The sequence below is a fragment of the Gobio gobio genome (assembly GCF_949357685.1).
Source record: "Gobio gobio genome assembly, chromosome: 14".
In the NCBI taxonomy this organism is placed as follows: domain Eukaryota; kingdom Metazoa; phylum Chordata; class Actinopteri; order Cypriniformes; family Gobionidae; genus Gobio; species Gobio gobio.
Window position 1 is genome coordinate 48,399,249 of NC_137107.1, and position 72,089 is coordinate 48,471,337.

The 72,089-nt window shown below is 39.2% G+C and overlaps 1 protein-coding gene, 1 long non-coding RNA gene and 1 pseudogene across 4 annotated transcripts; all 3 read left to right on the top strand.

Annotated features, from left to right (window-relative positions):
- The first annotated feature begins 14,849 nt into the window (after positions 1-14,849).
- Positions 14,850-29,386, top strand: LOC307136863. Its single transcript, XR_013817850.1, has 5 exons — positions 14,850-14,952; positions 17,275-17,394; positions 23,690-23,809; positions 27,315-28,070; positions 28,146-29,386. It is a non-coding gene; the product is annotated as an uncharacterized lncRNA (long non-coding RNA).
- A 483-nt stretch (positions 29,387-29,869) lies between these two features.
- Positions 29,870-41,461, top strand: LOC307137172 (uncharacterized protein). Of its 2 annotated transcripts, XM_079834672.1 has the most exons (4): positions 29,870-29,973; positions 30,400-30,519; positions 34,297-34,353; positions 40,078-41,128. In XM_079834672.1, exons 2-4 carry the CDS (start codon positions 30,462-30,464, stop codon positions 40,806-40,808), a joined length of 846 nt encoding a protein of 281 aa, XP_079690798.1. In that variant the 5' UTR covers positions 29,870-29,973; positions 30,400-30,461; the 3' UTR covers positions 40,809-41,128. The 2 variants fall into 2 exon arrangements, 1 of the variants encoding a protein (XP_079690798.1); XR_013817875.1 differs by lacking the exon at positions 34,297-34,353 and having other exon boundaries at positions 40,078-41,461.
- A 6,466-nt stretch (positions 41,462-47,927) lies between these two features.
- Positions 47,928-49,208, top strand: LOC307137826 (putative nuclease HARBI1; annotated as a pseudogene). The gene is made up of 4 exons: positions 47,928-48,367; positions 48,454-48,569; positions 48,686-48,798; positions 48,888-49,208. The product of its transcript is annotated as a putative nuclease HARBI1 (transcript).
- The last annotated feature ends 22,881 nt before the right edge of the window (positions 49,209-72,089 follow it).

Below are 72,089 nucleotides of genomic sequence, written 5' to 3' on the forward strand. Positions count from 1 at the left end.
ATGTTCAACTTCGCCAGTCGGAGATCACCAAAATTAACATTAAAGAGGTGTGTGAACTCGCTAGTACGATGTCAGAGGCTGTTTTTTGTTCTGGACCGCTCCCTGTAAAAAGGAGTGATGAGATAGTTAGCAGACTATCATCACTCAATGGCTGGTTGTCTAAGTGGTGTCTGCAAAATAACATAGGGTTCATAGACAATTGGAAAAGTTTTAGGGGCAGACCTGACCTGTTGAAGAAGGATGGCATCCATCCCTCTTGGGGTGGTGCCGCTCTTCTCTCTAGTAATTTGGCACATAGTCTTAGAGCTAAACCTTGACTCACTAGGGCCCAGGTCAGGAAGCAGACAAACTGGCTAAACCGACCGTCTGCTAGCTGTCTCACGTTACCGGAGTCAGATAAATCCCAGCACATAGTGACTCTTTCACCAAGATATTATCATTAGTAAAAATTAGTAAATTAGTAAATACAAAAAAACATCAAAACCATTCAACAGTAAAAATGTAATTGACGTCCAACAAAGAAACAAAAGATATAATACAGATGAACAATTGATAAAGCTTGGGTTGCTGAATATTAGATCCCTTTCCCCAAAAGCGCTTATTGTTAATGATATTATTACAGATAATAATCTAGATGTGCTCTGTTTGACAGAAACCTGGCAAAAACCTGACGACTACATTACCTTAAATGAGTCCTCCCCCCAAGATTATTGTTATAAACATGAGCCGCGTCTGAAAGGTAAAGGGGGAGGGGTTGCTGTAATTTATAATTATATCTTCAGTATTACTCAGAAGTCTAGTTTCAAATATAATTCCTTCAAAGTTTTGGTGCTTTATGTAACGCTTTGTAGTGTACATGATAAAATCCGTTCAACATTTGTGTTAGCTACTGTATACAGGCCACCAGGGCATAATACAGACTTTATCAAAGAATTTGCTGATTTTCTATCAGAGTTAGTACTGGCCGTAGATAAAGTACTAATTGTTGGTGATTTTAATATCCATGTAGACAACGGAAAAGACGTATTGGGATTAGCATTTAAAGACACACTAAACTCTATTGGAGTTAGGCAACACGTGTCAGGAGCCACTCATCGCCGTAATCATACTTTAGACCTAATATTGTCACATGGAATAAATGTTGATACCGTTGAAATTCTGCAGCAGAGCGATGACATCTCAGATCATTACTTAGTATCATGTATACTTAATTTAGCTAAGGTTGCAAAGCCGCCCCCTCGCTTCAAAAATGGCAGGACAATCACTGCCGCTACTAAAGATTGCTTTTTAAATAATCTCCCTCATCAGTATCATCTGCTCAGCATCCCAGATAGTATAGAAGAACTCGATGTTGCAACAGAAACTTTTGACTCTCTCTTTTCCAGTACTTTAGACACAGTTGCTCCTCTGCGCTTAAAGAAGATTAAAGAAAATAGTCCAACGGCGTGGTACAATGAGCACACCCGGGCCCTTAAAACAGCAGCCAGAAAAATGGAGCGCAGCTGGAAGAAAACTAAATTAGAGGTATTTCGTAATTCGTGGAAAGAGCACATGATCACATACAGAAAGGGCGTAAAAACTGCTAGATCTGCTTATTTCTCAACTCTCTTGGAAGAAAACAAACACAACCCAAGGTATTTATTCGATACAGTGGCTAAATTAACCAAAAATAAAGCTTCAACTTCTGATGATTGTAAACAGCACAGCAGTAATGACTTTGTGAACTTCTTCACATGTAAGATTGATAATATTAGGGAAAAAAATTTAACCATGCAGCCGTCTACTACAGCATCACATCAGACAGAGCATTGTAGTGTCACTGAGGAAAAATTACACTCATTCACTGCTATAGGAGAAGAAGAATTGGCTAAACTCGTTAAATCATCAAAATCAACAACATGTATGCTCGACCCTATACCGACTAGGCTATTAAAAGAGATGCTACCAGAGGTCATAGATCCTCTTCTTAATATCATTAATTCATCTTTGTCATTAGGATATGTACCGAAAACTTTTAAGTTGGCTATTATTAAACCACTTATTAAAAAACCGCAACTTGATCCTACAGATTTAGTCAATTATAGACCAATCTCAAATCTACCTTTTCTGTCAAAAATACTTGAAAAGGCAGTGTCTTCACAATTATGTTCCTTTTTAGAAAGAAATGGTATCTGTGAGGATTTCCAGTCAGGATTTAGACCGTATCATAGCACTGAGACTGCTCTCATCAGAGTTACAAATGATTTACTCTTATCATCCGATCGTGGCTGTATCTCTCTATTAGTGTTACTCGATCTTAGCGCTGCATTTGATACTATCGACCACAACATTCTTTTGAATAGACTCGAAAATTATGTAGGTATTAGTGGAATTGCATTATCATGGTTTAAATCATACCTATCTGACCGTTATCAATTTGTAGCAGTAAATTAAGAGATGTCACACCGATTGCAAGTTCAGTATGGAGTACCGCAAGGCTCAGTGCTAGGACCGCTACTCTTCACCCTGTACATGCTACCACTGCGAGATATCATTAGGAAGCATGGCGTTAGTTTTCATTGTTATGCTGACGATACTCAGCTCTATATTTCTTCACGCCCGAAGAAACTTACCAATTCACAAGATTAACGGAATGCATAGCTGATATAAAACATTCGATGACCGGTAATTTCCTGCAACTCAATTCAGAAAAAACTTAATTTTTAATTATTGGACAAAAAAGCTCCACAAGTAGTAACCTGAATACTGTCTAACACTTGATGGCTGTTCTGTCAAGTCCTCGTCGTCAGTGAGGAACCTGGGTGTGCTATTTGATACCAATCTTTCGTTTGAAAGCCACGTTTCTAGCATCTGTAAAACTGCTTTCTACCATCTTAAAAATATATCTAAATTACGGCACATGCTCTCAATGCAAAATGCTGAACAGTTAGTTAATGCGTTCATGACCTCAAGGTTAGATTATTGTAATGCTCTACTGGGTGGTTGCCCTGCTCGCTTAATAAATAAACTCCAGCTGGTCCAAAACGCAGCAGCTCGAGTTCTTACTAGAACCAGGAAGTATGACCATATTAGTCCAGTTCTGTCAACACTGCACTGGCTGCCTATTAAACATCGCATACATTTTAAAATCTTACTTATTACTTACAAAGAACTAAATGGTTTAGCTCCCCAATACTTGAGCGACCCTTAACATAATATACTCCATCACGTCTACTGCGGTCTCAAAATTCTGGCCAGTTGATAATACCTAGAATATCCAAATCAACTGCAGGCGGTCGATCCTTTTCCTATTTAGCTCCAAAACTCTGGAACAGTCTTCCTAACATTGTTCGGGAAGCAGACACACTCTGTCAGTTTAAATCTAGACTAAAAACACATCTCTTCACTGTGGCATACACATAAAACACTTTTTCAATGAAATGATTGTTAGGCTGCATTAACTAGGTCAGCCAGAACCGGGAACACTTCCCATAACACCTGATGTACACGTTACATCATCAGAAGAATGGCATCTACGCTAATGATAGTCTCTCTGTTTTATCCCGAGGTTTACTGCAGTCAGCCGGATCCGGGCCGTATCCAGTTCAGATGGTGGACCTGCGCCCAGAGAAGACCAACACAGGACCCCGAAGTGTCTGCAGAGACCGTGATTAGACTCCCCCTGCAACTGCCTGGCTTTCTCAATAAACCCGTCTCCGGCGTGTTGACTCAGATTGTTCGAATATTACAATTAAATAATACTTAAATCGATATGTCATCCTCAATAAACCCGTCTCCGGCGTGTTGCCTCCGATCATTCGAATATTGCACTTTAATAATTATTTAATCAACATCATCCTCAATCAACCCGTCTCCAGCATGTTGCCCCCGTTCCCTCGAATATTCTGATCTATTATGACCTCTGAGCTGTAAAGCTGCCAGAATAATAATAATAATAATACGCTGTTTGTTAATTGGCCAGAGGAGAACTGGCACCCCGACTGAGCCTGGTTTCTCCCAAGGTTTATTTTTCTCCCTTAGGTCACCTAATGGGGTTTTGGTTTCCTTGCCACTGTTGCCTCTGGCTTGGCGTGCTCAGTTGGGGACACTAAATTTTTCAACTAAACATCGAAATAAATCTAAATAATAAACTAAATTAACCATTTAAACTAAATTACTGATCGAATTATTGATCTAAAGCCCACACTGTCACTGTATGATAATTGAAATGAACTGATGACATCAGCGTTTTTTCCAGAATGGCTATACAGCTGAATAAAATTATGCTGCATTATTTTCCTGTTTAACACTGTAAAGCTGCTTTGAAACAATCTACATTGTTAAAAGCGCTATATAAATAAAGTTGACTTGACTTGACTTGAAACACACAGAACATGCATTTATTTGCAACACGCACTGACTGGCTGTTGTCGTGCTAATTGATAGGCTGTTAGATTAATCTATATATAGTAAAAATGGCCAGAACTTATTGTTAGACATATTTTACCATGATCTCGATATGATATTGTTTTTTGCCCAGCCCTACTTAAACACCATGTTTTTGCCACAATGTTTCAATTTAGGGTGCAACACCTGTGTGATGTTTTTCTGTCGTTATGAAGATCAACAGTTAACAGGCCAGAAAATTCTTTAAACATAAATATAAATATATTTTGGAAAACTTCTATTTGTTGAAGTATTAACACAGACATGACATGCACATACCTCACAAATGTTGATGAATTTGGAGGGCTGCTCTTTAAAGGGTTAGTTCATCAAAAAATAATTGTGAGTTGTGTTAAGTTGTGTTAATCTTTGGAACACAAATTAATATATTTTAAAAATTCTCAATTTTTGTCCATCCATTGCAAGTCCGAGCATGTCACAGGGTGTCTTTGAGTTCAGTTCATGTTAATCAAGTTTATTCAAGTCAAGCCTTTTGTTTGTTTTTGCCAAGTCTTTGTTTTACATTGTGCTATTTTGGAATTTGGAATAAACTGCACATGGGTTCAGTAAGCATGCCTCCAGTGGATCTAATTGTTACAGAATAACAGGCCGTCAAAAATGAACCCAGCAGTTGCCCTCCATCTCCTCTGTCAAGGCCAGCGCCCTATAGAGGACTATGTACAGGAGTTCTGTGGACTGTTATACCTTGTGGATTTTAATGACGTGGCGCTTAAAGACATTTTTAAATTTGGGCTGAACGAACCAATCTGCTCACAGATGCCAGATCCATCTTTCCCTGGCCCAGTATTTAGACCATGCACTACTCTTGAGCGGCTCCTCATTTACTGTGGGTTTTGCGGATGAGGAGTCCAGCAATCCCACAGTACCCACCACACCAGAGGACCTCCATTCCCCCATTGTTATGTCTGGGTTCGTCCACGTCCAAAGCCAAGCCACAGCTCCACGTTTCCACGAGCCCGCTCCAGCCCACGTCCAGGCTACAGCCCACGAGCCCGCTCTAGCCCATGAGCCCACTCCAGCCCCTGACCCCATAGTCCTGCCCAAGAAAATTTTGTGGGGGGGGGCAAGGTAGCCTGGATGCCAGCCGAACTTAGCCCCGCCCACAACATTTTTACTCGGGCAGTTCGGTCTGGACTTGATCGGTAGAGAAGTAATTATGCCCGAACAGAAACTGTTCGGACCAATCAAATTGTCAGGGTGGGCTTTAGACGATGATGGACAGATGATAAACAGTAACGTATTCATCTACGTCATCAAAGGCGCTTGGGTTGAATTTGTTCTAATCCTAAATGGAGAACTTGTTCGTATATGCATTCACCTTCACTATTTCTCTCAGAAATGATGATCGTGTTGGTAAGTACCCTTTGTATCCTTAAATTCTTTTTTTACAACACCGGCAAAGATCGTTTCTACTCATCTTTTTCTTCTAACGTTAGGCTACTTATTCCAGCGTGCGTGCAGACAGGGTTGCCAAGTTTTTACAACAAAACCCGCCCATTTGCTAAAGTTCCTCAAAACTAGCCAAAAACAATCCCAATAGCTTTCCAGGGGGGTTCTCCGGGGAAAAAAAGGCATTTGGGGGGTAAAATATGTGTTTTTTTGGTAGGGCTGCCTGCTAAAATTCGCATTCCTGGGTCTGTATATCACATAATTGGGGTCGCTTCAACCCGTGGACTTGGCAACACAGTGCCATTGAGTTCTGTTGACATTTGACAACTAATGTTATGCCTCGCTCCGATTGGTTGTAGGTCTATCCAATTGAGGTCTTTCCTGGTTCGGTTGAAACACGCCCCATAATCACAGCCCAACGGAGCAGTATCAGACTCAAATTCTGACTAGAATTGAGTATGACGACGTCAGGCTAGGGGCAAGGGGTCCATTGGGGCCACGAAGGCCACGCCTCTGTGGCCCCTTGAACTACCTGATCCGCCATGGCCATGGGTGGATCAGGAGCCGTGGGTGGTCATGGCGGCTCACAGCTCCTGATCCGCCATGGCCGCCCATGGCTCCTGATCCGGCATGGCCGCCCACAGCTCCTGATCCGCCATGGCCGCCCACGGCTCCTGATCCACCATGGCCGCCCACAGCTCCTAATCACGAAAGTACTTATGGTTTAAAAGACACCTGAGTTGTCTTTGCTTTTTTGTGTTTGTCTTGTGAGTTTGTCTAGTAGTCTTTCACAATCTTCCACAATACTATGTTATCAAAGTGCACTGTTACTGTCATTAAAGTTCAGTGTATGGTTTAGTGGTACATTATTTTCATTAATATTTTTGTGCCACTCACTGGAGATTTAATTTCCAAACTGCTGTGATGTGACGTGCAAGAAGCAGCACGAATTTTCAGAAATGTCACCATAGTAGTGATGTGTCGTTCATGAAAAATTCGTTCATTTTGAACTAATCTTTAATATGACTCGAGAACAGCGATTTGTCTCAGAGAGCGATTTAGTTCATCAGCTGGTATGGAAAGGTATTTCCTCTTACGCAGGCGCAGAACGGACGTGGTACTTGGTTGTGCCGGATGTTGGCTTGGTGTGTCAGGCAACTTTGGACCCAGACGCTGCTGACATGAGCCAACGTCAGCCGACTCAGCAGTCTGCTTTCATCGCCACTAGTTGGTCGGTGTCGGCTTAGTGTGTTCTGTACTTAAGTGTGATGATCATCTGCTAAATGAGCAACAGCAACCACAATTCACACCTTCACACTGCATGAAAAGTGGGATTTTCGACCCCGTAAACGCCTGTAGACTCCTGGAAATCTCCCTAATTTTTGGCAGTTTTCGACAATTTAGAGGCAGCGAACGTCGCGTTCGTCTGTGCCACAAATTGTCGTAAACGAACCAAGACGTAGGTTGGAGAGCCCCCCGCTGAGAGACCGCGGAGGTGCAACACCTCTAATTAGCATATGATTAGCAGCGAAACTCAGGCTGTGTTCGAAATCGCCCCCTATACCCTTAAATAGGGCACTATTTGAGTGAACATCTATTTTTAATGGTGTCCGAAACAATAGTGGACGTCTTTGAGTGCACTTATTCAATCCCACCATGCACCGCAATAACGAGTGTACATTAGATGTACGCGCTGGAGAATATGCTTGTTCGATGCCCGATCGGCGTATGACAAAAAAGTCCCGCGAGAGCATTTCGAGAGCAAACGAGAAACAACTCCTTATGCTTTTGAAACGTTCTCTCACTCAACCAGACGGTGTGCTCTCAACGCACTGAGAGTCGCGCACTGAATGAATGAACTTACCGCTGTCCGATTCGCCCTATGTGCCCTCATTCACCATTACTCCACTACTCCAAAAACGAGCCAACAAGCGTAAAGTTAACCCTATAACTTTTTACTTGTGTGGCACTGAACTTACTTGGAAACGGGAATAATAAAGTAACTAATAAGCATTTAATTAAAAAAATAATAATAATATTTGTAGTAGGCCTATATATTTCATACTTTATAGTAGGCTACTATTAATATTATGGGCGTCAGAAGCAAAAAAAATGTCGGTCCTTTAACAGAAACATTTTACTGGAGTAGATGCAATTTACAAAAAATATATTTAAATATATCGGCTTGTTTAAACGTCTGGTTGAGGAAGACACACCTACGGAATACACAATCTTCATCAGCAGCAATAGTGTAGGGGTAAGACGCTTGACAATAAGATTTGACGCAAATTGATCAGAGGTTCGAATTCGCCTTTTGCCAAACTCGCACTGATCCTTTTTTCCATCATATATCAGATCAGAAAGGATTTTATTTTCTATGAATATGAAGAAAATATTAGAAAAGTGAAAATAAAGCTTCTAACGCGTTTAATCAGTGTTCATCAGGGTATGTAAACAGACGTGCTCAATTAGAGACGATAAGTGAGTGGGCCCAATATCATTGGTCTTAAAAAGTGTGTGTGTCGATGCCATCTCCTGGCGAAACGCGGGAATTCATTCAATGCACGGCGCGACTCTCACGTGCATTATGGGTATTCTCTAGCCGTCGAGCATACATCGGTTGCAAACTCGTTATTGTGGTGCATTGTGGGATTGTATGAGTGCACTTAATAACGTCCACTATGGTTTCGGACACCACTAAATGGCTGTTCCCTCAAATAGTGCCCACAGCTGAATCAATCATCCATCCATCTTCCGAACTGCACTGGTCCAGCCCAATATCATGCATACAGGTATAAATGATCCTATTTAAGATGATTATTATATTGTTTGATTAAGGTTACATGCTAGTTTCCGTAGCAGAGTTCAGGATAAATCTTTTCATTATTACTGGAGCTGCCAAACAGCAAGCACAAACTGCAAAAACGGCTGCCTTTCCGGCGACTTAGTGTCCGAAATCACTCACTCGTTTTCGAAGTGGACTATATCAGTGGACTAATGTAGGGAATAGTGAATGAGGGTATAGGGGGCGATTTCGAACACAGCCTCAGTCAACGGCCTGACTTGAATTTACTCACTCACTATTGGCTGAGGCCACAACTTTTAAACAAGAAAAATCCCTCGTGATTGGTTGGCAGATCACTGCAAACCAATCATTATTGGTCCCCCTGGCTCATTATAAATGTAAACCCCAATAATAATAATAATAAATATATAATAAATATATAATTTAAGTTTTATATTAATGTTATTGTGCTATAAAGTAGGCTACACTATTCATACCATCAAGGAATATATGGGAAAATTATACGGACCGTGTCGTTTATTAAAAGAAAGAGCTTCATTTATAAACACACAGCTGTTCATTCAAAGAAAGAGCTTCATTTATAAACACACAGCTGTTTATTTAAAGAAAGAGCTTTATTGTTAAACACACGACTATGTACAGTGCAGCAGTAATGTCTCTTATGTTGTCCTCCAAAAACGTCAAACAGACACCCCTAAAACATTCAGGAATGGTGGATCAGGAGCTATGGGTGGCCATGGCGCATCAGGAGCTGTGGGTGGATCAGGAGCCGTGGGTGGTCATGGCGGCTCACAGCTCCTGATCCGCCATGGCCGCCCATGGCTCCTGATCCGGCATGGCCGCCCACAGCTCCTGATTCGCCATGGCCTGTATTTCGCTATCGCCTCTAATTGGTATTGCAAAGTGGCACGGAGTTCGGCGAGCTCCAGGCTGGAGAGGGCGGTGGCCGCACAATCCATCCAGACACCCCGTCAACAATGCCGTCTTCCTCGTCAGACATGAGTTCAATGGTCGCGGACTTTCAAATTTCCACCTCATCCTCAGCCAGCGCACTTCGTCTCGCTTCCAGCAACTGTAATACAATCCTTAAAAACAATAAGCAACCTGAAAAATACTCACACTGACAAAAAACGGATCTAATATAATAAATCTCACCCTTTTTCTTCTTGATCGACTCAGAGCTAAACTTCGCAGTTTCCACCTGCGATGTCAGTTCAGGTTGTTTGTATCTGAAGTTCCGGCGTGTCGAATCATAATACGTCTTACAGGCAGCTGGAAAACAATTACATGAGACTGGTATTAATAAAAACAGTCACGGTAAAATTAAACAAGGAATGAGAAAAACATTATAAGTTATACTTACACACAATTTCGTCGTGATCATCGGTTAAATCTGAACTCGCGGAAATCACTCCAAGCAGATAAGAGCTCACGGCTTCGTTATGAGGCGAGGATAGTCTGTGTAAACAAAATGTGCAGTTTTAAGCTCGGATCTATTAACGCATCCATGTCCTTATACAGCTGAATAAAAGCATATTCTTTAAATCATAACGTTACATTACCCGTGCTCTGGTTCATAGCGCCTGCAGGTTGCCTCAGAGTTGTGAAGACGCCAGATAGCCTCCTGAAAATTAGTCGAAAAAGTTAGCCGCGTCCATGCAGAGGAGTTAAAGGGGAGCTGAAGGCGAGACGGCGTCCTGTCATTGTTGATCACGAAAAAGCAAAGCAGCAAAAACACAGGAAATGTATTAAAAAAAAAAGAGTCCAAAACACGTCTGTTTAAAGCTCGTCTTCAAGTTTTGTACGCGTCATGGCCATGACCTTGCACGTTATTGGACGAGGACGAGAAGCTCGTCGGGCTCCTCCAATCACATGCGAGGTCATTGTTATAAGGATGTTTTCCAGAATTAATGAAAAAACTCTGTATTAATACATTTTCCTGGACAGAATAGAAAATGTATTTAGTACCACATGCATGTACAGACTACAGTTCTCGCTCACAAATTTGATGGGATTAGGATTGATTGTCTTGATATAGACAGTTTATGACAGTTTACAAAGAAGGGAGTCTAACAACAAACTGATTTTAAGAAATGTATTAAATTAACAAGAAAATGAAACAAAAGAATGTTAAGTGGTGAATAAAACAAAAAAATGTTGATGTATTTTGGCTGTGTGTGCGTGTGCCTGTGCGTGTGTGTGCGTGTGTGTGTGTGCGTGTGATTGTGTGTGTGTGTGTGTGTGTGTGTGTGTGTGTGTGTGTGTGTGTGTGTGTGTGTGTGTGTGTGTGTGTGTGTGTGTGTGTGTGTGTGTGTGTGTGTGTGTGTGTGTGTGAGAGAGAGAGATAGAGAATCACAAGAGTCCGGAAATCAGTCCACAGAGGGGCTTAATTTATCCCTATATTCTTCAACCTCATTGAGGTTTCAGACCACCAAGGAGCTCCAGTAAAACCTATTATATTTATTTTCACTTTATTTAAGTTAATGGGTGTGGCAAAAGTGCTTCAATTACATATAGGCATAACACCGTAACTTTTTATTTTGTGTGTATTTTTTTTTTTACATAACATTGGTTATTGCTAATGACATACAGAGTAATTAATCTACTCTGTAAGCCCGGACAAGTTGAATCTACTTAAAAAATTGGAGCAAACTGGTTGCCCTAAAAATTTTGTAATGTGAACTAAAACGAGTACATTTAACTTAAAGCTACACTGTGTGATATTTTCCCCCATTTAGCGGTTAAAAGGTATATGACCATCCAGTGAAAATTAGTTTCTCTTCCTCTCAATTCCGATTTCGTTTTAACTCCTACGGTGGCCGATTTAGTCCAAGATTAACATGGCTTCCAGTTCGACCTCGTCCACATTCGACACGGTGCCATCGAATGTTAAAACGCGAAAGGCGAAGCTTGAATTCACGGGTATGTCCCTCTTTGGCTAATGTACTTTCAAGATGGAGGGGCAACATGGCGACCCGCATTCGAACCCCTCACCCGTATGTATTTTCAATGGCATATTATAAACTTACGAGAATACTTTATTACTTGAAAGAAGTAAATATACATTAATGAGCACATATATTTTTGAAAGAACTAAGTGTTTTTAGCTAAGAATAAACTAAAAAAGTTACACATTGTAGCTTTAAAATGTTTTAGTTAAAAAAATTCAGAACCTAGATAAAACTCCCCCTGCTGCTACTCTGATTTGCATTTGTGTAGCTCACAGCATGTTCATTTACATGATAAAGCCTCCCCTAGAATTAAGGGGAGAGGGGTCATGGGGGGACAACTGCCAAGCAAGGCCCACGTCAATTTCCGACAATTTACGGCAGTTTTCGGTGTTGCCTGCAAATTGCCGTGCACAGTCGTAAACCTGAAGTTTCACGGCAATCTACAGTGCCACATACTGATGAAAATCCCACTTTTCATGCAGTGGTTGGGTACCAGCACACAGGAATAGTAGGTAACGAAACGGCTGATAAGTTAGCAAAAGAAGCATTAAAGAAAAAATTGGTGGATATTAAGGTACCCCTGGGAAGAAGTGAGGTAAAATCAGTCATTAATAAGGAAATAAAACTATGGCAACAAAAATGGGAAAATAGTAATACAGGCAGATGGTATTATAACACTGAAAAATCAGTAAGGAAAAATGAACAGTTTTATGGAAGACATAGAAAGGAAGTTATGATATCTAGATTAAGGTTTGGACATACAAGATTAAATTCAACACTTGCAATAAAGGGGAAGCATGAAAAGGGTATGTGTGATGAGTGTGATGAATTAGAAACGGTAGAGCATGTGTTTTTTAAGTTTAATAAATATCATGATGATCTTAGTCTTTTCAGCAATATAAAGAATAGACCAGTGAGTGTAGTGGAACTATTAGGAAAGGGTTTGAGAGATAAGTAGGTTTATATGGCGGTTTTAACCTTTTTAAAGGTTAAACAGGATTAGAGCATAGGATATAGATGTAGGCGAGCGCGGGGCACACTAATGCGGGGTTAGTTGTTACACGCATGTTTTAACCCTTTCCACATATGCCAGAATGCCGAAACTTAGTGTATTTACTAGTTGCCATATCAACATTATTTAGAGAAAAAATAACGCCAAAAATCTTTTAAACATCTCTGGAAGATACTGAACATGTATTTAACCATAGCAAAAGTAAATTTCTTACTTACGTTTAGTTTCATACCTCTGTTTTTAGTGTTTATTTAAAATAAGATAAATCCAATATTATTTTAATCTTATATCTGTTATTTAACAGTTGAAATAGTTCTTTAATGCTGATAACAGCAGAAGACACGAGCCAAGATTTAAATCCCAGTTGTGCAGATGGGGTGTGTGTTAACACTGCGTTACAATGAGCCCCTATTAGAAATATGCCATTATATTCTATACTTTTATGAATTCTTTTGAGAAACCATGAGAAAAGGGTGAATAATGACTGAGAGTTAATGTTCAGAAATTATTAATTATTTTATGTTTTGAACTTCAACTATGCTGTATAGCTGTATTTAGCGATGAGTTTGCTTCTATTTTTAATGATTAAAAATGCCATTATTTTATTTTAAAAACTTAATAATTGTATTTTGTTGAAAAAATATTTTAGTTTGTCTTGTATATTTTATTGTATCAGGTTACCTTTTAAGCTGTTATTTGGTCATGTTACATTGTGCCCCACCACATGTTACCCCATCTATGGGGAATGTTGTCACATTTCACTTCCATTCTTTCGGGGTAAATCAAGAAAAAAGTAAACACTGTATTAATGAAACAAAACCACATAATTGTACTAGACAAGTGTGCAATTAATGTGGGGGAAAAATAAATACTCTGAACCCCAAGTGGATTTACACAAACTGAGAAAGTCAAAAAGCGTTGTGCTTTTATCCATCTCAGAGAGGAGCCCAATGTGGAAGCTGGAGGAGCTGAACACGCAGGCTGCGTTCGAAACCGCATACTCATTGAGTAGGTACTCATTTTCAATAAGTACTTACTTAACGAGCTCTAAAAGAGTAGGTACTATATTGCCTGATCTCGTTAAGTATGAATGCGATCCACACTTTATGCGCCATGTTGACGTTATCATGTGACCTACGACGTTATCTCAAGCGCAACAACTTGAAAGACGAGTGACAGGTTTAATTCATCAATCTATAAATATCTTTATATTGATTAAACTTGCTAATTTTGTGGGCTTGTTGAAGAAACAGCTGCCCATTTATTTTGTCATATTAACCCTACTAATCTGACCCAGTTTTATCCTTACCAAAACCCACAATCATGATCTCTTAAATAGGTTGTTAATTTCTTTATTTTATATGCAAAACATTTCATCCACAAACAAAATTGGCCCAAATCTCCTTTATATTTTCCTTTTTCTTTTTAAATTTAACTCCTGTTTTATCCCTCAAGCTTGAAATAAAATTTAATTGCATTATGATGAATTATTCAAAGATATCTAACCTTGTTATTGTTTTTTCTTTGTATATAATGTATGCAAACCCATGATATTTGTTTTATTATTAGGATTGTTAAAGATACAACCATGTAATTATAAAATAAAAGATAGGCCTATGAGTGACAGGTGCAGTAACAGCTCAAAGCATCAGTAACTCCACAGCCCGACCTGTGCAGTTTCCCTCAATGTTTGCACAGAGACGTCTTTCAGCTGCTCGAAGATCTCACCTTTGGAGAAAACTGTTGATTTTATACTCTTAAAATGTAAGTTCACTATTCAAAATTAAGATTACCCCAGAATGAATTGCATTGCTAGCCCACTAAAACACTTACAATAATAATAATAACAAATGCTGACCAATACTTAATTATATTACTTTTTTTTTTAACTGAAAATTATATTGTTTTAGTAAAACAAGCAAAATGCAACTTGTTGTCATATGACATAGCGATGCATGAATACACACTAGACAAATGCAGCCGATGTGAATACCAATTTTCTGAATATGTATATAGTATACTTACCTACTATATAGTAGGCGAAAACAGTACGTGAAAGGAGAAGTATGTTCGAAACCTCAGTAATCATAAAAGAGTAGGCGAGAAGTTCCCGGATGGCATAAGGCATGGGCTCTGATCCTTTGGGGTGGGTGGGGCAATAAAATAATAATACAGATACAGATACATCACCCATGCAAGTAAATAAGTTATACAGTAGGTGGCGGTAATACTCCAAATGAGTGAACGGCCATCTAACAAGAACAAGAAGAAGAAGAAGAGGGAAGAACATAAACATGAGAAGTGGAACACAGCCGTTCATTCTGCTCTAAATCTGATGTTTTCACACTGTGAGTACATTCATTTATCATTTATTAGGAGAAATCTAAATCCAAACGAGTCGGTTCATTTAGTGAATCACTCCGAAATGAACCGAATGATGTTGTTCATTACGCTCGAGAAACATAAACTCATTAACGTTACTGGTTTTTCACAGTATAATTTGTGTAATATAATTTGTATTATTATTATTATCATAAAGGTTTCATTAACTTCGGTAGGCAGTACAACAAGTGAATTGTAATTGTCTGTTTTTTTTCTGCAGAGAGCGGATCTCTGTTGATGTGTCTAGTTTTTCTTTATTCGATAATTTGCCATGTGAGCCATAAATTCTGACCACTGCTGTAGACCTTTCCAGATTAACATCTGATCTGTGACTTTGGTGTTTAGTGCCATCAGGGTTGATTCTCGGAATGAACCTGCAAGCACAGGGAAAAAAAATACATTAACTCTCAATTTGATGTTAATAAAAACTTTACTACTTCTGATTCTGAATGGACCTACAGGGATGGTACATAATTATATGATAATAATCCATTACATTCAAATCATTAAATCTTCATTCTTTATATTGCATTCCTCTATAGGGCTCAACATTAAGCCTGTTCATGAAAATCTGTAATTCATTTGTCTGAGTAAAAATTGCTTGTCTGGAAGGTTTTTTTTTTTTGGTGTTGTAAATATACTTTATTCTGAAGCAATATTCTCACCAGTTCTCAGTCAGCTTGGACATATTTAAATCTGCATATTTGTGATATTTTTGGTGCGGTATTCAGGATTGACATTGAAATGGATTCTGCAGTCCAAATTAAAAATAACAGAGACTGTTGTTTCCTTCGACGCCCGCGCGAGAGATTATTTAATGGATCCTGAGGCTTTTTAGGTCGGGTGGAATCTGCGATCTCTGACCCGGTTTGTTCGCTGGCTTCCATGGCAGCAATACGCTGTTTTCCACCAACTGGCAACCTGTGGTGAATAACACTGATCATCTCTTCATCACGGCACCTGTTAGTGGGTGGGATATATTAGACAGCAAGTGAACATTTTGTCCTCAGAGTTGATGTGTTGGATGCAGGTAAAATGGGCAAGCGTAAGGATTTGAATTTGACAAGGGCCAAATTGTGACGGCTAGACGAATGGGTCAGAGCATCTCCAAAACTGCAGCTCTTGTGGGTGTTCAGGGTGTTCCCGGTCTGCAGTGGTCAGTCTCTTTCAAAAGTGCTCCAAGAAAGGAACAGTGGCGAACCGATGACAGGGTCATGGGCGGCCAAGGCTCATTGATGCATGTGGGGAGTGAAGTGGTCCGATCAAACAGACGAGCTACTGGAGCTCAAATTGCTCAAGAAGTTAATGCTGAATAAAATCGTTGTTCATTTATTTTTTTGCGCACATAAAATATTCTCCTCGGTCATTAAATTTAGGTTGACCCACTGAGTCACATGGACTATTTTAACAATGTCTGTACTACCTTTCTGGGCCTTGAATGTTTTCATTAAAATGCTCTCCGATTTAATCAAAAATAGCTTAATTTGTGTTCTGAAGATGAATGAAGGTCGACCTGAAGACTTGTTTATACTTTCGCCTGGCCTCCGCTGACTGCACGCGCTCCTCCCCAAACGGATGAGGCGTTTATACTCGACACGCTCGCCGATGTGCTACTCTTTGAAACGACAGAGGGCGACTCGGAGTAATTGTTCTATAAACCATCAGGAAAAGGTGTCGAGAAGAAGTGAGCTAGTGTACACCTTTTACTGTCTATGATGTACACAGGTGAGGATGTTTATTTTAGTACACTTCACCAAAAACCACACTACAAAAGAATTGTGTAAAACTCAGTAAACCTTTATTATTACTTGTATAATATATGCACACATGTATAGGCTAAAACTAAATTAACGATCTCTTAAATATTTCCTTATTTCCCTAAACATTTTCATTTAGTTGCATTAATGTTTTTGTTTAAACATGGATCTTTATTTAAAAGGGCTTATGCGTTTGTAGGCTCATTTTGTAAATATAAGCTACTAATTTGTATGTGCAAACTAGGTGCCGGTGTAATGAGACGTCATGCACGACTAGATTCGCCTAGAACTTGGGGTCTCGCGCACTACCACCCGCGCGCACCCTCACGCTCTTGCGGATGCGTTGAGTATAAACAAGGCTTGAGGGTGTGCAAATGCTGCTCAAAGCGCCATGTCCCTTACCTTGATTAATTAATGACAGAATTTTCATTTTTGGGTGAACGATTAGTTCTATTAGAGCTACTATTAAAGTAAATCATCTGAGTAATATTATATTAATAATAATAACAATATATTCCCATCTTCCCACAGGAGAAGAAGAATCAAGCAGGAGGAATTACTCCAGGAGAAACTACAGACATACTATTGTAAAGAGGGAGTTTGAGGAAGAACCCTGCAGAATAAAAGATGAAGAAACAGAGGAACAAATAGGTTGGTGTATAAGATTCAAGATTCTTTATTGTCACTACACAGGTATAGCGAATTAGATACTAAACTCAGCAAAAAAAGAAACGTCCTTCCACTTTCAACTTTCTTTTTTTTTAAGCAAATTTCTGATTATGTGTAAATATCTGTATGGTAGGGGTGGGTGATATAGCCTCAAAATTATATCACGATATTTCAAGAATATTTGCGATAACGATATTTATGACGATATAGAAAAAAATATATGGAACAAAGTTTTATTGGTTATTGCAGCTGGTAGGCAGCAGCATTTATAAGGGCAAACAAAACCATAACATAACATTTTAGTTTAACAATAACTAAAGTAATTTATGCCATGGTCTGTCTGAATATTTGATTCTGATTGGCCGGAAGGTGTGCAATAAAATCGTTTAATGCACCGGTAGTTCCAAGTCAGATGAATCCTTGTTCTATATTAATGTGCTGTTTTCATTTCAGGTGTTTTTACACGAAGCACTGTAATCGGTTTAAAAGTCCAAACAGAATGAAAATGCTCCATATAAACACCTAAATCGGAATAAAAATGTTATAATGTTGACCAGAGGAAAGTACATTTTTCTGAAGTGTTAAACTTTTTATTTCGTAACAAGTTATGAAGATAATGTTGGAATAATGACGCAGACATAGCCTGGCTACACCAGCTCATCTGACAGCGTTTGTCCCAGGCGCTTTCTACTTCAACTGTGCCTGACAGAAGAATTTATTTTGCTGAGGTGTTCCTTACAGCAACACCAGATCGGTTTACATAACGTCTAGGGGTGCTCCGATTGATCGGCAACCGATCTCGATCGGTCGATAATCGCTTTGGGATGATTGATCGGCGGTCTCCAAAAAGGCCGATCTCATGAACCGATCGCATGCTGACGACACATAAAACCTGCACCTGCCGTGAGAGCGAGGGCATGATATGCAGCGACACCGTCTCATTCTCTTTCTAGCGCGGGTAAAATAATTATAATGCTGAAGGTGAGGTACAATTCATATTTCTATATTAAATAACTTACGCAGTCATTTGAAAACTTTCTGTGGGATGTAAATTCACAAACAGCGCGCGTGAATCACCGCGTGCGCGCGCTCTCTCTCCCTTTTGAAAATGCTCAAATGGCTTCACATCAGCGCATCGCATCTGCACTAAAATCGAGCTGCACAATTGACACAGGATTTGCCACTTTGCACAATCGAGGCAGTGTCGCATCGTCACTAAAGTTTATCATTTGCATTTGCATTAAGTCTTGCCAGTGTTCAAACCGCTCAGCACTCGCGCGCATGGTCTGGAGAGACACACACACACACACACACACACACACACACAGGCCATCTCACAAAAAGCTTGCGAGTACAAATTGCGCTGAATTGGTCAGATACACACAAATGTATGTACTAAATCGCCAAGGACACATGCAGCGACCTGCGTCTGGAGGAGGATCTTTAAGAACCAATTAGAGACCAGCTTCAGGTCACATGCTGCCCGTAGATTTTTAGACTCAGATAGACATCCATTTTTCCGGCGTCCCTCGCGCATGAAACCGCATGAAACATTGAAGAACATATAAAATAGTTAACCCATCAAAGCCAGTTTTTATTAAATGCTGAGGCTCTTACTAACAGCCAGCACATCGTATGAGTAAACTATTTTATTTTTATTTCACTTTTATATCATTTTTGTATACATGTATATTTCTGGAATTTTGATGGGGGCGGCACCCCAGCGCCCTCTATTGACCAGCCGCCACTGATTCATGAGCACAGAAACTTGTTATTAACGCCGCCCGCGACTTAACTTGTAGCAATAAAATAGCTAAGCTACTGGATCACTACGTTATATTTCTCAGCAACAATGGGGTAACATTGCTATTTTTAAGTAATAAACGCATGTTGTAAATATACTTTATTATGAAGCATTCTCAGCTTGGACATATTTAAATCTGCATATTTGTGATATTTTTGGTGCGGTATGCAGGATTGACATTGAAATGGATTCTGCAGTCCAAATTAAAAATAACAGAGACTGTTGTTTCCTTCGACGCCCGCGCGAGAGATTATTTAATGGATCCTGAGGCTTTTTAGGTCGGGTGGAATCTGCGATCTCTGACCTGGTTTGTTCGCTGGCTTCCATGGCAGCAATACGCTGTTTTCCACCAACTGGCAACCTGTGGTGAATAACACTGATCATCTCTTCATCACGGCACCTGTTAGTGGGTGGGATATATTAGACAGCAAGTGAACATTTTGTCCTCAGAGTTGATGTGTTGGATGCAGGTAAAATGGGCAAGCTTAAGGATTTGAGTTTGACAAGGGCCAAATTGTGACGGCTAGACGACTGGGTCAGAGCATCTCCAAAACTGCAGCTCTTGTGGGGTGTTCCCGGTCTGCAGTGGTCAGTCTCTTTCAAAAGTGCTCCAAGGAAGGAACAGTGGTGAACCGATGACAGGGTCATGGGCGGCCGAGGCTCATTGATGCATGTGGGGAGTGAAGGCTGGCCTGTGTGGTCCGATCAAACAGACGAGCTACTGGAGCTCAAACTGCTCAAGAAGTTAATGCTGAATAAAATAGTTGTTCATTTATTTTTTTGCGCACATAAAGTATTCTCCTCGCTTCATTAAATTAAGGTTGACACATGGACACAAGTCACATGGACTATTTTAACAATGTCTTTACTACCTTTCTGGGCCTTGAATGTTTTCATTAAAATGCTCTCCGATTTAATCAAAAATAGCTTCATTTAGGGCTGTAACGATTTGACCAAAAATAAAAACCTTGGTTAATTGAACATTTTGCCTCGATTACGATTAATGAACAAATTTTTTTTTTTTTTTTTTTTTTTTAAATATTTATTTTTGCCCTCATAAGGTTTTTGAGTAAGTTCACTGATAATGTTTGTACTGTAAATATTTTCTACTATTAAAGGTGGCATTTTTTTTTCTAATGAAAAGGTGCATTTCTTTGTGATTTTAAAATACTTGAAGGAAACAGTTCACTTTCAGCAGTAATTGTCTATGGGGCAGATTTCTGCTTGTTGTACATTTAGATACAGATAAATTAGCATATAGGCCTACATTACATTTATTTGAATGCATTAATGAGAGAGTGATTGTGTGTGTGAATTAGTCATGCCGCCTCTATTCATTATGAAGCTGTGGTTTGTACTTCAAAGGTATTAAAATGTATGCCTATAACGGTTGAGTTTCTAAGCTGCATTAGTGACTTTACTTTAGTCACAGGACAGTGTTGACACTGAGTTTCTGCGCGTGATCTTCACGTGATGTGCGAGCTTCTGTCTGAGTGTTCGTTTGTCACAATATATCAGGCATTAGTTCAACATAATACACATCTGATGGTCGAAACTCGCTTTAATGTTCAAACTGGCATGGCTTAAACCAGATACAAATGACAAGCTTTGTGAGGACTCAGGTGAAAGAGGTCTGCCTTCAGGGTCAGAGACGCGACACGGCTCAGCTCTCTGTGTCACAGAAAAAAGCTGAGCACTGAACGGATAAGTTTTCCGTATTGTTGTTTTTGAATAGTGCACAATCGCTTTAAATGTTGAAACTGGCAAGCCTTTAAATGCATGTACTTGACAAACTTTGAGCACGAAAGTGAAAGCGATCTGGCTTCGGGGCTTGCGCGCGCCGTCTGTGTGTGTGTGTGTCAGCGCGTAGGTTATAAGAACAGCAATTAATTGACCTGTATAAACTGTGTAAAACATGCAGTTACTATAGTGATTCTGGGCTTCTATAAACAAAGATAACTGCTCCTGCATCTCTCTGTGCCTGCAAACTGCACTTGATGTGACTGACGGGGCGGAGTCACCGAAAACCGAAATAACCGACATGGGAAAAATACGTCGGTTAGAGGTTCTGAATGTCGGTTTCGATTATTTTTCGATTAATCGTACAGCCCTAGCTTCATTTGTGTTCTGAAGATGAATGAAGGTCTTATGGGTTTGGAACGACATGAAGCCTTGTTTATACTTCCGCCTGGCTCCGCAGCGTGAGCCTCCGCTGACTGTGCGCTCTCCTCCCTAAACGGACGAGGCATTTATACACTTGACGCGCTCGCCGTTGTGCTATTCTTTGAAACGACAGAGGGCGACTCGGAGTAATTGCTCTATAAACCATCAGGAAAAGGTGTCGAGAAGAAGTGGGCTAATGTACACAGGTGATGATATTTATTTTAGTACACTTCATCAAAAACCACACTACAAAAGAATTGTGTAAAACTCAGTAAACCTTTTATTATTACTTGTGACATGAGAACAAAATATATGCACACATGTATAGGCTACAACTGAATTAACGATCTCTTAAATATTTCCTAATTTCACTAAACATTTTCATTTAGTTTCTTTTTTTTTTTTTTATTAAACATGGATCTTTATTTAAAAGGGCTTATTTATGCTTTTGTAGGCTAATTTTGTGAATATAAGCAACTAATTTGTATGTGCAAACTGGGTGTCTGTGATGAGATGTCATGCTTGGCTAGATTCGCTTCGAACTCGTGCATCTTTGGATGTGGAGCCGCTCGAAAAGTTACAGAAATGGGAAATGAGGTCTCGTGCACTCACCACGCACTACCACCCACTCCGTGATGTCATTTTTGCCGCGCGCACCCTTGCGCTCTTGCGGATGCGTTGAGTATAAACAAGGCTTGAGGGTGTGCAAATGCTGCGCAAAATGCCATGTCCCTTACCTTGATTAATTAATGACAGAATTAAAATTTTTGGGTGAACGGTTAGTTCTATTAGAGCTACTATTAGAGTATATCATCTGAGTAATATTATATTAATAATTAGTGTTTGACCGATATATCGGCCCAATATTTGCGGTTATATTTGCGATATATCGGCCGATACAAGGCTGCTGCGTTTGCCAATATATTTTTCCCGCCATTATTTACAGACAGGCGTCCACAGGCAGCTCTGTGCTGCTGGAGACGCTGCAGTTCATGCACTGCCCCTCCCCCACTAGCAGAGCTAGAATCTTCTCTTCAAGACAACAATAAGTTTTAAACTTTCAAAGCATCTTTTAACTGTTTGACTTAGTTGAAATATTGCCATACACTTTGAAAGTGGAAACACGTTGCTCTATATTTGCTTGCAAGTTTGTGCGTCCAAATGGAAAATGCAAATGCTGAATGCCTCATCTATAAAACTGCTTGTCATTGTATTTAGGGAGCTGCAAATAGCGAAGTTGTAGGCTATCCGTATGCATACGGTAGCTGTTACGAACACTGGTCATACGATTAAGTAATGCCGACGTTGTTCCGTGGTATTTGTGGGAGTTTTATTCAGTTGTTATACCAGGAGTTATACCACCTGGCTGTGGTTTGGACGCTGTGTGTGTGTCTCTCTCCAGTGTTTCCCACACATAACACATGTGCGCCACAGAATCAACACCGGCCGCTACATATTGCATCTTTTGGCAGCCGCCAAAGTTAATTTTTATCCCGCTAAAGCCTTCTTTGATCGGTGAGTGATGTACATCACTCACCGATCAAAAGTCCCCCAGGTTATAAGTCGCTTTGGATAAAAGCGTCTGCTAAATGCATAAACGTAAATGTAAATGTAGCTGCGCTTGTGATGAGTCGCATGTTGCTGAGAGAACGAGCAGAGAGCACTCTCACTGTCTTGCTCTCCCTCCCTCGTGCATATTAATAAAAATCAATTGAGAATTGACACGATGGTAAAAAAGGTCAGAAGACCGAAGTTTCACGTGGAGCATTGGGAGATTTTTTCCTGAATTACCGCTGGTGTTGCTCTACAAGAGATTAAGTGTTAGTTAAGTGCACCTAAGCATTAAATGACTAGGTTGTAAATAGTTGGTTACTTTTAAAATTAAGTATAGCACAGTCAGTGTGCTCTTTATTATGCTGCTTGCTTGTTGCTACTGTGTGCAATAGTGTAATTATTTTATTTAAGCTTAAATATTTGTTTTCAGAATTTATTTTCAGCACTGAACTCTTTTTTTTACTTGTTCTACCTTACCTGTTTTTACTATTTGTTAAATATTTTGTTTTTTTTTACTACAATAAATGTTCCTTTTTTTTCAATTGAGACTTGTAAAATTGTTATCATCATGATCATTGTCATTTTTATGATGTAAATTGAGGGAGCAAAAGCAGTATCAGCTCAAGAATATCGGCAGCCTGTATCGGTCATCGGCTAAGGCTGATGAAAAAAAATCGGCATAGGCACTAAAAAAAATCCATATCGGTCGATCCCTATTAATAATAATAATAACAATATATTCCCATCTTCCCACAGGAGAAGAAGAATCAAGCAGGAGGAATTACTCCAGGAGAAACTACAGGCATACTATTGTAAAGATGGAGTTTGAGGAAGAACCCTGCAGAATAAAAGATGAAGAGACAGAGGAACAAATAGGTTGGTGTATAAGATTCAAGATTCTTTATTCTCACTATACAGTCAGGCACAGCAAAATTAGAGCAATTAGATCCTAAACTCTGCAAAAAAAGAAATGTCCTCCCTCTTTCAACTTTTTTTTTTCTAATTATGTGTAAATATCTGTATGGACATAAAAAGATTCAAAAACTGAGACATAAACAGAACAAATTTCACAGACGTTCGAGGAACAGAAATGTAATAATGAGTCTCTGAACAGAGCGTGGCTCAATATCAAAAGCAGCAGTCAGTAAGTAGCAGTGCTGCCCTTATGCATAGCATTATGTGCTGTCCTTCCTGTCTCGCTGTAGCGCTGTCTTTGGTGTCTTACAGACACTGCTGTTTATTGCTCTGTTCACATCTGCAGTCCTCATGCCTCCTGCAGCAGGACTATGGCATGTTCACACAGGCGATCAGAGACCCTGAGCATCTTTCTCCTGGGGTTTCTCAGAGTCAGTAGAAAGCTCTCTTTAATGTCATGAGTTATTGCAACTGTGACATTAATTTTCTTCCGCCTGTAAACTGTTAGGCCTGGTTTCACAGACAGGGCTTAGATGAAGCCAGGAATCGAGGATTAGACCTGAGTTCAATCAGGACATTTAAGTAGCTTTTATAAATGTGCCTTAAAAACATTACTGGTGTGCATTAGTGCTGGGCGGTTAACCGGTTCATCCAGTATAACGGTTTCAATTTGTATTTTTCAAATACCGCCATACCGGTGCAGAGCTGAAACAGCTGCTGTATCTATTAGGGATGGACACGAATATTCAAATATTCGTTCTGTGCGTTGGTATGCAATTTTCAATTTTGGGATTCTAATATTTGTTATTTTAGTTTTTTTCCTCTCACACCCGCCATCCCCCTGTAATGTGGCGTTCACACCGGACGCGATTCGTGCGAATAATTCACGGTAATCGTGCGAAGGTGGACGCGTGTACATTTTGAGTTTACTCGCGCGAATCGTGCGTGACATTCACTGCACAACAGACGCGAATTCGCGTCATGGGCGGGGCTTCCGCCAGCAGCTCGTCTCGTTGAGAAATGGCTGACATGGGCTGTGTTTACATGTCTTTTTTTTTGTTAAAATCTACTGTTAATGTGTGAAAAAACGTAGTTTTAAGACTTTTTTTAGTCGATAATGTAGTTGTTTAAAGCTCAAATCTGTGGTTTATTTATATAAATAGTGCCTATTTGAACATTTTATCTGCCGTTTTTTGAGTTGTGAGCTCCAGCGGACAGCCGCGCTCAGCGCTCTTCAAAGCCGGCGAGGGCAACCTTTCCTCGGCCAGTCCGTCTGCCCTCTGCCGCTGGCTCTGATGTCTCTGTGGTGTGTCTCGAGCTATAATTCGTCTTGTAACGGCCGATCTTTGGTCTCATGGATCTATAATTTGTTCCCTGTAAAATCGTTTAGGCTGAGGGCAAAGATAAATTTCATTACTTTATATTTTTAGGCTATAACTGTACGTTGCAGTTGTAACGTTAGCCTACTAGCACTGACTTTGAATGCATGACTGCATTGTTTGCTTTATTTCATGTATAGCTTGTTATACATTACTTATACTTTTGTATTATTGATCATACATAAACTTGCATTTAACAAAAAGAGACTGGGTTGTGTTTCATGTCATTTAATGTTATCACAGTGATAATCATATTGTCTGAACCAGATATTAATATACAGATTTTCTCCTCATTGTTGTCACTACTAGAGCAAGCTCCTGATTGGTTAACGCGGCGTGAAATATCCACTAAAGTTCAGATTTTTCAACTTGAGCGATTCGCTCAATTCGCGTCCTTCGCGCCGCCTCAATCGCGCGAATCGCTCCGCAGAATGCCATTTCGCGTCTCTGCATTGACTTAGCATGTAAATCACTCGCGCAAATCGCGTCCGGTGTGAACGCACCATAAGACTGCTGAATTCGTTCCAAGGACAGAACATGCAGCGACCTTCAAACTGCTATCGTTACAGTGTTTTCAGCTGGGTAGAATGGATTTAATTCTAATTTATCTTTAATCTGACTCCATTTTATCCTAATCTCGAATTTAGGATAGAATGCCAATTTGTTGTTTGGTCATTTATATTTAATAATTAGTCGCACATTTAATCATTCCATTTAACCCTTTGTTGAAATTATGCCCGTTCATAATCTACTAGAGATAGGTAATAACTCCAGATCAAGTCAGAATAGATCAAATGTAACAATTTATTAACAGTCAGGTAAATGTATAATGCCAATTACATAATCAATTCAAAGATATTCCATACATAACATCAAATACTCTGTAGCAAAGAATAAGATATTGATACCTAACCTCTGAAAATTCAAGACGCTCCACGTTATGGGCCAGCCTCATTACAGTATGCGCCCCAAACTCATTGCTACATCGCTTTAAGTAGTTCAGACCAGACCGGAACCTCTTTCAAATGGAAACATCTGATAAAAAAGCCAATTTAAATGGAACTGCACTCCCATCTGTCTGTCTTGAAAAGAAACCAAATGGCTCCAACAGCCACACCCACTGTCTCTAAGCTCTAAAAACTCTTATTATCTTCTTGTATACTTCTGTGGGGACGAGATTTTTGTACCAGTCGCACTGAGACATTTCAAACGATATTAAACACATATAATACTGTATAGTAAGAATTGACATTTAAATCATACAGATTTTGGGTGAATTCTAAGTGATCTCTCAGCATGAAGTGGAATAAGATGGGGGAGATTCAGGAAAGGGAATTGCATGTAAATTAGAGCCATTTTTAGTTGATTCACTCAGTGTGACGTCGTCTGCGAAAAGTGTCCTCTCAGTGAGTAATTGTCTCCAAAAGACATATTGGCGTTATGTTAAGTTTTCTCAGTCTTTCACCCCTCGAAATGGATCTCATTCGCGCTTGAATATGTTTACACTAATCTGGGGAAATACAATACTGTGCGCATTTTACGTTTGGTTTAGAATTAGCGCCAATTTGGGGGCGGGTTGCTTGAATTGTGGGTTCATTAGCCTATTATTCTTAATGAAAAACACAGCAACAAAACGGTACAATGACAAGCTCACTTAAATAGGGGCTTTTACATTTCACGTTTAGACCAAAGCTTCAAATATTCTATGTTGATTATTACATAAGCTTCGAAGCTTAAAAATGGTATTCGGACCAGCCCTAGTTATTGCTAGGAAACGCTTTTATTCAGAAACATGTTTAAATGGAATATTTCTGAATGCATCACCCGAATGTTTTTAGATTTTCTACCTTTTGTCCAGTTGAAATGTTTTATATAATTTAAAATGTATGGATTGTGATATTGACAAGTAGCCCTGATTCTAACATGGCATTAAAAACTTAACAAACAAACTGAATTATCTTTAAAATACAGTATCCTAAAGAAGGGATGTTTCTTTTTTGCTGAGTTTATTAGACTGGATTTGTGTTAAATTGAACCATATTTTGTTTCTCATTTGTACTTCTTTTATTAAATTATGTTGATTTTAGACCCGGTGGAAGTGAATGAAGACGAACAGCAGAAACCTCATCATCTCAAAAATGAAGATGGAGAAACAGTCGCTTCAGAGACTGAAGAGAATATCACACAAAAACAAGCTGGAAAATCTGGAGTCAAAGGATCTGTCACCTGCTCTGAGTGTGGAAATAGTTTCACACGTAAAGAACACCTTAACAGACACATGAGGATTCACACTAGAGAGAAACCGTTCACATGCTCTCAGTGTGGAAAGAATTTCAGTCGCAAAAATGTTCTCGACAATCATCTGCGCCGTCACTTTGGAGTGAGATCATTCAGCTGTGATCAGTGCGAGAAAACATTTGTTGTGGCATCAAGCTTAAAAAGACACCTTAAAATTCATTCTGGTGTGAAGCCTCACGTTTGTTCTTTTTGTGGAAAGAGTTTTTCACTACTGAAAAATTTAAAACAGCATGAGAGTATTCATACTGGTGTGAAACCTTATATGTGCTTTGACTGTGAGAAGACCTTCACTTCATCCAGTGCCTTAAATCAACACCAGAGAATTCACACTGGAGAGAAACCGTACCAGTGCTCACACTGTGGAAAGAGTTTCTCTCGGTCAGGATCGTTGAAAGAGCATGAGAGAATTCACACTGGAGAGAAGCCGCACCAGTGCTCTTCATGTGGGAAGAGATACATCTGCTCCTCTAGTCTAGTGAAACATAAGAAAAAGTGTTGCCTGAAGTTTCCTAAATAAGCAAAGTTCATGTTCAGATCACTTTCATGTAAATACCGTCAACTTCCATTATATGAACAAATGAAATACTGTGTCATTTCTCAACCTATTTTCTTTTTGTCAGGGTCACCAACTGGTGTGCCCGATTGACCACTAGTGGGCAGTCCTTCCCTGACCATTGCCACTCAGCCATGAATTGCAGTCCTTTGCCTGGACTCATCATATATTTATGCATTTGGCAGACGCATTTATCCAACGCGATTTAGTGCCCTTATTACAGGGACAATCGGACAATCCCCCTGGAGCAACATGGAGTAAAGTGCCTTGCTCAAGGACACTGGTGGTGACCGCTGGGATCGAACCAGCAACCTTCGTCGTATCATGGTTTAACCCACTGCACCAGATCGGAGCAGTGCGGTTAGGATTGTAGGGTGCGCTTTGGAGGCGGAGCAATGAAGAGAGGGGTGTCAAATATCAGCAATGTTCAGCAAATATCACTTACCCCACCTTTTAATCTAATGGCATTATTTATGTAATTGACCTATCGGTAAGCCCCTCCCATCAAACGCCGATGAGCCAATGGCAGTTGAGTATCAGTTGCGCTGGGACCGGAACTCGGACATCTTTAGGTGTCAGCGCCATAGAGAAACATTGGAAAATCCGAAGCTGTCATCGGTTTGATGGTGTTTATGCTACAAAAATGGTAAACGTCGTGCCTGAGGTACTGTAACACTGACTCCAGGTATCCTGAGAGGATTTTCTGGTTGTCATACTCTAATTAAGTTACTATTAAGGTTAGTAATTCCCTGCTAACGTACAAACCGACTAACTATAACTAACTGTTCTCATGCAATGGTGTAGGTCAGAAACACGAAGGTCTACATTTCAGTGCATCTCTCCATATTAAACTGATTAAATGTGAATTTCTGTAATCTTACCCTGCGGTACATGAACAGTGTTGATCCTGGATGTAACAAGAGGCTTCTCCCGTTTGCATTGAGATCTGTGAACCATCGCTTCCAAATTAATCTCTCACCATATTTATTTTATTCCTATTTTATTTCTGTGAGTTTAGATATGTTTAAAGGTCTGCATTATCTGTCTTATAAGGAGGACTCCTATTTTGACGGGTGTTATAGTCTACGGGTAAGTTAGTGAAAGGGAAAGCTCGCACGCAGTTTATCGTTGTTTTGCAGATACAAAGTTCTCCAGTTATTAACTGCACCCCCGAAAAGGGATAAGGTCTGTGTATATGTTTGTTTACTGTGAGTGTTTTTTGTGTATTTTGCTGTGTATGTTAATGGTAATGCCTCTTACGATGATTTTTTGAGTGAAAAAATGATGTAATAAACTTCATAAACCATCAGTAAAGTTTGGCCATCATTCGGACGGGATATACGCTACATTCTGTGTCCAAAAACATCTTGGGATAAGGTTTTCACACTGACAGCTGTACATTGTAAGATATAGCAACTCCGTTTGTTTGTCCGAGTTAGCAACAGTAACTAAGGGGGGCGGGGCTTACCGATAGTTCAATTGTAATTGCAGTGTAAATGCATTCATGCCTCCTCTGAGCTGCGGTAAATGGTGTGTAAATGTGTCCAAATACCAATTGAGATGCAGCAAAAATGGAATTTCACAGACTAAAAAGTTATAGAATTTAATAAAGGAAACATTGGCGTACACGTGAGAAATCACACAGATAAATTATTTTAATTATTCCTAACTTTTCAAGATCGGTTAGAATATTTTGACATCTTTTTGAATGAGCAACTTTCACTTTCACTTTCCCGCGACGCATCGCCTGTTTTCCGCCAGTGGAGGCGCTCGAGCAACCGAAGCAACGACACATCCGAGTCTAGAAGAAGAAGAGAATGGAGTGAGGGAAGAACATAAACATGAGAAGTGGAACACAGCCGCTCATTCTGCTCTAAATATGATGTTTTCACACTGTGAGTACATTCATTTATCATTTATTAGGAGAAATCTAAATCCAAACGAGTCGGTTCATTTAGTGAATCACTCAGAAATGAATCGAAACGACTGATGTTGTACATACGCTCGAGAAACGTAAACTCATTACTGGTTTTTCACATTATAATTTGTGTAATGATCAAATGAAACCTGGTAAACAGCGTTTTTAATGATAAATCATTCATCGTCGATTTGGGGATGGCATCTGATAAAATGACAAATCATCCACTCTCTGTAAACCCCCTTAGCATCCCCATTAGATTAAGAGTATTATAGACTTATCAAATATTAAAATGTTCTGAAAATCAACGAAGTAATGCTTCAAACCTCGTGTTTGGTATGAGTATGGTATGGGTGAGTGTAATTTACGCCGTAGAACGCTGTATATTCCCATCTTCCCACAGGAGAAGAAGGATCAAACAGGAGGAATTACTCCAGGAGAAACTACAGACATACTATTGTAAAGATGGAGTTTGAGGAAGAATCCTGCAGAATAAAAGATGAAGAGACAGAGGAACAAATAGGTTGGTGTTAGGGATGCTCATATTGACCGTTTAACCGTTAACCGATAGTATGAATTTTGACCAATTAATACTATCAGTTAAAGGGTTTTAAAGGTTTTCTAAATTTTTTATTTTTTTTTTTGCTGCATGGTCACCACATTTTTATAAGAAACAATAGAGTCTATTAAACACGAAAGAACAACAAATATATCGGTGCGAACACTCGTTTTAACAGCCTACATACACCGGGACATTTGACTGCATATCACAATTTTCCCAATGTTGATTCTTCTTGCAATCGTAATGCAATGGACTGTGGCCTACATTAAACCTTTAAATAAAAGGTTTACACAGTCATATACAATAAAAAAGTTTGCACAGCGACAGGAAATAAAAATTAATGCAAAAAACCTGCCTACCTTACCAGAGCATGCCAGCAAAGCAAAGCGGCGATTCACTCATGAACTGCTCACCGGTAAAATGACGTGCGCTCAAATCCCTCTCCGACATGACATTTCTCAGTACTGTAGCCTACTATACTTGTAGCCATTAAAACCCGTAATTAGTTTCAGTTTAAATATTATAATGTTATTTTTTTATTTCATTTACGTTGAAAAGTGAACAGGACACAAGATGCATAATGTCAGAAGACGGGTCTTCAATAAGTTTTGTTTTGTTGAAAGCCTTTCTTTAAAGTGAATTTCATTTTGTATAAATTGTATCTTAATTTTAGTCAATATTTAATCAACCAAATTGCCCGGATTTAATAAATAATAAGCAAATAGTATAGCCTATTATAAAAGACAATGACATGGAGCGGCGGCGCTGCGTGAACAACGGCTTAAATAAACAACTAGAAGAAAAAAAAACTTTAGTCAGGGGCAGCCCTAACTATTTATTTCAGATAGACCTATATTTTATCCAGCATGTCACAAATGGAGTTCTGGGTTGAGCGTGCGGTGCTGAGCGGAATGAGCTTCAGAAATTAAAGGAATCGTTTTAAAAACATAATTCAACAAATAAATAATAATTTTTAATGGGACACTTAAAATGTTTATTACAAATAAATTATTACATTTTAAAAATTAATAAAATGAACAAAAATTTACATTGCATTTGCAATCCTTTGAAATCCTTTGCAGCACCCCCACTTCCCACGCCCCTGCACCACTTAGACATACTACTTTAAAAAAATGTAAAACCAGTCAAGGTGTGGATTGAGGTAGGCCTGCTATTTTTATATGATGAAAAAAACTTAATTTGACAGGAAAAAAACTATTCCGGTTCTTCAAAGCTTCAAACGGATTCAGTGTTTTCGTTTTGTCATCTTAATTTGTTAATTATTTAAGTGAAAAATATTTAGTGTAGGCTTATTTATTTTATGCTTTTTTTAAATATTTTATTAAGTTTTTCTCTGTTGTCAGAAACGCTGCAGGTGCGTGAACATTTGATAATGTGAATCCAGGTTCTGATGTTGTTGTTGATCTGTTCTGTATGCTGCGGTTTGCACAGTAAAATATACCAGTGGAAAAAAGTGTCTTTTTCACAGACACTCTTTAATTGTATATTTATTTAATGCCAATTCAATATTATAATCTTATCAGTTAACGGTTAATAATTGGATAATGAGCGGCGGTTGTCGGTCGGGAAAATTAACCGTTTTGAGCATCCCTAGTTGGTGTTAGGGATGAAACGATTACCGGTTTCACGATAAACCACGATAAAATTTAGTGACGGTTAGTAATATCGTATAAAATTGTATTATCATTAAAACCGCGTGTGATTATCACGGTTGTGAAAACTCGCGGTAAATCTTGTCCAGTCAGCGTCAATCTGGCGCACCGCTGTTTTCTGAATGAGGAGAAATGGCAGAAAGCAGTGACAGCACTCGGGGGATTGTTCTGCCTTCTAAAAGGACCAAATCTGAGGCGTGGTCATATTTTGGCTTTTACAAAAGTCCTGAGGGAAACTTAATCTAAGATGGTCACCCTGTCTGCAAACATGCCAGAAGAAAGTCACTGTAATAGGGAAAACACTTCAAAACTACGAACGCAAGGCAAGTGGACTTTGACCTCAATACCAAACCTACGTCTGGGAAATAATAACGTGAAGCGAACGAACAAGTTCAGTCAAGACTAGGGTGACGTTTAAGGGATAATAATCAGGGTTTGACATTAACAACCGCCATTTGCGAGTGTAACGTTATTTCGGCTGCACACTAGCCACTCTGGCTGTTGAACTTATAATAGTCTTCTCAAAAGCCATCTGTTATAATCGCGTTGCGCATTATAAGCACTTACACGTGCTTCTATTGAGTTTATGAATGCAATATCTCATAATCAGAGGCGTTCAGATTAGCGGAGTTTTGTTCAGAGCGCGCGCAGCTCTCACTGAGATCTGCACTCAAAGCAGAGATAAACGTGTGCTGTACGCAGGAGATTCATTCATCATACAGTGGATGTCTGCTTTTGTTCTATTTCAGCAGCGAAAATGGTTTAAAAAAACACAGCAGAACCACAGCGCATCTGATATGACTGGCATAACGCAGGCGAATTTAGGGACCGTCTCTAAAGTTACACACAACATTGGTAACGTTATACACGTTTCAAACTTCAATAGCATTTGAAGAGAATGACAGTCATAAAAAGACTGTAAAGTGTTCATCTAGGTGCCAGGTATGATACACACATTTTGATATTTAATAAAATAAACTGTCAAATCCTATGGAAATATGGATATGCATTATTTCACTAGGATACTGTTTGGGCTCTAACACAAAATATGCTAGATTTAAATGTGTCTGATAGAACACTGATGAGAATATTGCTTGGGAATATATTTACAGTGATAATATTAGAGATTATATTTACGACAAATTATTATTATTTATGTGTTATGCGTTGCTATTGATGACGGCCATTAAGGAAGGAAATCCCACAGAATCTAGCTTAAAAAAGTGCTTAGAGCTGCTTTAGTTATTTGTTGTTTGTTGAATTTCAAATATAAAACTTGTTGAAATGTTTTAAGTGTGTGCATCTGTTCTTTTTGAACACTTTCATTTCGTTTGAACAAAACCGTGATAATATTGATAACCGTGATAATTTGGGTCACTATAATCGTGATGTTAAATTTCCATACCGTTTCATCCCTAGTTGGTGTATGAGATTCAAGATTCTTTGATTCCGTAATTTGTTAATACACTCACCTAAAGGATTGTTAGGAACACCATACTAATACTGTGTTTGACCCCCTTTCGCCTTCAGAACTGCCTTAATTCTACGTGGCATTGATTCAACAAGGTGCTGAAAGCATTCTTTAGAAATGTTGGCCCATATTGATAGGATAGCATCTTGCAGTTGATGGAGATTTGTGGGATGCACATCCAGGGCACGAAGCTCCCGTTCCACCACATCCCAAAGATGCTCTATTGGGTTGAGATCTGGTGACTGTGGGGGCCATTTTAGTCCAGTGAACTCATTGTCATGTTCAAGAAACCAATTTGAAATGATTTGAGCTTTGTGACATGGTGCATTATCCTGCTGGAAGTAGCCATCAGAGGATGGGGACATGGTGGTCATAAAGGGATGGACATGGTCAGAAACAATGCTCAGGTAGGCCGTGGCATTTAAACGAGGCCCAATTGGCACTAAGGGGCCTAAAGTGTGCCAAGAAAACATCCCCCACACCATTACACCACCACCACCACCACCACCGTGCAGTGGTAACAAGGCATGATGGATCCATGTTCTCATTCTGTTTACGCCAAATTCTGACTCTACCATCTGAATGTCTCAACAGAAATCCAGACTCATCAGACCAGGCATCATTTTTCCAGTCTTCAACTGTCCAATTTTGGTGAGCTGGTGCAAATTGTAGCCTCTTTTTCCTATTTGTAGTGGAGATGAGTGATACCCGGTGGGGTCTTCTGCTGTTGTAGCCCATCCGCCTCAAGGTTGTGCGTGTTGTGGCTTCACAAATGCCTTGCTGCATACCTCGGTTGTAACGAGTGGTTATTTCAGTCAAAGTTGCTCTTCTATCAGCTTGAATCAGTCGGCCCATTCTCCTCTGACCTCTAGCATCAACAAGGCATTTTCGCCCACAGGACTGCCGCATACTGGATGTTTTTCCCTTTTCACACCATTCTTTGTAAACCCTAGAAATGGTTGTGCGTGAAAATCCCAGTAACTGAGTAGATTGTGAAATACTCAGACCGGCCCATCTGGCACCAACAACCATGTCACGCTCAAAATTGACCAATCGGTAAGCCCCGCCCCCCTTAGTTACTGTTGCTAACTCGGACAAACAAACGGAGTTGCTATATCTTACAATGTCAGCTGTCAGTGTGACAACCTTGTCCCAAGATGTTTTTGGACACAGAATGTAGCGTATATCCCGTCCGAATGATGGCCAAACTTTACTGATGGTTTATCAAGTTTATTATGTCCTTTTTCACTCCAAAAAATCATCGTAAGAGCTGAACAAACAAACCATAAGAAGTGCGCATTAACGTCTCATTCACAGACTATCTCTCTCTGTTGCATTACCATTAACATACACAGCAATTTACACAAAAACACTCATACAACTAACAGTAAACAAACATATACACAGACCGTATGCCTTTTTGAGGGTGCAGTTAATAACTGATAAACTTTGTATCTGCAAAACAACTCCGATAAACTGCGTGCAAGCTCTTCCTTTCACTAAGTTACCCGTAGACTATAATACCCATCAAATTAGGAGTCCTCCTTAGTAGGACAGATAATGTAGACCTTAAACATATCTAAAATTAAATTAATTTACATATAACCAGTTTAATATGGAGAGGCACTGAAATGTAGACCTTCGTGTTTTTGACATACAGTGTTAACGTTACATGACGTGAGAACAGTTAGTTATTACGGTTTGTATGTTAGCAGGGACTTTAATCGTAACTTTACGAGAGTATGACAAACAGAAAATCCTCTCAGGATACCTGGAGTCAGTGTTACAGTACCTCAGGCACGACATTTTAGCATTTTTGTAGCATAAACACCATGAAACCGATGAGAGCTTCGGATTTTCCAATGTTTCTCTATGGCGCTGACACCTAAAGATGTCCGAGTTCCGGTCCCAGCGCAACTGATACTCAACTGCTATTGGCTCATCTGCGTTCGAGGGGAGGGGCTTACCGATAGGTCAAAAGCTTAAATCACCTTTCTTTCCCATTCTGACATTCAGTTTGGAGTTCAGGAGATTGTCTCGACCAGGACCACACCCCTAAATGCATTGAAGCAACTGCAATGTGATTGGTTGATTAGATAATTGCATTAATGAGAAATTGAACAGGTGTTCCTAATAATCCTTTAGGTGAGTGTATGTGTCAGGAGTTATGAATATGAAAACCGCGCCGGTACCTTTTGATTGTAATATGAGCGTCAGCTGCTCTCATTCATAAAAAACTCCTTTATGCTCATCATGAAGACTCGCTTTTTCATTTTTCATTCATTTCATACTGGCAACCGGAGGGCGCTCCGTGCACATGTCCATATATGAAGAAGATATATACCATGTGACATTCCAGGAACTCTGACATAAACAAAGCTTCCTGAGATCGCTATAACATGCAGATAGACAGGTTTGAAGATAATAAACACACAATCGCAACAATGTATGGTTTATCTGTGTTCACAAACAAACATGATGCGCGATCTGCAGCCTCTCTCTCAATGACATCCATTCAGATAGTCTTCAGAAAATGAACTGTACCGTAGTGAACATTTGTCACACAAACTAGAGACCTGTCTAAAGAAACGTTGAAATGTCAGGTTTTAAATAATGTAAATCAAATCGAAATTGCTGATGTGATCCATGGGAACAGGGTCACCCATGGATCAATAATTTACCTCAGAAGAAAAGCTGTTTATTTCTGAGAGCAACAGATTCAGCCGACGATTGTGAGATGTTTATTCTGTTAGTGTCTGTGAATATTAAACCGAAAAAAGATAAATATTAATCCTGCTGCAACATAAAATGTAAAATACGTAAGACTGTTTAGACAAGATTTCTTTGGCCTGTTTTGGACAGATTATGAAGTGTTTATTGTAAAACAGCCTAGTGTCGCATTAATAAAGCTTTTGTTTGCAAATTTCTGCTTAGATGCTATAAATATATAGTACCAGTAAAATGTTTTGTTCAATAGGCTACTTGTTGTAGCCATTAAAACGTATTTTGTTTCATATTGATGCTTAAATATTATAGCCTAATGTTACTTTTTAATTTAATGTTTGTTGATTATGAAACGTGAACAGCATGAATAATAAAGGACCCATCATAAGATGCGCAATATATCAGAAGACATGGAGTTTGTCAAAAATGATTTTGACCACTTCATTAAGTTTTGTTTTGTTGAAAGCCTTTCTTTAAAGTGAATTTCGTTTTGTATAAATTGTATCTTAATTTTAATCAGTGTTTCATCAGCCAATGCCTGGATATTACAAATAAGAAGCAAATATAGCAGACAATAGCCTATGATCATGACATTGCACGGCATGTCTCATAAATGAACCAAAATTCGAAATGATATTTGAGTATTGTGTGTATCGGATAATTTACAAAATCAAGTGATTCAGAAAATTTTTGCCATTGAAATGACTGGGAAAAAAGTGTCCAAATCAACCTGAATTCACCCTGTACTCTTTGAAATCATAATTGCATTGCATTATGTTGTTTTAAATCCCAAATATATTTCTTATAACATTCATCATTACTAGGGGTGCACCGATCCGATATTAGGATCGGATATCGGCCGCGATACTGACAAAATAGCTGGATCGGGGATCGGAAAAATTAACAGATCCACAAGCCAATCCAGGTGTTTTTTTCCGTCGCAGCAGAACCTACGTCATTCGTCAGCTTCACGTGTGTCGCATGCTAGAAGGGAGCGAGCCAGAGAGTCGGCTGTGTGGAGGAGATATTTCACGCTTGCCACGCCAACTAGTTCGTCGCTGTTTCGAGGGTATTACTGCAAAGTCAGGGTCTTTCCTGCATTGACATTTTTTTGACGGCCAAAGCCTAATTTGATGAGTTATTGTGATTTACGAGTGATGTAGAACAGATGCTGCGCTTGTGACTGAGTGACAGAGAGACCGATCTGAGAGCTCCTCCCCCGCGCGCGCTCTCTGGGTCTTCAAAATAATCAGTGTTCGCTCTCATATTTCACATATTAATCCAAATCAAAAGCTCGGAAGACCGAAACCATGTTGCACGTGACACATTCGGACAATTTTGTCCTTGAATTATCACTGGGTGTGAATTGCGCTCAAAAAACATTGACTCTTCTCTGACCAGCTGACATAAAGCATACTTTCAATAAGCGGGAGACAAATTATATCCAGTTATGAAGTGTTTTCTGTGTGTTGACATCTTTCGCGATGTTCTAACAGACGGGATTCGCACACAACGCGTCTGCTAATGTCCGATTCGTGACCTAATCACTCCTTTGAACCGAATCATTTTAACGACTGGCCAGAACAACTGATCTGTCCAACACTGAACTCATGAACTCAGTTTATTAATTTACTCAGAACGCAACTGAAATGAGAACACAAGTGCTTACCCAATTAAGCAAGAGTGGGTAGTAAGAATTATTTTTAATTATCAACAGTATTTCATCTTATTTCTGTTGACAATGTGTAGTAAAATAAATAGGCCTAGCCTACAATCATTTAATCTGGAGTGAGGTGAAACCAGAACAAAGTTGTTATTAGCTAGCTGAAAATTTTTATTAAATTGCATATGGTAGAAAATTAGACTATTTGTTAATTTGTAATGCTACTTTTTAATATTGATATGATTATATACCAAAACAATTATCTGTAGTGTAAAAAATGTTTGGTAACTGTCAGATTACTATTGTATGTTTGACCAATACACTGTTTTTTGTTTCCACTGCTACATTTTATTTATTTAAAGAAGTTAGATTACATTATATTTTAGATTTGAATGCACAATTGTTTTTTAAATAAATAAGAATTCAACACCTTACATACATCTGTTATTTTGTCTTAGTTATGTTTAGTTAGTAAAGTCTGGTGCCTTTAGTCTCTTCAAGGAAGGTATAAGGTGGAAGATATACAGTTTATTATTAATTCAACAATATATCGGATCGGTATCGGGTATCGACAGATACACAAAGCCCAGGCATCGGTATCGGTATCGGGACTGAAAAAGTCGGATCGGTGCACCCCTAATCATTACCAATTATTCAGTTATTTGTATTTACTGAGTACTGAATTGTTCAATATCACAATCTTACTGTTTTTTTAGCATGAGACTTCTTTCAAAAACATTAAAAATTGTAGTCAAATCTTTTGATAATTTAAAAGATAATAGGCCTTTGTAATGTGCCTTTAACTATATTCTAAATAAACTAAAACAAAATATATTTATTTTGTCCTGTTCCTTTGCTCCCTCTCACATACCTGACTCAAAGGCTCATTCATAATGCAGCTTATTATGGGTTATGTTGTCGTCTCAGGTGTAAATCACAGCATTATTCATGATCATTCACAACCCCTTCGCATATGGGCTTTGTAAAGAAAAAGTGTCTTACAAAATGTAAATCAATATATTGTTTTATGTGAATGAGTAGGCTCAATGATTCTCACATCAGTTTGAAGCAAAAACTCAAGGCAACAGCACCCATTAGTCAAAAGTCTTGTGGACACAATCTATTGTGTGTTTTGAGGCCTTTAATAAATAATTTTTTTTGTGTTTTCAAAAATCATGCTTAAACGTTATTCTATCAAATATACAAGCATTTACATAAATGTTGCTCACATATTATGGTAGCCCAGTATGTGCTGAATACAGTGTGATTACACTTTTGCCATTAATATGTTTATAAGCAACTGAAAAAAGAACAAATGCACAACTTCTAAAGAGCCCCAAAACAGCTCAGACTTCAGAGGGTTAAGCCTTGTCTGTGAAACCGGGGGTTTGTGTCTTAAGGACTATTTCACAGGTGCCAGAAGGAATGGGCTGAAAATGAAAATAATAAATTGTATGAGATAAACCCTGTATAAAAATACGTTTATTGCATAACTTAAAATCAAGACGCCTTCACTAGATGCCGACTGGGTCACTGAAAATGTACACATGGGTTTTTATTGATTGGTGAAGTTCCTCCTTTATGACTCTTGTGTCAAGTTCCTTTGACAGTTAATCATATTCTGTTGAATTTTCATGTTACTGCTAGGAAACGCTTTTATTCAGAAACATGTTTAAATGGAATATTTCTGAATGCATCACCCGAATGTATTTAGATTTTCTACCTTTTTGTCCAGTTGAAATGTTTTATTTAATTATTTAAAATGTATGGATTATGATATTGAACTTTTGTTTGCCATGTAAGTAGCCCTGATTCTAACATGGCATTAAAAACTTAAACTGTATTATCTTTAAAAGACGCTATCATGAAGAAGGGACGTTTCTTTTTTTGCTGAGTTTATTAGACTGGATTTGTATTAAATTGAGTTTGAACCATATTTCTTTTTGTTTCTCATTTGTTCTTCTTTTATTGAATTATGTTGATTTTAGACCCGGTGGAAGTGAATGAAGACAAACCGCAGAAACCTCATCATCTCAAAAATGAAGATGGAAACACAGTCGCTTCAGAGACTAAAAAGAATTTCACACAAAAACAAGCTGGAAAATCTGGAGTCAAAGGATCTTTAACCTGCTCTGAGTGTGGAAAGAGTTTCAAACGTAAAGAACACCTTAACAGACACATGAGGATTCACACTAGAGAGAAACCGTTCACATGCTCTCAGTGTGGAAAGAGTTTCAGTCGCAAAAGTGTTCTCAACAATCATTTGCGCTCTCACTCTGGAGTGAGATCCTTCAGCTGTGATCATTGTGAGAAAACATTTGTTGTGGCATCAAACTTAAAAAGACACCTTAAAATTCATGCTGCTGCAAAGCCTCACTTTTGTTCTTTCTGTGGAAAGACTTTTTCACTACTGGATCATTTAAAAGAGCATGAGCGCATTCATACTGGTGCAAGACCTTATATGTGCTTCTGTGGGAAGACCTTCACTGCATCCAGCAACTTAAATCAACACCAGAGAATTCACACCGGAGAGAAACCGTACAAGTGCTCACACTGTGATCAGAGTTTCGCTCGGTCAGGAAACCTGAAAGATCATGAGAGAGTTCACACTGGAGAGAAGCCGCACCAGTGCTCAACATGTGGGAAGAGTTTCACTCGATTATCTCATCTACAGAAACATAAGAATATGAAAAATCATTGCCTGAAGTTGCCTACATGAGCAAATGTTCATTTTCAGATCCTTCACTCACAAATAATATACTTACAAGTTACAAGTATTTCATTAATCTAAAGGTAATTTTCTAAAATTAGTAGTGAAGTTTGATCATTTGTCAAGGACATTTTGGCTGGGTCAGTAATAGTTCATGAAACTAGTGTTGCTGTAAAATGTGATTTATGAAGAGATGGGTTTTGTTTCTTTGAGGAGTTCAATTGTTTTCATTAATTGAGCTTGAGCACAAATAGAAATTATGCACTTTATTTTCATTTAAAGAAATGTGCTGTACATTGAGAAAAATAAAAAGGAACATGACTTATGTGATCTAATGAACAAATGTACTCAAAAATCAAGGGGTTAAACATTTGCACACATTGACCAAGTGTGTAGTAATAAATCACACTTTATATTTGCAGTTATATATTCAGCAGCTGTTCTTATCCAAAGAGACTAACATTGAATTAAAGGTTCACATTATATAGGCAGTGCATCCGGAAAGTATTCACAGCGCTTCACTTTTCCACATTTTGTTATGTTACAGCCTTATTCCAAAATGGATTCAATTAATTATTTTCCTCAAAATTCTACAAACAATACCCCCATAATGACAGTGTGAATGAAGTTTGTTTGAAATCTTAATAAAAAAACCGCTGGGGAAAAAAAAATCACATGTGCATAAGTATTCACACCCTTTGCTCAATATTTTGTTTAAGCACCTTTGGCACCAATTACAGTCTTAAGTCTTCTTGAGTATGATGCTACAAACTTGCCACACCTATTTTTGGGCAGTTTCTCCCATTCTTTGCAGAACCTCTCAAGCTCCATGGGGAACGTCGATGCACAGCCATTTTCAGATCTCTCCAGAGATGTTCAAGTCTGGGCTCTGGCTGGGCCACTCAAGAACATTCACAGAGTTGTCCCATAGCCACTCCTTTGTTATCTTGGCTGTGTGCTTGGGGTCATTATCCTGTTGGAAGATGAACCTTTACCTCCAGTCTGAGTGCTCTGCCACTGAAAAACACCCCCACAGCATGATGCTGCCACCACCATGCTTCACTGTAGGGATGGTGTTGGCCAGTGGATGAGCGGTGCCTGGTTTCCTCCAGACATGATGCTTGCCATTCAGGCCAAAGAGTTCAATCTTTGTTCCAGAGAATTTCGTTTCTCATTGTCTGAGAGTCCTTCAGGTGCCTTTTAGCAAACTCCAGGCGGGCTGTCATGTGCCGTCTGGCCACTTGACCATACAGGCGTTATTGGTCAAGAGCTGCAGAGATGGTTGTTCTTCTGGAAAGTTCTCCTCTCTCCACAGAGAAACGCTGGAGCTCTGTCTGAGTGACCATCGGGTTCTCTGTCACCTCCCTTCTCCCCCGATTGCTCATTTTGGCTGGGTGGCCAGCTCTAAAAAGAGTCCTGGTGGTTCCAAACTTCTTCCATTTGTGGATGATGGAGGCCACAGTGCTCATTGGGACCTTCAATGCTGCAGACATTTTTCTGTACACTTCCCCAGATCTGTGCCTCTATACAATCCTGTCTTGGCGGTCTACAGGCATTGGACTTCATGGCTTGGTTTGTGCTAAGCTAGGCTAGCGGTGGGTGTGTCAGACAGAGTTATGGCACATGCGGAGATGATAATGGTGTGTATGGTCTAGGGATGAAACGATTACCGGTTTCACGATAAACCACGATAAAATTTAGTGACGGATAGTAATATCGTATAAAATTTAATTATCATTAAAACCGCGTGTGATTATCACGATTGTGAAAACTCGCTGTAAATCTTGTCCAGTCAGCGTCAGTCTGGCGCAGGTGCAGGCACAGCGCTGTCTTTTGAATGAGAAGAAATGGCAGAAGGCAGTGACAGCGCCGTTTTTAGACTTCTGAAAGGACCAAATCTGAGGTGTGGTCATATTTTTGCTTTTACAAAAGTCGTGAGGGAAACTTAATCGAAGATGGTCATCCTGTCTGCAGAACATGCCAGAAGAAAGTCGCTGTAATGGAAACACTTCAAAACTACGAAAGCAAGGCAAGCAAACCAAGGCAAACCAAAACTACGTCTGGGAAATAATAACGTGAAGCGAACAAACAAATTCAGTCAAGACTAGGGTGACATTTAAGGGATAATCAGGGCTTGACATTAACAACCGCCATTTGTGGGTGTAACGTTATTTCGGCTGCACACTAGCCACTCTGGCTGTTTAACTTATTATAGCAGGGGTCTCCAAACTTGGTCCTGGAGGGCCACTGTCCTGCAGAGTTTGGCTCCAACCCCAATTAAAACACCTGAGCCAGCTAATCAGTGTCTTACTTGGGCCTGGTAAGACACTGATTAGCTGGTTTAGGTGTGTTTATTTGGGGTTGGAGCCAAACTCTGCAGGACAGTGGCCCTCCAGGACCGAGTTTGGAGACCCCTGTATTATAGTCTTCTCAAAAGCCATCTGTTATAATCGCGTTGTGCATTATAACCACTTACACGTGTTTCTATTGAGTTTATGAAAGCGATGTCGTCTCCTAATCAGAGGCGTTAGCCAGAGTTTTTGTTCAGAGCGCGCGACGCTCTCACTCGCTGAAATATTCACTCAAAGCGGAGATAAACGTGCGATGTATGCAGGAGATTCACTCATCATACAGTGATCGACTGTTTTTACTCTATTTCAGCAGCGAAAATGGTTTCAAACCAACACAGCAGAACCGCAGCGCATCTGATATGACTGGCATAACGCTGGCGAATTTAGGGACCGTCTCTAAAGTTACATACAACATTGGTAACGTTATACACGTTTCAAACTTCAATAGCATTTAAAGAGAATGACAGTCATAAAACTGACTGTAAAGTGATCATTTAGGTGTCAGGTATGATACACACCTTTTGATATTTAACAAAATAAACTGTCAAATCATATGGAAATATGGATATGCATATTTCACTAGGATACTGTTTGGGCTCTTACACAAAATATGCTAGATTAAAATGCATCATTGCTGAACACTGATGAGAATATTGTTTGAATATTTTTAGAGATAATATTAGAGATTATATTTACAACAAATTATTATTATTTATGCGTTATGCGTTGTTATTGAAGACAGCCATTATAAGGAAGGACATCCCACAGAATAGAATCTAGCTTAAAAAAAAGTGCATAGAGCTGCTTTATTTATTTGTTGTTTGTTGGTTTTCAAATATAAAACTTGTTTAAATGTTTTAAGTGTGTGCATCTGTTCTTTTTGGACACTTTCATCTCATTTGAACAAAACCGTGATAATATTGATCACCGTGATAATTTGGGTCACTATAATCGTGATGTTAAATTTCCATACCGTTTCATCCCTAGTATGGTCTTATCTAACTCTGGGGGATACGGTGAATAAGCTAAAGTCCCAAAAAGTCGGCGTGTTCCTTTAACCGTGGGACTTTATATAGACAGGTTTGTTCCTTTCCAAATCATGTCCAATCAACTAATTGGACTCCAATCAAATTGTAGAAACATCTCAAGGAAGATCAGTGGAAACAGGAGCACCTGAGCCAAATTTTGAGTGTTTTATGTACATCTGATTTTTGTAATTTTAAATTTTTTAATAGATTTCGAACAAACTTCTTTTCACATTGTCATTATGGGGTATTGTTTGTAGATTTTTGAGGAAAATAATGAATTTATTCAATTTTGGAATAAGGCTGTGACATAACAAAATGTGGAAAAAGTAAAGCGCTGTGAATACTTTCAGGATGCACTCACTCAGAGAAGCCGTCAATCTCAGCTGTCAATAATGACGTCACATCCCCCGTTTGTATAGAATCAAATAACTAACTAAAACTAAACTTATTTACAAAATGAACACTTGAAATGAAGTCATCGTGATAAAAACTGCCTAAAGTGACAGAAACTATCTTTAGGAAACAATTATTTGAAGTGTAATTTAATTGTTTTGTCTCGCGTCCATTGTAATACATGGAGAGGTGGGGTTTATGAGCTATACTGGGACCAACCACCGGGGGCGATCGAGGCGCGTAGGCTTCAGTTTCTGAGAGGAGTGCTACTTTGAAACCTGTCCCCACCAATACAATTAATAATAATTATAATTTCGATCAAAATTTAATTTATTTATACAACCGTCTTGTGATTTTAATGTATTACTTATTTTATTTAACCAAACATCTCATTTAGACAAAAAATCTCTTACAAGAGCATTCTGTGAAAAATACGCGATTCCTGGTACACAAACGGTTAATATATCCCGCCTCCTGAACTCACATTTGCTGATCCGATTGGCTTTGTTTTGTTTTAGTTTTTTTTCTCACTTGTGAGAAGCCGTATTAACTTCTCCGAAACCGCACGTTTTATATGATAAGTAGGTTTAGTCAGTGCTAGGGGATGGACTGTTTGCACAGTATAAAAATCATTGTCTGTGTAAAGTCCCCATAAAACATGAAAACACAACATTGCTTGGTCTTGTTGAATTGAGAGGCCTGTTTGATCAAGTTAAAACCCTTATCAGGCTGCTTTTAGTCATCGCAGTCTCTTCGGAGACAACAACAATGGCACAAGTGAGACTTAACAGTATTGCTGTGTACCATGTCCACCAGGACAAACTGGACAATATTGATGTGAAACAATTATGCCACTAGTTCATTTCTGTTAATGACAGACAGACGTGTGTTTGGCTTCTTCAAATAGCAAGGAACAAGACAGTAGACACATTGACTATTGTATTATACTAAGAACAGAGTAAAGATACAAATCTTTTAAACTGCCTCCTTGTCTATTACCTGTAACATTATATAATTAATTAACATATTGTTAAGGTCAGTATAGAAACCTTAATTATCCTATTCATTTCCTGAATCCTCAGCTTCCTGGGCTGTCCCCACCAATTTCAAAATCAAACCTACACCCTTGATGAGAACTGATAGTTTAATAATATGTAGAAATATAGAGCTCATTTTTGATAATAATACCACTATTGAGAAAATAAACACTAAATACCATAAAGAAATAACAGATGTATATAGTAGACAAACACAACACTCATTTTGATGTTTGGCATTATTTACCTCTTGTGCACTTTTTGATTTATCGTTATGATCCGGGTCAAATTGACCCGAATCGGATTCAATACAATTTCCCAAAATCACACTATGAAAAAAACCCATACAATCAGGTACAAACAACTTTTAATATCAATACTTTTCACACATTATGAATAATTATCTGAATTTACTATTTATAAAAACTATTTTTAAACGCTATTTTTAAGATTGCTCTCCAACACTTGTGGGACACTTGCCATTATACATTTAGAACAATAATATCTTAGTCTAAACCTAAAGTATAATCTTGACAAACTACATAGCATTTGAAAGCTTTCAGACTCTAATTTGTATTTCTGGTGACTGATTTTCAAAAGAAACGACAGAGCAGTAGATAAATAGAGATAGATTCTTCATTTGTGATGACTCTTTCCATATGTTTTTATATGTATTTTAGAGATTGAATTCAAGTCAAATATTAACAATACAGCCAAAATACTTCTGAATAGGATGTCTACTTCATAGATATTTTGAAAAGTATGAAAATATATGGTTCAGGGCTGCATTTCCCGATAACGTTGTCTCTTAGTGCGCTACGAAGACTTAACTAAAAGTATACAATTTCTAGGCGTGTTCCCCAAACTATCTTAGGTTTATCTTAGGAGGTTGCTTAAGGTATACCTTCCTAAGTGCGATGTTAGCAGGCGCTGTCCGTGGCGGCGGTGCTGAATTAGTTTATCAATAGCTCAAAAATCGATTATTCACTCTATGCAGGGGCTGTTTAACTGCATTGTGTGTGAAATAGTTGAAATTACATTTATCAGGACTCGTGAGATCTTATAAATATAATCCAAATTGCAAACTAAATCCAACCGTGGATATTTTCAATAATTTAGAAATGATTGTGGGATCCCGCAACCTCTCATGCCATATTTCATATAGCACAATAATAATAAATAATATAATTAAAAACGCTAACAGCCATCAGTGTAATGACAATAATATTATTTGCATGAAAACACTTCAATCAGCAGAATTATATTCGTATAGACTGAGATGTAAAGAAACAGTGGTGGCCACTAGTGGAATGAACTGTCAATAGTGATAAGGTATAGCTAAGAGTGGTCCAGACCAACCTTACGAAAGAATGACTTTCTTAACAAAGGTCGTTTCGGGAAACACGTATTAACGATAAGATACACCTTAAGATATAATTTAAGAACGATGTAGTGTTAAGAAGGTTTCAGGACATCCAGCCCTGATCACTCGAACCATATCCTCCTGGGACCCTGAAATTTAGTTGTTGTTTTTTATTTAGTATTTTTTCATGTCATTACATTGTTTAGAGCATAAGAAACAAATGGGGAAAAAACATTTTTGAAAAATGATATTTTATTAATATGTTATGATATGTACTCTGTAGTTGACAGCAGGACTCAGTTGTTGAAAAAATTAAATGACATGAAATTGCATGCATAGGCAAAAACAATGGGATTTATTTTTAATTCACCAATCAATTTTTAGGTTTCAGGGTTTTTTTTAAACAAAATTTATTTAAAGATGATTCTGAACTATGTTATGAAAGATGTAATGAAATGCATTCATATACCATTTTACTTTATGAAATATGTGGGCAAAATTACAATACTTGGATTTTCCCATTCAATACAATGTATCTATTCACTGCATCTAATTTGCATATTAATGTGTTCTTGTTGCAACATGTAATGAAAATAGAAGTGTAATAATGGGAGGAATAATTGGCAACATTTTCATAATAATATCTGATATTTCATAGGAATATTGATATGTAATTTCTTTCCCTATTCACTTATGTCTCCAAAATGCCTGATAAACATGATTTAACTCCTGTGGCCTGTTGCACAAATCCGGTTTAGGTTTTAACCCAGGTAAGTTTGCGGTTAGTTTGAGATTGGTTTTTAGCGGTGTTCGTTGCCATGGTAACTTACACTACATGGCTAACCTGCTCGAGAGCAGGTTTTATTCTGGGTTAGAGATCACAAACCCAAACTGGACCAATCAGCAGTGAGTAAAGTGACATAAATCTGACACATCAATCTTTAGAGTTTGTAGCAATGGCGTCACCGTTTTTGAAAAACCCTGTGGAGATCGGAGCACAGATAATAAGAAGGGCACTTCGTCAGGAACGAACTTTTAGGGATCGGCATAATCCCCTAGCTTTTCCCGATGATTATCTGTACGAAAGGTATCGGTTTTCGGCAGATAGTATATTTTATCTATGCCGGCTTCTCGAGCCGCACATTAAAAATATGACACGCCGAAGCCACGCGCTTAATGTACCGCAACTTATATGTATTGCTTTGCGGTTCTTTGCTAGTGGTACATATTTGCATGCAGTGGCCAGTGGGTGATGCTGAAAACATAAGCAAACATACCGCCTGCAGAGCAATACGGAAAGTGGTCATTGCATTGCAGGAATACATTGATGTATTCATTGTTTTTCCTGGCCACTTAGAGACGCTGGCTATTAAAGAGGGGTTTTACAGAATAGCTGGTGAGATCATTTCAAATACTGCCTACCTATTACGATTCATCTAATGTTAAAGACTTTAAAGTTGCATAACAATTGTTTTTGAAAAGGATTTCCTAGGGTCATTGGTGCAATAGATTGCACACATATTGCAATTTCTGCAGCCCTAGGTGAGCATGAGGCTGATTTTGTGAACAGAAAATCTATTCACCCCCTCAATGTCCAGGTACAGTCCGAGATGCCTTCTCATTTCTCTTTAACGGATTAGACTCTTATCAAATCTGATATGATTTTTAACCTATGGACATACATCTGTTATACTGACATGCCTGTTAATTGCAGATGACTTGTGACAATCAATACTTGATCACAAGTTTGGATGCTAGATGGCCTGGCTCGGTACATAACTCCAGAATTTTTCGGGAATCTGTGTTAGGTCAGCGCTTTTGAGGAAGGTATAAAGAGAGGGGAGGGGGGAGATTCACAAATACTTCAAATGGACTATTGCATTTACTTATATCGTTTATTTTATGCTTCTTGACAGGGATGTTTGATGGCTTGTTGGTTGGAGACAGGGGTTATGCTTGTCAGCGATATTTAATGACCCCCTTCCCTGACCCTGACACAAGGCTAAAGGCACGATTTAATTGTCTACGTGGCCTGAGAAGATCACCACAGAGAGCATCCCAGATAGTGGAATAGCATGATAGCATGTGCAATACTGCACAATATAGCCACTGTAAGAAAAGAGAAAGTGCCACCACCAAACCACCAACTCCCCCCTGATGAAACTGACCCCATTACATTGGACTTTCCATCTGGCAGAGCACTGAGAGATGCAATAACAGCACAGTATTTCAATTGATTTCTAATAAAAGTACAGTACAAATTTGGGAGTCAAATCATTTTATTGATTTTCAAGTTGCTTAAAAAAGAAAGAAAAGAAAAAATTCTTGCATTCTTAAAGTCTTTTAATTCACAACTATTGCTTCACATACCATCTTCCGGTATTCCAACTCCTCAATCTGTAGTTTCAGCTTCTTTTTTTCCAGTAATTTGATGTCATATTCCAGCTCCAAATTTCTCTTATAGAGGGCTCTGACAGTGTCTGTTTCCTGCTAAAGTAACAGACTGGTCACGACTTTATTGTATACAGTTGTAACTTTACACGGAAAGATGTATTACCCTTTTTCTCTGGCCAGGGAAGTGTGAAGAAGAGGCCTTATTAAGAGGATGCAGTTGTGTGTAATCCTATAATACAATCGACAAGAGAAACTGTTTACTCATTAAAAGATGTTTAAACAAAGCACATTTACCTCCGCAGCGGTCTCAGAGCACACAGATATGGCGTCCTCACAAGCTTCACCCTGTTAACCAAATAAGGCAATGCAATAAATACATATTTAGCATGGCAATAGCATGTTCTCATGGTATGTTCTGTGCTGGGTACTACCTCTGTATGAGACCCTGTAGGTGGGTGTGCTGGCTCCAACAAGGTAACTGAACTTCCCCCAGCTGAAAAACACATCAAGTCAGAAGTGCTTGCAATGTACAGCTAATAATACAACAAAAAAAAACCTAACCCTAATACCAAAATGTATGTACACCTACCCTGTATAAATGTATCCCGTTTGGAAGAGCCAGCACCTGGATCCGAGGATGCACTCCCATCAATGCCGTCCATGATGGGTCGACCCAGGGCCAGTTCCTCTGCAGCAGTGTATTTTTGAGGAGGTGGCCCTCCCCCCGTTTTCTTACTTTCACACTTTTTCTTCTTGGCTACATAGAATACACTATTATAACATGAACACAAGAACAATAAAAACCCCATTGCAATTACTCACCACTTTGAACAATGTTTTTGTATTTCATTTTTATCTGCTGCCAAGACCTTTTGCAGTTCGGGTTGCATCTAAGTATAAAATAAATAGTTAAAATCACTATATAATAATAGTAATAACATGTTTTACATATCCTTTATTTACTTTTAAGTAATTATTTAAGGACACTAATTTCACATTAAATTATATGCAATATGTTTATGCTATGAGTTTTCAATCGGTTTTATCCTCGTTGTGAACCTATAAAAATCAATGTGTAAAAACGTACGCGTTTATGCTATCAGCTATTTTCTGCCAGCAATTCTCCCGAGCTTTGGCCGCTGCAACTGTGTTGCTTTTTGCTGTTAAAATGGACTTAAAGTCATCATATTTCCTCATTATTAATTCTTGCTCTTCCACTGTGAAATTGGCACACCTGCTTTTTTCCATGTTGAATGCTATTGGCTGATAGCGGAAAAGGTGTGGCTTTTATGTGCACGCGCATGATGATCAATCGTTGACTCAGGGTTTAAACCTGGGTTGAGAGAGAAAGTTGATAACAAGCGTCATGAAACATATTAACCCTAATTAACCCAGGTTGGATTTGTTTGGATTTGTTAACCCAAAACTTACTCTGTAACCCAGAGTTTGCCCAACTTGTTTTTGTGCAACAGGCCACTGGTGTCCACTACAGTGGTCATTTATAAAATCAATGCCCTGTTTTGTAACAGAAAGTCATATTTTGATTAGAAACCCCATAACATTTTCCTGAGATGTTGATTTATAACAAACAATTTGAAAATTAATCAGATTTAAATTATAATAAAAAAATATTATCATTTTCCATAAGAGTGCAAAACATTAATGTCAGCTGTTTTTAAAGACCAAGAAGAAGTTGTTGTCCTGGTGAAACCTCCAAACATTTGGTATCCCTGCAAAGCCCCGAATGTGCTCTTTAAAGGACATCCAGACTGTGACATGTGACATGTATGATGTCAGAGAAATTCACTAAAATATAACGTCCACTACAGTGGACAAAAGTCTATTCTTGGGTCCCAGGAGGATATATGGAAATGTCATCAAGATCTTTTTTGAGATATCAACCTAATATTTGGTACTGAAATTGTATATTTTATATATTTTACATGTTCAGAAACTTCGTTTCTATAACTTTTTTAAAACTTAACTTTTACAACTTTTTTTTTATTTACAATAACCTGGGAAATTTCCCTTTAAAAAGATACCAAACTGAAGTCTGTGCTCTGAAGTATTCAAGATTTTTAACAATTTAAGTTGGAAAAGTCATATTCAAGTCTATGCTCTGAAAGTGGGACAGACAGCTGCTAACAGGTAAAACAACTTTTTATTTTCACAAATTTAGAAAGTTCATCAGGAGCATTAAAACGATAGAGAATTCACTCTGTAGAGAAACTGTTTCAGCTGTTCCTCTAATCTGCTGAAACATAAGAAAAAGAAAAAGTGTTGCCTGAAGTTTCCAAAATGAGCAAATGTTCATGTTCAGAATTTGTTTCATTAATCTAAAGGTAATTTTCCAAAATTAGTAGTGAAGTTTGATCATTTGTCAAGGACATTTTGGCAGGTTCAGTAATAGTTCATGAAACTAGTGTTGCTGTAAAATGTGATTTATGAAGAGATGGGTTTTGTTTCTTGGAGGAGTTCAATTGTTTTCATTAATTGAGCTTGAGCACAAATACAAATGATGAACTTTCTTGCATTTAAATCTTTTTAGCATGTAAAGAAATGCTCTGTATATTTTTAGACAAAGTGAATAAAAAGGAACACGACATTGCAACATTGACCAAGTGTGTAGTAATAAATCATACTTTATATTTGCAGTTATGTATTCAGCAGCTGCTTTTATCCAAAGAGACTAACATTGCATTAAAGGTTCACATTGTTGAGCACGTCGACAGTAGCCATTGACCGTTCCACAGATTTGACTCTAGATCAGGGCCGGCCCTGACCAATTTGCTGCCCTAGGCAAGATTTTACTTGGTGCCCCTTGTATCAAGGTTTAGCACTACATGTTATCAAGTTGTGGAAACACTCGTTCTGTTTTATTTTTTTAATGCATTGATGTTTTATTTTTATTGTTGTTGTTGTTTTATATGATGTCCAGTCCATTCTACCCCGTCATTATGTTCATGATATTATTATTGTTTTTTATTTTTTAAAGGCTGATGATAGTAAAACTGTACAACTATTGCACCTATGCCACATTACAGCCTAAACACAAATAGCAAGAGTAATTGCATCTAACATTCATGCACAAACTATTCATTGAGAACTAGCAAAAGTGTTTGTTTTCCAGTAGATGGCAGCAATCTTCCACTAAACTATGAGCATTCATGTTTTCACCAGGAATTCAACTGGGAAATTTTTATATTTAATGTGAATTTTACATAAATAGTTGCCATTTTAAATAAACCTGTATATAAATATCATTACTAATTTCGGCTATAAAATTGCTATACACCCCCTTAAAACTGCACAACTGCAGAGTAAAAACATTAGGGTATTAAAAAAGTGATATTACATGCGTTTAATATTTTTATATATTTTTTTTTTACAAAATCACACTGGCTGTGGCCTCTGGAGAACCCAGAACAGCTGCTTGCATAAAGTTTAAGGTAAAAATAACTGGAATTAATTAGCAAACATTAGTATTTTACTACTATGCAATTAAATCAACTGTTCATTAATTTGCCTACATCACTTCTGTCTTTACACGGCAAAAAATGCTCTTCTTATTTAGAATCTTTTTCTTGTTTCCAGTCCAAATATCTAAAAATTCTTAAATCAAGGTGCTTTTATAGATAAGTAAAATGACATTCTTCATTTTGATTTTATTTTCAAGTAAACAAGAAAAATGTCTTGAGTTTTTGCTTAAAACAAGCAAAATTATCTACCAATGGGGTGAGAAAAATAATCTTATTTCTGTTTGGGACAGAAACAAGATTTCAATTTGTAACGATCTATCCACTGGAGGCAAGTTGAAGGACCCAAGTGCAGTTTATTCACAATTAAACATAAATCTCAACATAAATCAAAACAAGGACTTGGCATTCAACTATAACAAAACTCACCAACAGCGGGTTACAACATTCATTACAGACAAGGACACACGGAAAACATGAGGGCTTAAATACACTGACAAATTCCTCTAACGATAAACTGATCGCGCGTTGTATTTGGTAATTTTTCAGTAATAACATCAATAATATTAATAAAATAGTATCAGTAATACATTTTGGCGCCCCTACACTGTAAAAAAATTATAATCTTCCCAACTCAAAATTTTCTAGTGACTGTTTACATCTAAAGTTTTCAATTGGCCCAAGTGAAATTCTGTAAATGTAATTTTATCAATTGTGGCAAGAGCCTGTTAACATGGGCTCAATTGGAAATAATATGTTGAGCCAATGGAAAACATTTATAATCTTCCCAACTCAAAATTTTCTAGTGACTGGTCACATCTAAAATTTTCAATTAGCCAAATTGAATTTCTGTGAATTGAATTTTATCCATTGTGGCAACAGCCTGTTAACATGGGCTCAATTAGAAATATGTTGAGCTAATGGAAAAATGTAATTTACCAACACTGTAAAAAATGTCAGACCTCTCCAATTAAAAATTTTCTAGTGACCGATCACATCTAAATTTTTTAGTTGGCCAAATTGATAGATGTGATCAGTCACTAGAAATTTTTTAATTGGAGAAATGTTTTACAGCGAAACTGTGTGGTTGGTCCAATTAAATATTTTAAATTGTAGTAACAATTGTTTATTTCTCACTGTCCCAAAAGACAAAAATGACTAAAAACATAAATATATTAAGCAAAATACAGAAACAGACAACAGGGTTGACATTTTATCACATTACTTTATTAACAAGTAAATTCCAACACAGGATATTTGGGTGAAAATACCTTATTTTCAATAAGGAAAAACTCTGAATACATTCAAGAAGTCTTCTGCATAACAGGATGTCTTGTTGTGGTGAAGAAAACGCAGCACTGCAAGCTAAAAACCTGCAAATAAAAATAAAAACTAACATTAATGACAAAGCTCCCCTACATCACATCTGGCAAGAGACAGAACAGAAGTTTCTTCATTATATAATGAGGATGAGACGAATGAATGGACATAAGAAAATCACGAGCTTGACGTGTTTGATATTAAAAGGCAATAACTTAAGCCCAGAAAGAGGCCGACGCCAAACGCACCGTGTTCAACAGTCGCATGCCGCACATATCACACAAATGACTTAATTTCCTTATTACCTATTGTTTTAGACATATAAGACATGAGGAAAATAAAACTATTGGCTACAGGCTACCATTAGATAATTATGTGGTAAACGAGAACACACTCATGAAAACAATGAATGCATGAACTCGTGATTCTACAAAATGTCTTTTAAACTTCACCCGGTCATAAAGCAAAACTCTGGAGAATAATTTCAGTGGTATATACTCACCAAAGTCTTTGTGAGATGAATATCTCTATTCTCTCGGGAATGTGTCTCGGTCTTCAGCACCTGCTGGTTCGGCTCCACTCGCGCTGCCGCTCCCGCGTCTCCGCGTTTGAAATCTCCACACAACCGTTTTTTTTTCAAGCGCATTTTGCGCATGCGTATACCGTTTTTCGGACGGAGGACTTGTTCAGCCAACATGGATTTTTCACTTCGACTTCATAGATTGACTGAGCACAATTAAATATGTTCGGTGAATATACAATTTTAATTTTTAGTGAAGACCTTAAGCTATGATTAGTACAATGCATCTTTTTGCATGGCGATAATTATTTGGAAGTCATTTATTGGGCCAATATGTAATGATCAATGTACACAATTTTTCCCCCCAATTTTTTTTTACAGTGTATGGATGAGTGGCGCCCCTAGCATTTGCCTATTCCGCCTATGCCACGGGCCGGCCCTGCTCTAGATGGCGGCATTTGTTGTCATTGTCAGTCATTTCTGTCAGTGTCACAATGGAGAAAGGACCCAAAAGCAAATGCAGGTTACAGTCTTTAATTGAACAGCAGATAATGGACAAATTAGGCTGTCTGCCGGTAACCGGCCGTCTAGGCGGACGCAGATCAGGAGAAGGTAACTTTGAGACCAGACATCAAACAGGCGGGATGCCTGGTGCGGGAAGCTGCTGTCGGAAAGTGCACACAGGAAACGCCGAATTCTCACATCACTTGGCAGACACGGCGGTGCAGAAGAGCTAGAAAGCAGACTACAGGGTGAAAACCTCGTCAGCCACACACACACACGGTGAAACAGAACTTGACGAGCAGGACAATGACAACCCAGCAAGCAATTTTGCGTCTAAAAGACGTCTAATAGCCGTCAAAACACAGCCCAGACGTCTAGGCTAAAACCAGGCTAAATTTGGGCTGTCAGTGAAAATCGTTAAAATCAAAAAGATAGCCGGACTATATCGGGTCTATAGTTAACCTAAACGGTGAAATGACAGCTATTGCTTGCTGGGAAGTAACAGACATGCATGACCAAACAATAACCCGACAAAGAGAAGAGATAGCTTGAGAACTAAATAGCAAGATGATCAAGTTAAAGGAGGAACAGGTGAGAGAGGCGCGGAGCGCGCCCGCTGATTAAGTTAGCAGTTGTAGGCCACAACCCACGCCGTACACACCCCGACTTAAACAGAACCGCACTTGAAACAGCGAGGCATTCCTCTGCCCCCTTCTTCCTGCTTTTTCCCCCAAAACCACCCCAGGGGTGGAGTCTCTTTACATATTTAACCCGAACATCCAATAACAGGTAATGCAGTTAATGACACCAAACACAAAAATGAATAAAGTGCAACATAAACATCAAACTCCTTGTCATCTGTAACACAATAACATTTTAGAACATGTTACAATATTTTATTGTCTTATTAGGGATGGGTGTAGTTAAATAATGATTTTATCACGGATATTTATCAACACTCTTATTGATATTACTTTCTATAATTTAGCTAGATTTAGCATAATAAAAAGATGATTCGGTTTCTTTATTATGACTTTTATTTGCAGAAATGTCCTGTGAGACACCAGCTACAAATGTCTGAGGTGATGTGCTTTATTGCTTCACTTCCTGTAGCTAAAGCTGAACAATGTGACAATTACCAAAGATATCCTTGAGCTTCTCTGAAGCTAACAAATAAAGAAAATAACATCCATAAAGAGATATGTAATAAACGCAATATAGATTCCTAGCATCTCTCCTGTATTATTTGGCCAAATATACATCAACAGTTTTTTGTTGAAGAAAATGAGCATGTTGACTTTCTCAGGGAGAATCCGAGACCTCTCATTCCTGAATGTGTCCCAGCTGTGGAAAACACTCATTCAGACAGTGTTGAGGAGGCAGAGGGAGATGATGGAGAGCTGTGAGAGAAGAGGAAGAGTCTCTCTTACCCCACCAGCGGAGGGCAGGGTCTTCTGAGGCAAGGATAGGAGGATGGTCTCTATATATTCACTTTGGATCTTTGCAAACTGGAAGCTGAAAAATAAAAGTGTGCCACACTATTGTAGTCAGGTTTATTGCTTTTTGTTAGAAAGGTAAATAGCTCATCATCATCTTCATCATCATCATCATTCTCTGGCTGAAACAGAGGAGCACCTTAATAATGTTGCTAATCTATGCTTTTAATGCCTTTGAAAGAGTTTTGCTCACCAAGGCTTCATTTATTTGATCAAACAAAAAAACAAAACAAAAATCATTAGAATGTGAAATAGCTGTTTTCTGTATTTAAAGGCAAGGGATAGTTCACCCAAAAATGAAAATGCTGCCATTCATTTTGTCGTTAAAGATGTTTAAAATTTCAAACTTTCTTTAAAACTTTGTATTCATCAAAGAATCCTGAAAAATGCACAATGGTTTACACAAAAATATGAAACAGCACTGTTGTCAACACTGATAATAATCAGAAATGTTTCATGTGCAGCAAATCATATTAGAAAGATTTCTGAGGGATCATGTGACACTGACCGGAGTAAATGATCGCGTCACTCCCACAGCCGCTGGATTAGAAACACCCTCACAGCAGCCTTAACTAGTTTTTTTGTAATTTTGTTTTTTATATAATACAAAGTATGGTGTTATAAATGTGCATACATTTATTGTAAAAAAAAAAAGAAAATATAAAAAACGTTGCAGGATTTACGATGCTTATGATCGTTAAAACGCGTCATCACAGTCTAGACTATAAGCTCCGCCCCTCACTTCAACGGCGGGAGATCTGCAGCGCCACAGATGTTCCACTAGATGCCGCCATTTGCTTTCATCCTCGTGAAGTTTCATCGTGTCTCCATCATATCTGTAAATCTGGTTTATCCGTCTGTGAGTACATTTATTTCATTTTTTATCAGGAGAAATCTAAATCTGACAACTTATATCCTACATGCATTGAACTAGCTCGACAAGAACTGGAGTTTTTCATTAAATCTTCATCTCTGATTTGTGACCGTTGACTGTAATTTGCACACATTCACACGTTTAATCGATGTCTGATTACAGCGATCAACCCTCATCAATATTCTTTCAGCTTCTGTCTGAACTGCAGTGAGAACTGATAGTTTAATAGCTAATATGTAGAAATATAGAGCTTATTTCTGATAATAACACCACTATTGAGAAAATAAACACTATACCATGAAGAAATACAGCTATAGTAGACAAACACAACACTCGTTTGATGTTTTCCATTATTTAATCATATCACCTCAACATTAAAGTTAGTTAAATCATAGAACTGGTTAAACTATGGTAACACGGGGTAAGATGAACCCCCGTCCTGACACAAAATTTCAGCACTTTTGATGAATGGCTACACTATTTTTTAATTTAGTAATTTCACCATTTATGAGTGAATAACCAAGTTTTCACCATTTAACTTTTGAAAGTCACATGATCTAATTTTGTGTCTTTGGAAAATAGTGATTTATTATGTTGAATATCAAAGTTTAATGAGGGATTTGTGGACACATTAATGTTTTTGGATTCGTAAAAGTTATAGTTTTTATTTTTAAGTAAAAAGATAAAATTGTACCCTTGGGGTCTAAGTGGCCTGGTGTTATTATTTTTAAATTGAATAATTGTAATTAATGGAGTTATTATTCAGTATTCCATGATAGATGTACATTTCAGACATCATCACTTTCATTAAAACCTATAGGTTAGCTGAGTGAGATCATTACATTTAATTTCACTGTTTCTATTAGGACATATCTTCCATTAAAATATGGGCAAATTAAATATGTAATAAGCCTGTACATAATTTTACCTTTCAGATGAATCTCTTGTAACACTTTATTTTACAGTGTCCTTGTTACATATGTTACATGTACTGACCATAGTAATAACAATAAATTATGCATAATTACATGCAACTAACCCTCAACCAAATCCTAATCCTACCATAACCCTATAGTAAGTACATGTAGTTATTACTATTACTCAGTACTTAAATATATAATTATTCTGTAACAATGACACCGTAAAATAAAGTGTAACCGAATCTCTTTTACTGGGATTCTGCTTTGTCCGTCATCAGTTATTCAATTATTCCACTAAATTGTCAAAATAAAATGTTAAATAGAACAGTATTTAGTATTTTACATTAATATAGTTTTTAAAAATATATAAATATTTAAAATAATTATATTAAAAGTAATTTATAAATTCTGTCAAAGTTTATCTGTGGGCTTCTTTCCCCAGTAATATTATATTAATAATAATAATAACAATATATTCCCATCTTTCCACAGGAGAAGAAGAATCAAGCAGGAGGAATTACTCCAGGAGAGACTACAGACTGTAAAGATGGAGTTTGAGGAACAATCTCAAGGTTAGTGTTAGGCCTGTCGCCTTTGGTCGATACAATCGACTGCGTCGACGCTGTTAATTAGTCGACGTCAATATTTCTAGTCGACTGGGTTTGGGTACGATATGAAATTGTATTAGTACCGGTACTTTACAAATGACCACTCTAATAAGAGCAGTATTTCTTAATTTGTGTCGATGTGTGACAGCAGGAGTGAGGACGTGTGTGTGACAGCAGGAGTGAGGATGTGTGTGTGACGGCAGGAGTGAGGATGTGTGTGTGACAGCAGGAGTGAGGATGTGTGTGTGACAGCAGGAGTGAGGATGTGTGTGTGACAGCAGGAGTGAGGATGTGTGTGTGACGGCAGGAGTGAGGATGTGTGTGTGACAGCAGGAGTGAGGATGTGTGTGTGACGGCAGGAGTGAGGATGTGTGTGTGACAGCAGGAGTGAGGATGTGTGTGTGAGCTCTGCTTCCACCGTTCACTAAACAATGGAAGCAGAACAGTCAAATACAGTATATACGCACAGCTCAGGAAAAAGAACGCAACAGAAAAGTGCGGCGCAGCCGGGACGAGCCGGACTCTGACCTGAAGCGCGCACAGCCAAGCACACGCCTTTCACTCAGACAGATTGCGACGCCAGTTTTGTGGATTATTGGGTTTGAATGGTAAAAAATTATGTAAAAATGCACGTCCTGTCGAGTATTCGGGTAAACACAGTCAGATATGTCTTTAGTGAACGTATACAGAGTTGAATGAGAAATCGGATGTTACAACAATTTGGTCCGTGCAGCTCTTAAAGGACTGGACCTAATATTCTGTGTGAAGCAGGGCAGGGCAGGAACATGCCGGCCAAGTGAATTTTTAGGGTTTTTTAACCCTAAAACAATGATAAACAATGAATAATAAGTTCTGTCATATTATTCAATTACTTTTACAGTTTTTTGCCATGGTATCAATTCAGTATCGGTATTGAGGTATTTTAGTCTGGTATCGTATCAAAGTCATAATTTTGGTATCATGACAACACTATTCTATGTAAAAAGTATTTGCTGATATTCTTTTTTTTGTTATGTTGGTTTACAAATTTGTACCTTTTGTACATTTTTACTCTTTTAGTTTTACATTTTGTCAAGGGCTTGTTTACATTTATACTTTTTTATAGTACACTACTGAAGGCCAACGTTGCAAGTTAAATTAAATGTTTTTAAGTAAAATTGTTTGTGATAAATTAGTCGATAGATTAATCGATATAAAAATAGTCGTTAGTGGCAGCCCTCGTTGGTGTATTACAATACATCTAAAACTAGATCCTAAACTCAGCAAAAAAAGAAACGTCCCCCAAATTTCAACTGCTTTTTCCCAGCAAATTTCTATCCATCCATCCATCTTCTTCCGCTTTATCCAGGGCCGGGTCGCGGGGGCAGCAGTCTAAGCAGAGATGTCCAGACTTCCCTTTCCCTAGACACTTCCTCTAGCTCTTCCGGGGGGGACACCGAGGCGTTCCTAGGCCAGCCAGGAGACATAGTCCCTCCAGCGTGTCCTTGGTCTTCCCCGGGGCCTCCTCCCGGTTGGACATGCCCGAAACACCTTCCCCGGAAGGTGTTCAGGAGGCATCCGAAACAGATGCTCGAGCCACCTCAACTGACCCCTCTCGATGTGGAGGAGCAGCGGCTCTACTCCGAGTTCCTCCCGAGTGACTGAGCTTCTCACCCTATCTCTAAGGGAGCGCCCAGCCACCCTGCGGAGAAAGCTCATTTCGGCCACCTGTATCCGGGATCTTGTCCTTTCGGTCATGACCCAAAGCTCATGACCATAGGTGAGAGTAGGAACGTAGATTGACCGGTAAATCGAGAGCTTCGCCTTACGGCTTAGCTCTTTCTTCACCACGACAGACCGGTACATCGACCGCAATACTGCAGAAGCTGCACCGATCCGTCTGTCAATCTCCCGTTTCATCCTCCCCTCACTCGTGAACAAGACCCCTAGATACTTGAACTCCTCCACTTGAGGCAGGAACTCTCCACCAACCTGAAGTGGGCAAATCACCCTTTTCCGACTGAGGACCATGGCCTCGGATTTGGAGGTGCTGATCCTCATCCCAGCCACTTCACACTCCGTTGCAAACCGTCCCAGTGCATGCTGAAGTTCCTGGTTAGAAGGGGCCAACACGACAACATCATCCGCAAAGAGCAGAGACGAAACCGCGTGGTCCCCAAACCTGACACCCTCCGGCCCCTGGCTGTGCCTAGAAATCCTGTCCATAAAAATTATGAATAGAACCGGCGACAAAGGGCAGCCCTGCCGGAGTCCAACATGCACCGGGAACAAGTCTGACTTACTACCGGCAATGCGGACCAAACTCCTGCTTCGGTCATACAGGGACCGGACAGCCCTTAGCAAAGGACCCCGGACCCCATATTCCCCCAGCACCCTCCACAGGATGCCGCGAGGGACACAGTCGAATGCCTTCTCCAAATCCACAAAACACATGTGGACTGGTTGGGCAAACTCCCATGAACCCTCCAGCACCCTGTAGAGGGTATAGAGCTGGTCCAGTGTACCACGGCCAGGACGAAAACCAGACTGTTCCTCCTGAATCCGAGGTTCCACTATCGGCCGAATTCTCCTCTCCAGTACCCTGGCATAGACTTTCCCGGGGAGGCTGAGAAGTGTGATCACCCTGTAGTTGAAACACACCCTCCGGTCCCCCTTCTTAAAAGAGGGACCACCACCCCGGTCTGCCATCCCAGAGGCACTGTCCCCGACCGCCACACGATGCTGCAGAGGCATGTCAGCCAAGACAGCCCCACAACATCCAGAGACTTGAGGTACTCAGGGCGGATCTCATCCACCCCTGGTGCCTTGCCACCGAGGAGCTTTTTAACTACCTCGATGACTTCAGCCTGGGTGATGGACGAGTCCTCCTCTGAGTCCCCAGCCTCTGCTTCCTCAATGGAAGACGTGACGGCGGGATTGAGGAGATCCTCTAAGTATTCCTTCCACCGTCTGACGACATCCCCAGTTGAGGTCAACAGCCGCCCATCGCCACTGTAAACAGCGTTGGTAGGGCACTGCTTCCCCCTCCTGAGGCGCCGGACGGTTTGCCAGAATCTCTTCGAGGCCAGCCGATAGTCCTTTTCCATGGCCTCACCAAACTCCTCCCAGGCCCGAGTTTTTGCCTCCACAACCACCCGGGCTGCAGTCCGCTTAGCCTGCCGGTACCTGTCAGCTGCCTCAGGAGTCCCACAAGCCAACCAGGCCCGATAGGACTCCTTCTTCAGCTTGACGGCATCCCTTACTTCCGGTGTCTACCACCGGGTTCGTGGATTGCCGCCTCGACATGCACCGGAGACCTTGCGTCCATAGCTCCAAGCGGCCGCTTTGACAATGGAGGTGGAGAACATGGTCCACTCGGACTCAATATCTCCAGCTTCCCTCGGGATCCGGTTGAAGTTCTGCCGGAGGTAGGAGTTGAAGATCTCTCTGACAGGATACTCGACCAAACGTTCCCAGCAGACCCTTACAGTACACTTGGGTCTACCGAGTCTATCCAGCTTCCTCCCCCGCCATAGAGACAGAGCGACACGCGTCATAATCTGAAGACCACGCCCACCGGGGGGGGGAAACAATCAAACCGTCTCCATTGACTTTGTATTGCGTGAGGCTGCTTCCTTGTCATTTCGGACTTATAACAAAAAACTGAACAATATATAAAAGCTGATATGTGACAAAATGTACAGCAAACAAGCTAAACAAAAACCAGAACCAAAAACCCAGACGTTTTTATAAGCTGTTGACCCCAAAAAAAAACGAGCGTTTAAGTACAAAAAAGTGGATTCAGGCCATTGAGACAGAGCGCGCGGGTCATATTACACTGAGAACTACGGCGACTAGAGGGGAACGTGATCAGCGACAGTAAATATAATATATAAAACGGACATTTGGATATTTGACTTAACAGTGACAAAATGTTTACTGCACACATAGACATATTGAGGCATACTGAGTGTCAGGATCCCAAAATTTAACTTTACCCATTCTTCCTGCTGAAGCTTCACTTCGTATTGTCTGTATCCACTTTTATCTTCTTAAACTCTCGTTTTTTAGGGTCGACAGCTTATAAAAACTTATTTCTGTGTTTTTTAGCTTGTTTGCTGTACACCTTGTCACATATCAGCTTTTAGACATTGTTCTGTTTTTTGTTAAAAGTCCGAAATGACAATGAGGCAGCCTCACGCAATGCAAAGTCAATGGAGAGCGTTGGATTGTTTTCCCCCCCGGTGTGGGCATGGCCTAAATACGCTCTGTCTACCAGGATATCGGATCCAACTCACTACCAGGTGGTGATCAGTTGACAGCTCCGCCCCCTCTCTTCACCCGAGTGTCCAAGACATACGGCCGCAGGTCAGATGAAACGACCACAAAGTGGATCATTGACCTAAGACCTAGGGTGTCCTGGTGCCTTGTGCACTGATGGACACTCTTATGCCTAAACATGGTGTTCGTTATGGACAAACTGTAACTAGCACAGAAGTCCAATAACTGAACACCACTCGGGTTCAGATCAGGGGGGCCGTTCCTCCCAATCACGCCCCTCCAGGTGTCACTGTCATTGCCCACGTGGGTGTTGAAGTCCCCCAGTAGAACGACGGAGTCCCCAGTCGGAGCACTTTCCAGCACCCCTCCCAGGGACACCAAGAAGGCCGGGTACTCTGCACTGCCGTTCGGCCCGTAGGCACACACAACAGTGAGAGACCTATCCCAGAGCCGAAGGCGCAGGGAAACGAGCCTTTCGTTCACCGGGGTAAACTCCAACACATGACGGCAGAGCTGGGGGGCTATAAGCAAACCCACACCAGCCCGCCGCCTCCCGCCTTCGACTGCTGCCCGATTATCTTTGCACCGGTCCCTTACAGTCCCTCCTGCGAGTGGTGGGCCCACGAGAAGGTGTCCCCACTTCGCTTCTTTCGGCTGAGCACGGCCGGACCCCGTGGGGGAAGGCTCGGCCACCAGGCGCTTGCATACGAGCCCCAACCCCAGGCCGGGCTCCAGGGTGGGGCCCCGGCTGCGCCGTACCGGGCGACGTCACGGTCCTCGTTTTCCTTGTTGCCATAAGGGTTTTTTGAACTGCTCTTAGTCTGACCCGTCACCTAGGACCTGTTTGCCTTGGGAGACCCTACCAGGGGCATATAGCCCCGGACAACGTAGCTCCTAGGGTCATTTGGGTACTAAAACCCCTCCACCACGTTAAGGTGGCAGTTCAAGGAGGAGCCAGACTTTCAAATTTCTAAATATGTGTAAATATTTGTATGAACATAAAAAGATTCAACAACTGAGACATAAACGGAACAAATTTCACAGACATTCAATATCAAAAGCAGCCGTCAGTAAGTAGCACTCATTATGTGCTGTCCTTCCTATCTCGCTGTAGCGCTGTCTTTAGTGTCTTCCATTACAGACGCTGCTGTTTATTGCTCTGTTCACATCTGCAGTCCTCAGGCCTCCTGCAGCAGGACTATGGCATGTTCACACAGGTGATCAGAGACCCTGGGCGTCTTTCTCCTGGGGTTTCTCAGAGTCAGTAGAAAGCTCTCTTTAAAGGGTCATGAAACCTAAACCAAATTTTCTGAGATTTTAACAGAGTTATGAGTGTTGAGCATCATAGAAGTCAATGTTACCATCCATTAATTTTGATTGTAGGAGAAAACGAGTTAATTTTAAAGGGGTCATGAACAGGCTTTTTTTTATTGTTTTATACTATTGTCTGAAGTCAACTTATGGTGTTTATGTGGTTTTTACATTCAAAAACATCATAATGAATAAGTAATAGGCTATTTTCTGCCTTGGTTTTGAGGCTCTCTGAGAAACACTAGGATTTGATGGGCGTGCCGAACTGAAGATTTGGAAGTAAACGCCCACGGCTAGGATTGGATAAGATTAGCATATTTATTTTGCTTCAGCTACCGTCTGTCCCAGGAATCGTCTAGGGAAATGCTCAGAGAACTCGCAAAATATCAAACAAACACTAAATCACACACACACACACTCGTGCTGGGAGACACACACACACACTCGCGCGGGGAGACACACACATTACGTTACAACAAGTCTCTACACCAATACACAATCGTACACATATCAAACAATCTGTAACAATGCAATACTATCACGTATAAAAAACATGTTTTACTCACATAAGTGTGCTGAACCATTCCTGTCGGGTCCGATATAGAAGGCACAGCATTGTGTTTCAATCTCAATATGTCTGCAAATCCCCACGTGAGCTGGAACTTCATTAAAAATAAGGTTCAACCACATATTCCTAATATTAGGATCCGAAGGAAGCTTATGCAGCGACTGTGTTCTTCCACAACCAGGAATAGTGCAATATCGTGATATCCTCGGCATGTTTATTGCTGCTGGCTTGCAATCCGACCATCTCCATGGGTCGGTGGGCGGGGCTACAGAATTACACGTGCTTATTATTCTGTAGATGCGGTGTTTCGTCGCGCGATAACGTAAGGGTGAAGCACAACATCGTTTTCAGGGTCTGGTGTCTATAAAAGCTTTTCTTTGACTAACAAGAAAGTTTTCAGCTCTGAAACTTACAGGATATTCTTATATTTGCCATGACCTCTTATATATCAAAAGCTCAAGGGAAAGTTGATTTCTCAATTCATCACCCCTTTAAACATTTTTGCACTATATTCAACTTCCGGGTTTAAATTCCTCTTTGTATCAACGTCACAGAATGACACATGACTCATCGATGTCTCATTAATTATTCATGAGTCTGCGTGTCCTTATCCTATGAGAAGAGGCCTCACTTTACACAGCAGCATGCGTTGATTGACAGGCGCTGCAAAGAGTGAGATCGCATTCGTAAGTGAGATCGTAAGTGAGAGATGCATTAATGGATCAAAAACGAGTGATTATTTTTGCTTTGTATTAGTTTCTGTGTCGCATAAGCTCTCTTTACTAGATCCTAAGTCTTCGCACAAACGCGATTCATCCACACTGTTAGTGTAACCTCTCTTTACGGCCCATTAACCGATCAAACGGCTCATAAAACACTGCAAAATAAGCCTCCAAAGTTATCAATGATGCAACTGCGTGTTCGTATCTATATTTTCTCTACAGAGAACATGCGAATGGCTGTGCATTTATTTGTGCAATACATAGCTGTCATAGGATATGTATTTTATGTATTTGTGTTATTTAAGGTGAGCTTACAAAACCATGTGTATATTGTGTTACGTAATGATATTTTGCAGCGTGCATTTTTTTGGGAAGCGTTGGTGCTTTTACTGAGAGTGAAATAATACTCTGAATCAGAAGCCGCTGCTGTGTTGTTGTCAGTCAGTCTCCCCTCATCCTCCTCCACTCCGCAGCTTAACCACGCCCACTTTTATAGCATTTTTCAAAACTGTGGTGAGAACTGACGGCTGCTGAAACAGGGGGTTTCATGACCTTTTAATGTACTGAGTTATTGCAACTGTGATGTTAATTTTCTTCCGCCTGTAAACTGTTAGGCCTGGTTTCACAGACAGGGCTTAGATTAAGCCAGGATTAGGCCTGAGTTAAATTAGGACATTTAACTTTTATAAATGTGTTTAAAAACATTACTGGTGTACATCTTGAGACTAAACAGTGGCAGTGACATATTTCAAGATGCAGTATGTCAGTGCAAGTTGCTTTCAGTTAAAACAGCTCAAACATGTGTTTTAGAGCTGCAAATAACGATAATTTTTTCTGTCGACTAATCTAACGATTATTTTTTCGATTAGTCGTCTAATCTAACGATTATTTTTCCGGATTAATTTTATGATTCTTTTTTACTGATTATTGTATTTCAAAGAGGGTAGTGAATTTGTATATTATTTTAACATGAAATCAATGAATGATGACAATATTAATTGTATTTCAGGAAGGGTAGTGTACATAGTATGCCAGTTTATAATGGAATATATGAACACAAGAAGCTTTTTAAACATAATGTATAATGATACTATTCATCATAAAATGTATACAGAGTAGGCCTAATTAGGAAAAGTTGTTTACTATAGTAGTTGAGTATGATTTACTTATTGATTTGTGTCAATAGTAAACGAAAATGCACTTGTATTTATCTGCAAAAGGTTCACATACAGGAGCTTTCAGCATTGTGTTACTGTATAACTAGTCGTCTATTTTGAAGATACATGTGCATAAACAACGACTAAAGCTGCCAGAAGTTTTTTCCCAAACTTCTAAGACACATTTAAATGATTAAAGCTAGAGGCATATCTTAACTTTAATGTTACTTTAATCATGTAAACTACCTATATACAATAAGTTATTATGCATATGTGTTTGGGACAGAGGGGAACCAGGTCGCATTTACAGCAGATATATGCAGCCCATAATAAATAAAAGCCTGAGAAGTACTGGGGTCGGAGAAGAACACCGGAAAATGTGACCGTCTGTTGCAATACACGCGCCACGGTTCAGCTGCGCGAGAGAACACTGGCAGCAGGGTTGCCAGGTTTTCACAACAAAACCCACCCATTCGTTACTCAAAACTAGTCCAAAACAAGCCCAATCGCGTTTCGGGGAGGTTCTCCGGTAAACATCGCGTTCTGGGGGTTAAATATGTGTTTTTTTGCAGGGATGCATGCTAAAATTCTCATTCCCGGGGCTAAATATCACATAATTGGGATCGCTTCAACGCTTCAATCGCTTTTGCAACAGTGTAGAAGTAGCCCAATTCCGCGGAAAAAACGCGGACTTGGCAACACTGACTGCAGTGTGAAAGCTCCCGCTCTCCACGAGCACAGCTTCTGCTCTGCCACCGCGCGCAGTGTGAAACCGGCGTTACAGAGCGAACAAAGCACAGTTTTATTCGGTTTCTGTTTAAAGTACTCCCACACTTTTGAATGTCGCGGTCTGGCTTTATATGATAAATTATCATTTTCACTATGCCCTGGAGCAGAAGCTGCCATTATTCTAGATCTTCTGTTCTATTCTAGAACGTAAATAATGTGCCGCCGACGCATCGACGCATTTCACGCATGTCGACGTATTTTCGTAGTCGACGTCATCGATGACCTTGACGCGCCGTTGCAGCCCTCATGTGTTTTCGTCTTTTTTGCTGAGTTTATTAGACTGGATTTGTGCTAGATTGAGATTGAAACTTTTTGTTTTGAGATTTTTTTTGTTTCTCATTTGTTATTCTTTTATTGAATTTGTTGATTTTAGACCCTGTGGAAGTGAATGAAGACAAAGAGCAGAAACCTCCTCAACTCACAAATGAAGATGGAAACACAGTCGCTTCAAAGACTGAGAGTTTCACACAAGAACGAGCTCGAAAGACTTTCACCTGCACTCAGTGTGGAAAGAGTTTCATATATAAATCACACCTTAACAGACACATGAGGATTCACACTGGAGAGAAACCGTTCTCATGCTCTCAGTGTGGAAAGAGTTTCACACGTAAACAAAACCTAAATGATCACATGAGGATTCACACTGGAGAGAAACCGTTCTCATGCTCTCAGTGTGGAAAGAGTTTCACTCACAAAAGCTCTCTCGATGATCATCTGCGCCGTCACTCTGGAGTGAGATCATTCAGCTGTGATCAGTGTGAGAAAACATTTGTTACAGCAGCAAACCTAAGATCACACCTTAAAGTTCATTCTGCTGTGAAGCCTCACATTTGTTCTTTTTGTGGAAAGAGTTTTTCATATCTTAAGTATTTAAAAGTGCATGAGTGCATTCATACTGGTGTGAAACCTTATATGTGCTTTGACTGTGAGAAGACCTTCAGTACATCCAGCAACTTAAATCAACACCAGAGAATTCACACTGGAGAGAAACCATACAAGTGTTCACACTGTGGAAAGAGGTTCACCCGACCATCTCATCTACTGACTCATGAGAATAAGCATTGACTGAATTTTCCTAAATGAGCAAATGTTCATGTTCAGAATTTGTTTCAATAATCTAAAGGTAATTTTTTAACATTAATAGTGAAGTTTGATCATTTGTCAAGGACATTTTGGCAGGTTCAGTAATAGTTCATGAAACTAGTGTTGCTGTAAAATGTGATTTATGAAGAGATTTGTTTTGTTTCTTTGAGGAGTTCAATTGTTTTAATAAATTGAGCTTGAGCACAAATAGAAATGATGAATTTTTTTTATTTAAATCTTTGTTCTGCATTTAAAGAAATGTCTGTACATGTTGAGACTAAGTGAATAAAAAGCAACACAACTTGTGTGATCTAATGAATAATTGTACTCACAACCAAGGGGTTAAAAAAGTGCAACATTGACCAAGTGTGTAGTAATAAATCATACTTTATATTTGCAGTTATGTATTCACCAGCTGCTTTTATCCAAAGAGACTTACATTGCATTAAAGGGTCACATTATATATTATATTCAAAATGGCTTTGCTAGTGTCATTAAATTAATCCCGAACAGAAGTTATCAAAGACAATTAAAATTCTTACATGTATATAATTTTACATTTATCAACTTAATTGTATCTGATTCTGGTACGGGTTGTCACAGAAACCCTGGATACCTGAAACTAAATTGTTCTTTGCCGTGTGAGAGATACGAGATATTGTTTAATTGAATGCAAAACAACATACAGGGTGCGATGTGAGGGGTTTTCAAACGGGTCCAGGGGTCCTCCAGATGGTTCTAAGGGGTCCCCAGAAAATTTCAGCGAATAAAAACACAAAGCAATAATGGATAAAGTCTACCGTACATTCTATCTGTTTCATTTCTAAATGTGTCTCTCCTTTTTAGCCGTATACATCTTTCCAGAATTTAATATGTTTCATTTATATCCTTCTAGTGAGTTTTTCTCACTATAGTCCCCTTTATCTCGCTCACTGGGGTATCTTAACACAGTACGTGAGCTGCTTACATACATTTATAATGAAAGTTTCTTATACAAATTATTTTTAATTGAAATGTTCTTCTTCAGGTTTATACATCCAACATTAAGTATAGCCAATGTAAGATTGAAAAGGTTGTATTTATAATGTCACACTATTATTTTTTTCGGTGCGGTTTATATTTGGCTTTGAGTAACTGCTGCAAAGCTCAAGATGAAGTAAAGCCGTTCTCTAATATTTAGAGTTCCGCCAGTGGAGGCGCTCGAGCAACCGAAGCAACGACACACATCCGAGTCTAGAAGAAGAAGAAGAGAAGTGAGCGAGGGAAGAACATAAACATGAGAAGAGGAACATGATGTTTTCACACTGTGAGTACATTATCATTTATTAGGAGAAATCTAAATCCAAACGACTAAACGAGTCGGTTTATTTAGTGAATCACTAAGAAATGAATCGAAATGAACCGACTCATTACGCTCGAGAAACGTAAACTCATTAACGTTACTGTTTTGTTTTTCTCACATTTTCACAATTTGTGAAGATTATGAGTTATGTTTTTGATTCTATTGAATGAAACATGGTAAACATATCTAAAGTAAGATCAACGTAATAAAACTGCTGGACACACACACGTATACTGGATAATTTAACACTTATCAAGCTGGATAATTGAGAGTGATTGTTAAAAAAAAAACGGAACAGGTTCGATTTTCTGCGTTTAAATTTCGCATCCGTTTTTCCCACAGTGCTGATGCCCAACCTAAAACTGCTGGCAATGCTGGTGAATGAATCGCCAGTGCTCAGATACCTACATATACAAATATTATTGTATCAAAAATACTACAAATATTATTATATCACAGCTATAATTATAGCACACCAAGTCCCTGTAAACCGTGTGTGTGTGTGTGTGCGCGCGGATCCCTTTAGACATAGGCTGTCAGTCTCTGTTCAGGATAAATTGAGTCACGGAAATTTGTGGTCTTCTTTTTAATATGTGGCTCCAGTATCGCTAGCAAAGCATCAAACGGAGTCACTGACATTCTAAAGTAAACTTTGAATCGGTCTGGATAATCCCGCAGCTCCTTGATAAGAGGAACTCTCCTTCCTCTCTACGCGATCGCAGAAGTGGATGGACCCAATATTTCCTCTTTTTCATTTTTTAAGAGAGAGAACAAGAAAATCATCCTCACTACTTGAAGACGGCATTTTGTGTTGTTTTGCGTTTTTTTTCGTAACGCATTCATTAATACGCATCGGACTCAGTGTGCAAGGTCTATGTGCGTGACGAATTTTTCGGATCACGAATACGAAAAAACACATGCGAAAATCTCGGACTCAGTGTGCAAAGGCCTTAACTCTTTGGTAGATTATACATTTATAATATATTACTACTAGTACTGTTACTACAAAATAAAACCGATCTCTGGGGGCCCCAAAAGTGTGTGGGCCCTTAGAATCGTCCTAACTTTCCCCCCCTTAGCTACGCCCCTGCGCGCAGCTCAGGAAAATGAACGCAACAGAAAAGTGCGGCGCAGCCGGGACGAGCCAGACTCTGACCTGAAGCGCGCGCAGCCAAGCACACGACTTTCACTCAGACAGATTGCGACGCCAGTTTCGCGGATTATTGGGTTTGAATGGTAAAATAATAATGTAAAAATGCACGTTCTGGCGAGTATTCGGGGTAAACGCAGTCAGATATGTCTTTAGTGAACGTATACAGAGTTGAATGAGAAATCGGGTGTTACAATAATTTGGTCCGTGCAGCTCTTAAAGGACTGGACCTAATATTCTGTGTGAAGCTTTTTTTATAGTACACTACTGAAGGCCAACGTTGCAAGTTAAATTAAATGTTTTTAAGTAAAATTGTTGAAAATTATTGTGATAAATTAGTCGATAGATTAATCAATATGAAAATAGTCGATAGTGGCAGCCCTAGTTGGTGTATCACAATGCATCTAAAACTAGATCCTAAACTCAGCAAAAAAAGAAACGTCCCCCAACTTTCAACTGCTTTTTCCCTTCAAATTTCAAAATATGTGTAAATATTTGTATGAACATAAAAAGATTCAACAACTGAGACATAAACGGAACAAATTTCACAGACATTCAATATCAAAAGCAGCCGTCAGTAAGTAGCAGTCATTATGTGCTGTCCTTCCTATCTCGCTGTAGCGC

Bases quoted from the DNA above. Each gene is read 5' to 3' on its own strand.
- LOC307137172 (XM_079834672.1), top strand. From the start codon at position 30,462: ATGGAGTTTGAGGAAGAATCCTGCAGAATAAAAGATGAAGAGACAGAG. The intron at 30,520-34,296 runs GTTGGTGTTAGG...ATGTCTCAACAG, and splicing joins AGAGACAGAGGAACAAATAG to AAATCCAGACTCATCAGACC. The intron at 34,354-40,077 runs GTGAGCTGGTGC...TGTTGATTTTAG, and splicing joins TCTTCAACTGTCCAATTTTG to ACCCGGTGGAAGTGAATGAA.